Consider the following 72,089-nt stretch of genomic DNA (forward strand, 5'->3'; position numbering starts at 1 on the left):
ATGCTTAAGTCAGTTCAAAGTCCGATCTATTTTCCTTCTATGAATCTTATATTTATAAGACAAAATATGCAAAGCAGTTAGTTGGTTCAAGCGAATCCTGGAATGGGGGGAAAGAAATAACTGAATTTCCCTCCAAAAATACCGACTTTGAATGTCTCGCTCAGGGGTCAGAGGCGCGGATCGCCTCTGACCCACAGCTTATGCCTTCGGAACTTCTCTTTGCCAAAACGTTCCGTTTTGAATATTTGATAAATCAGGAAAGAGTTTTTGGGCCGAACATTTTGGGCCTAACACAAATAACACACCCCAAAGTTAACTCCATTTATCTTTGTCGAAATCTTTGAAAATATAACTTGTAAAAATCATGTTCTGGTTGACTAATCTTTGTAAATATATATCTTAAAGGTCCCTTATTTTATTTACTATATAAGACTTACTAGCTCGTACATAGGATCTACTTGAAATTTAATATTATGATCAATCATTTTTAGATATTATACAACCATAACTAAAATATATAGTAGAACATATATATATATATATAAACTAGATTCACTAACCAAAATCTTAATTAAGTTGTATCTAAAACGTAAAATTACAATCTGATACCTCAATACAAGAATTATTTAATAAATAATGGCTACAAATTACATGTATTGATATACTTTTAGAAATTAAGAGTCAAGATTTTTTAGCCTTAAAATTTCCACCAGAAATAAAGCCTTAAAATTAAGAGGCATTGTTGACCAAGACCAAGACTGACCCAAGTCTTCTGGTCAAGCAGAATAGGACCATCATAAGCAATATAAGAATTTCCTTCTAAAAATTTATTTAAACATTAATCGTTGACACTTTTTTTTAATAAATAATGGCCCCTTAAAATTTCCACAAGAAATAAAGCCTTAAAAGAAGGCACTGTTGACCAAGACCAATACCAAGACTGACCCAAGTCTTCTGGTCAAGCACTTTATGTGTTTTGATTTTCTAGTGTTAAAAAAATAAAAAAGGGCATATATATATAATATAAATATATTTTGAAACCACTTTATATAAACCACATGATTGTTTATTTTTTTAAAAAAAATTTGTGATTAAATGAATATATGTGTTTGATTCATTGTGAATTTAAGTTGCCCAAAAAAAATGTATATATTTGATTCCAATAAACAAAACAATTTATAAAACAAAACAAAATTTATACATGAAAGTTTAGCATTGAATACATATAAAAAAGGTTATAAATTCTTAAAATAAATAAACAAAGCATATTAGTAATATAAATATATAGGTAAAGGAAAACGTTTATAATAAGAAATAAAAAGACATAAAAGTCTAGCATTGAGAAATAAAATATTATGTTGATTATATATAAAAAAAAAGAATAAAGTATATTATGTTTAGGAATATTTGTGGCAAAAATATCTAATGTTTTAAACTTGTTATAGTTAAATGTCTATTTTTTTTATGGTAAAAATAAAAGATGTTTAATATATATTAAAGATAAATACATAATTTTTTTTTATTTGCAGCAATAATACCTAAAGTTATTAAAACATTACGTTTGTCAGTACGTCCTGTGTTGAAACGGTTAAGCATGTTAACTAAGCAGACATTTGTCACTTTGTAATCGGTTCATTTCATATTTGTGTTTTTTTTAGTGTTTTAAATTAGAAAAATGAATTAGAAAGACATTTTAAATTAATAAAAATACATATTTTGAGAACAAAAATACATAAATTACAGAGTGATACATATCTGGTGAGAAAACACTTAACAACTCCAACAGAGCAGGTATTGAAAATAAATAATATTTTAACAACTTTATGTATTTTTAGTACAAAGAAAACATATTACGTATTTATCTTTAACACATATTAAACATCGAATATTTTTCCTGTAAAAATAAAAATTAGGTATTTAATTGTAACAAATGTAAAACATTAAGAATTTATGCTGCAAATATCTTTTATGTTTATTATATACAATAAAAAATTAAATTAAAAAAAAACAGTTGTGTTGACCTTCGAATTGGCTAACGACACGGAGTCGAATAAAATGATAAAAAAATGAGATGAAAATCAAGACAAAAAGATAAACGACGCAAATAATTTATAGTTGTTCGGCCCTAATCAAATGGTAATGACCTACGTCCACTTAATGTTCTTATTGATGTCGAATTCTAAGAACTGTGATCAATGTACTAGGGTTCACGAGTTTCACATGCTCTCAGATGAATACAATTGTGGTGGATAACAACACTATTTTTCTCTCTTAGAATTCCGAAGCTCAAAAGTTCAAAAAGCAAAAAGTCTCCTCTCGTGAGCCCTTTCATTCGTATTTATAGGCTTAAGGAGTTTTACATGGGCCAATGGGCCTTAATTATATTTAATATGGGCGTATCTAAATAATAATAGAAATTACATTTAATACGTAATTACAAGATTGTATATATGAAGGAAATAAATGAATATATGCGACCAAGCTGGTCCCCGATAATTATGATGCCTGATAAGCCAATGATCTTTTGGTCGAGGGTCGAGTAGATTATACTCACTTAAAATTGCCATGTGCATCCCACGTGTAGACCAATCCTGCCACGTCATCAGGTAGTCCGTTTTTTGGTAAACATTTGCCCCCCCCCCCCCCCCAAGTTTATTTTACTGCAATCAGCATAAAGTAAACTTAACCGACTGACCCTTTGTGTGACCTGTCAGCTTTGTCAGTGCCTTTTCGAAAAAGGTAACCAATCATGTCGTTGCAGTTTCCCAAAAAGCATTTTGACGGCTAACCATCATTACCTTTTTATCCGTGCCTCGATCAATATAAATAATCCATCTTTTTCACTTTTTACTTTTTCCTCTTCTTCTTTTCCTCAAGAACACTAAAGAACAAAGCACGAAGAACCCAGAAAAGACTTGGCAATCCGAGGTGCATCCGTCCAGCCCACACATCAACGCCTGTGATTTTGTTTTTATCTTCTATCCAAGTAAGTTTCCTGAGCTTCTTTGTCTTTGATATGCCATGCAATAATTATCTCTTGAGTTTTCTGGTATTTCGGTATCTGAGTTTCCGAATGTTCTTGAGAAAAATTGATTTGTGGTAATCGGGCTCGTAGGTATAAGCATGATAAGATAGGGAAAACACACTAAATGAGGCTTAGGAATTGACTTAGGAGGTAGGATTGCTGATTTAGGGCGCAAAATCGAAGTAAAAATTCGATTTTTAAGCATTCAGAAAAATCTGGGTTTTTCCCGCCCTTTCTCAGAGTCGAAAAGTTTTCATTGAAAAAACTTTTTGTTAGAGAATATATATTATTGCTCAATGGAATTATGGAAAAAATCAAATACAACTTTATGAAAAAATACAATGGACAAGATAATATTGATTAAATAAGTATTACAACTCAATTGCTCAAAATACAAGTAAATAAAAAAATGTAGAAGAAGAAGATTACAAACTCAATGCTATAACAATACAAGTAAATAAGAAGAACAAAAAAATGAAAACACAAACAAACTCTCACACAACCAAAGTGTAGAGTAGTGGGGATCACTAACTTGAACAAGGTTCAAGACCTTTGTCCAAAAGCTTATTTCCCCTATTCTCTAAGCACTAAGGGATCTCTCTAGGAAATAACTCTCTGGAATTATGAAGCCTTTTGGTGTATTTTTCAGCCAAGTGCTTTGTGGATGAAAAATGGTGTGTCATACAAGTGAGCATTAGGCTCCTATTTATAGAGTTTGAGACACCCTTTGGATTTCGAATTCCACCAACCCCCATGGCTGTTACCAATGTTTAATTGGATTAATATGGAATTAAAATTGAGATTTGTGAGTTATTTGAGATTTTAGAACTGTTCAACACATTTGGAACAACTGAAAATTTGGCCTGAAATGCACCTGTGGCCGCGGCCAGGGACATCAGTGGCCGCGGCCACTACTCTCTGTCCCCCAGGCCGCGGCCACCATCATTCAGTGGCCGCGGCCACAACCCATTTTCAGCACTTGAAAATGTGCTGTTTTTCCAAACGGTTCCAAACCTTCCCAAATGATTTTGTAACTCCCAAAACACAATATTGGGGTTAAAATCATATCTCCAACATCCATATTTCATAATGTCTTTATGAAATCCAATATCAAATGTGTAACATATAATATACACATTATTGGGTAATATTTGGGAGTTACAAATTTGTAACTGATTTTGTAACTCCAAAATATGTCACATTTGGGCACACACATGTGTCCAATTTTGTGACTCTCAATAATATGTTACAAGGTGTGACAAATCACATTTGTGTGACAAATCACATTTTGTCACATTATTTAATCTAATATTATATTAAATGAAATAATATAGCATTCCCCCACTAGATTAAATAATCACTTTTTGTAACACTTATTTAATCAATCAAACATTATATTAAAATATAATACTTTTCACTTCTGTTTTTTAATCCGTTTTTCCAAACTGTTCGCATGCTTTTTAGTGTTTACGTTAGAATACTGCTAGTCGTATAAAAGCTTAACTTTTATACACGAGCAACGTTATCCCAACGTTTCCACTTCTTCTGTCTGTTGGCCGTAGGTTCTCATCTCCCCCTTTTATGTTCGCAGATCGCAGATTTTTATGCACGACCCATGGGGCGGTGAGAGGCTGATTGACGACGATTTGCTCGCTTTACTGTTCGAAGATTAAGAACAGCTGTCATTGTCATTTTCAGAAGTTCCTTTTTCCCAACACAACTCAACAAACAGACCTCCAACCAGACCAACAAATATGGGACTAAGGCTCAAAGGAAGAAGAAAACAGCCAACCCTTCTGCTAATTAGCATGCCCCTCGCACTAAGGCTCCTTCTACCAACCCTCAACCTGTAAACACTTCACCACCAAAATTTCAACATAAAGCCCGACCTCGCGATGTCCTTAGGCCAGAGGTCGAATGGTATGTTGCGTCTCCTAGCATCATTTCAGCTAGGATGGTAAACAATTATCTCAAGAAGTATGGCCTTCTTGGGATAACCCTCTTCAAGCCTTCACTTGACCAATGGGAAAACTTGCCTGGGGGCGCCTTCAGCGCCTGGTCGAGGTATCATATCGAGGCAGGGGCAACCTTGCCTCTACATCCATTCCTCCAAGGGGTGGCCAATTATTTTGAGTTCGCTCCTTTTCAAATCACCCCCAACGGATATAGAGTACTTTCTGTACTCTATATCCTTTATAACCACAAGAAGTGGCCTGTACCAACGCCACATGAGATCAATTACTTGTTTGATCTCAAGTCTAACCCCAACCACAACAACACAGGGTTCTTCCACTTCTACCACCAGGAGTCCGCTCGGACCTTCTTGAGTGACACCACCCACGAGTCCAATGTAGGGAAGTACTTCCAAGAGTACTTTCTTACAACAAACCTGGTCGCTGATAACCTGGCCTTCACTTAAGGAGGTAAATCTTTTACTCTCTGGTCGTTTGATTTTTTTCAGCTTCTCTATACATTCTTTAGAACTTCGGTGTTGTTCAGGTCCATGGTATCGGCCAGACCCTACTCCAGAATTGGAGATAAGGGCAGCAACTCTGGCCAGCATGACAAACATTGAGAAGAGTGTCAAAGAGCTGGTCACGGAGAGCAACCTAAGGCTGGTCGGCCTTCTTGCACTTCACCAGGATGTGAGGGAGTCAACAGCTGGGAGTGCTACTAGAGGAGATATCCCAAAGCAGTAGGGGTGTGTACACGGTTTGGTTTGGTACGGTTTAGAAGAATTTTGAAACCAAACCGCTAATGCGGTTTTTTCAAAATGAAAAACCAAACCAAACCATTAAAATTAAAAAACCAAACCATAAATAAACGGTTTGATGCGGTTTGGTTTGGTTTTAACCATATAACCAAATTATTAAAATTTTAAACTTTTTTATTATAAAATAATTAACTAAGTAATTGTATTTAAATAATAATAATAATAATTTTAGCTTTACTTTTAAGACCATAAAAGTCTACAAGAAGCTTATTGTTTTTGTTTTTGTAAGTGTAAGTATTTTGAATCATTTTATAGAAGTGAGAAAAAGAAATGTTTACTTTCTAAACAATGTGGGACTTTACATTTCTCTATTTTTAGTTTTGGAAACTTGTGCATGTATTAAATACTACTATAAACATATCCTAAATAATTAAATTGTTTGGCTTGGATGGTTTGGTAGATTTTATATTAACTTAAGTGTAGGGGTTCAAACCTTTGAACCATCATTTCTAAAAAACTATTTTTTTAGAAAAAATCACGGTTCGGTCCAGTTTAATTGATTTTAAAAAATTAGAAATCGTGAGCAAACTATTTAAGCTGAGCGGTTCGCTTAAATCGAACCATCGAAAACGGTTTCACCGGTTACGGTTTTTGGCGGTTTGGTGCGATGCGGTTTGGTTCCAAACCGCGGTTTGCGGTTTATATGAACACCCCTACCGAGCAGCACCAAGATGTGTCACAGCCCCCGAGGAGGCGGGCTACAAGAGTGACCATAAGGGAACCTTCCAGCACTCCGCGAGCAGCTACTATCCCTGCTCAACCTGGGAAGGGCAAGCAGAAACTTCCTGAACACCCCGAGCCCATACTTGAGTCCTCGGATGAGAACGATAATGACTTCTCACTTTTAGACAGTTTACCCATTCGCTATCATTTATTCGACGGGGACGGCAACTTTAAATACGCGACTAGTTTAAATTCAGACTTCTTCAAGGTAGAGAGTGAGTGTAGCAGTAGTACAATAGATAATGTATTGATTAGTAATAATGGCTCGAGTATATTGCTTGGAATTTTCCTTACCCTTATTTCCTTGCTTTAGTAAGTACCTCAATTTATATTGCCTGATTGTTTGTTTCTATCTTGCAGTCATGTCTTCCGAAAACCCATTTAAACTGTACAGGCTACCCAAAACCACTGCTCTTGCGAGCAAGAAGAAGAAGAGCAGATAGCATCCTGGGGAAAGCAGCAGCAATCCCTCAAGGAAAAAGCCTCAAGCCGAGGATCCTCCTATACTTGTTCCTTCCAAGGAAACGACACCTCCTCCAACTCTCGTCGACCAGACTTCTCCACCAGCACCTGTCGACCAGACTCCTCCCCCAGCTCTCGCCGACCAGAAATTTCCACAAGAAATAAAGCCTTTAATTAAGCCTTAAAAGAAGGCACTGTTGGCCAAGACCAAGACTGACCCAAGTCTTCTGGTCAAGCACTTTATGTGTTTTGATTTTCTTGTGTTAAAAAACAAGAAAGGGCATATATATATATATATATAATCTAAATATATTTGAAACCACCTTATATAAACCACATGATTGTTTTTTTTTTTTTTTGTGATTAAATGAATATATGTGTTTGATTCATTGTGAATTTAAGTTGCCCAAAAAAAAATGTCTATATTTGATTCCAATAAACAAAACATTTTATAAAACAAAAATATATACGTGAAAGTTTAGCATTGAATATGTATAAAAAAAAGGTTATAAATTCTTAAAATAAATAATCAAAGCACTATTAGTAATATAAATATATAGATAAAGGAAAACGTTTATAATAAGAAATAAAAAGACATAAAAGTCTAGCATTGAGCAATAAAATATTATGTTGATTATATCAAAAAAAGAAAAAAAAAAGAATAAAGTATATTATGTTTAGAGATATTTGTGGCAAAAATATCTAATGTTTTAAATTTGTTATAGTTAAATACTTTTTTTTTTTTTACGGTAAAAATAAAAGATGTTTAATATATATTAAAGATAAATACTTATTTTTTTTATTTGCGACAGTAATACCTAAAGTTGCTAAAACATTACTTTTGTCATCAACCTATGTTGGAATTGTTAAGCATGTTAACTAAGCAGACATTTGTCACTTTGTAATCGGTCTATTTCATATTTGTATTTTTTTTTAATATATTAAATAAAAAAAATGAATTAAAAAGACATTTTAAATTAATAAAAATATATTTTTTTAGAACAAAAATGTATAAATTTCAGAATGATACATATCTGATGAGAAAATACTTAACAACTCTAACAGAGCAGAGCAGGTATTGAAAAAAAAAATTTAGCAACTTTATGTATTTTTGCTACAAAGAAAATATATTAAGTATTTATCTTTAATATATATTAAATATTGAATATTTTTACCGTAAAAATAAAAATTAGGTATTTAACTGTAACAAATGTAAAACATTAAGCATTTATACTATAAATATCCTTTATGTTTATTATATACAAAAAAAAATTAAATTAAAAAAAAAACAGTTGTATAAAAATAAAAGAAGAATACATTTTTTGGTTGATTATCCTTGCCAAAAAAATAAATTTTGATCTTCTCAACCAACGACATAAAGTATTATGTTAATACTAAAATTTTATTTAATGCTATTTTTTTATTGGCTAATGTTTGAAAACAAATAACACAAAGAACTCTCTCTTTCCAACTAGCTAATGCTTAACAAAGTAAATCCGCTTGAGTCATGATAATTATTTAAAATATAGTTTTTTTTATTATTCTTTAAGTTTTATATCAAATTTTAATTCAATAATATTTTATTTGGTATGATTTAATTCAATTCATTAAATAAAAAATATTGGCTATTTTGGTCGTATTAATAAATTGTTGGATTAAAATTGGGCTCATAATTTTATTTCGATTTATTTTGCAAAACACTGGTCCAGGTCCAGTGTATAGATTTAATGTTTTTATTTTGTGGTTTCTACTTTTTTTTTCTTCTCTTTTATATAACTTCCTTTTGTACATTTATCTTCTCATTGTTTTCTCCATTCATATTTACTTTGCATTATTTTTAACTAGGTAATATAATTGCACCTCGCGGATCTCTATCACAATTGAAATTCTGTAACATCTATTAATCTAGAACCTTTACATTGGATGTTTAAAATGGTGCTTAACTCGTTAAGGAAGTCATTTAGACTCAAGTGTAATTGTTATACCCATTTTTTGGGCATTTATGACATTTTAAAAAATAACAATTATGAAGGGAGTATGAACGGAACATTATGCCTTCCTGTTCTCACGCAGTGCAAAATGGTTCCTATTCTCACAGAGGACAAAGCAGACTACCAAGCACAAATAGAAGGGATTTGGTCACGTAGTTGCATTCCTCAATCTCTGCTCGCACAAGACAAGTTATTCCACCTCTGTTCGCACAAGGCAAGTGATCTTGTTCGTTCAACACGCTAACAGGAGGATCCTATTCGTTCAACACACTAACAGGAAGATCCTGTTCGTTCAACACACAACATCCATGATAACAGAGTTAGTAAATGAGTACTAAGTTGTCATTTATCAAATTATAACTGTATTTATGTTGTAATGTATTATTTGCGGGCCAAGCCCAATAACTTAGGTCCATGATCTAATTGTAACCTAATCTCCTCACTATAAATAAGAGGAGGTGTGATAGAAATAGGGGAGGCAATTGATAATGCCGAATGATCATTCTTGTAAACACAGTCCTTATGTAATGTAAAACTAATGAGGACTATAGAACAACCGGCGACGCAAGTTCGCCGGAAACTATGGTTCTTCAAGCTTAAATATTAATAAAAGTGACTAAGTGGACGCAAATCATCTTTTTGGAGTCGAACCACTATAAAATATGGTATTATTTATTTGATTATATCTCTATTCTTGAATCCATACTCTTATGTTCTCAAGTTGACGAAAACCGACGTCAACAGTAATTAAAAATAAAATATGAGTTTAAGTACTAAATTTTTTTGCCAAAAAAGTTTAAACTTTTCATTAAGGTTATAAAAATGTTTACATGAGATCCCAAAACATTTAACAAAATACATTATCACAACTAGAGTTTACAAAATTGTCACCCTATACCGGGCGGGTGTGTACAACAATCCCATAATAGCCTTGCCATCACGACCTACATTATGCATGTTTATCATCAAATACAACCCATGCCGATCAATCACAGATAATTATAATGCAATCAGATGCAACAAGTACAAATATAAAACGAGTTACAAAACCCTAACTTAAACATTCAAGTATAATGTCATAACCGTTCGCATATCAATATTGGGGCCAATGTCATGCTCTATGTGCATATACTAGTTTTCTTACCTCAAGTCACATGCACATGTTATTGTTATGAGAAACTAGAATCAACATAATACCATTGACAATATGCAGTAAAAGTCTACTCACAAAATAACAAATTAAGATCTCATGCTCTATGTGAATTGCTAATTTTTGTTTAAAAGAAGACACTTCTATTAGTTGAAAATGAAATAGATGGATTGCCAATGTTTGTTAGAATGAATTGTAATTAACATCTCCTATTGGGGGAGAAGAAATTGTATAGATTTGTGATATGACATCTTCATGAATTAGATTAAGCTTTTTCAATTTGGGTTTGACCTCTTCAAAATGTCTAACTTTCCTCATTTTCTAACACTTTTATCTCATTTTCTTTTTTGCTTTATTTTATTCAACAAAAAATGAATCATTTTCCTACAAAATAAAATAAAATAAAATCAAATCAAAATGAAATATTTTTAATTATAAATATATCACATTAATTCCATGAAAATATTAATTAAAACTTAATTTATTTTAACAATTAAACCCAAAAAATATGCACTTTTGACAACTAATCAATAATCAAAGTACTTAATCATATAGGAGTTTCGGGAAGCTACAAATTATATTTTTTAAATTATTTTTTATGTTTATTTTATAATTTTTTTAGAGTGGAGAATTTATATCTTAAGTAGTTATTAAGATTTTCACTGAATGATGAATGATGATATAATATAAATCATCACATTTTGCGCTCGGAGAATAATCTTTTAATGAATAAATTATTTTCATGTGATTGGAATTTGGATCTACACAGTAATCATGCTAACTAAAAGACAAGGGACAATCTTGGTACTAACAAAAACTACACACATCGAATTGACAGTGTCATTGTCATTAATTATGATAAACCAAACTTTAAGTTAGCTAAAAAACAAGGGACATTATTGATACCATCGAAATGGTTGACTAATTGAAGAGTTTATAACTCAACAATGGAATGCACAGAACCTGTGCTTCTTAATCACCACAGTAAGTAAACTTATCTGAGAGAGAGAAGAGAAGCATGTGTGAGGTGGGAGTAGAGGACTTGGTCAAGGCTGGGCTAAGCACTGAGGAGGCCAAGTATTTCCAAAGGGTCCTTGAAGATATAGTGAATGGAGCCAAAGGGTTGGAGCCAAGTGAGGTCTGGAGAGAGGTGGTGGCTCGGAGACTGCTCAAACCATCACACCCACATGAGCTCCACCAACTGCTTTACCACTCTGTCTATGCCAACTGGGATGTCTCAACCAGAGGCCCCCCTCTCTACTGGTTTCCTTCTCTGTAATCTCACAACTTAACACTTCACTTTGACTCTCTTACTATGTTTAATCAAGTGCTAATGTATTCAAAATTTAGGAATTTGTTGGATAGAAATGTTTAAGAAACTCAGCCTCTTATGTTTGATGATTGCAATAGTCTAAATTTGCTGCTCTTAGCTTAACAGACACAAATTAATGGGTTGAGCTAAACTTAATCTATGCTAACTTTTATGTTTTCTATTTCTAAGACATCAGTCGAAAAAAACGAACTTGGGACGTCTCATGGAGAAGTATGGTTCAGAAGTTTTAGGGCCTTTGTATAAGGATCCCATAACAAGTTTTAGCCTCTTCCGAAAGTTCTCTGTTCAGCAACCTGAGGTACAATGCATATTATTTACTTTAAGATAATGCTTACTCAGTGTTAATCTTTTTGACATGGTGCTTATCAGGCATACTGGTCAATTGTTCTGAAAGAGCTTTCAGTTTCATTCCAAGAAGCTCCAAAATGTATTCTAGACAGTGCAGACAAGTCAAAGCGCAGCGGATCATGGCTGCCAGGTTCGGTTTTGAACATTGCTGAATGTTGCTTGTTGCCCACTTCATATCCAATGAAAAGGGATGATAGTCCTGCAATTGTATGGAGAGATGAAGGTTATGATGATTCTGAAGTAAATGTTTTAACACTGAAGGAACTCAGAGAGAAAGTAATGTATGTATGCTCTTAAATCAGATTCATTCAAGTTCTTATGTAAACTACTCTTGATGTTTTCATGGTCATGTTTCTATGAAATGATTCTCAGGTTGGTGGCGAATGCACTTGATGCAATGTTTTCAAAAGGCGATGCAATTGCAATCGACATGCCAATGACAGTCAATGCTGTTGTTATATCTTTGGCAATTATACTATCTGGTTTTGTAGTAGTATCCATAGCTGATAGCTTCGCTGCAAAGGAGATTGCTACTCGCTTGCGCGTGTCAAATGCCAAGGCTATCTTTACTCAGGTTATTTTTTATATTTGTAGAGATAGTTTGTATGTTTAGAAAAATGTATGAACTGTTTTGTTTCTTCATTAATTGATACACTGTATATGAAGAAAAGCACATTGAGAGCAACCTGCTAATATGTTCAAACATACATATACATTATTAGAAATTTATACTAAGCATTTACTTGTCTCACAGTAATCTTTTCAAATTTGTGTTTAGGATTTCATACTGAGAGGAGGCCGCAAATTTTCACTATACAGGTATAATACTATACCAAAGACTACACTTTATTGAGAAATCTATTATAATAGACAATTCAAAACAAGTGAAATGACCAACTGAAAATGAACATTCTAAATTAAAAATTAACATAATAGGTGTGACTGGAGCCCTTGCACCTATTCCAATATGTGAGTGATTTGAACTAAAGAAACTTTATGCTATAAGTTGGGAACATGTCACTATATAAAAGACTGGTTTGAGGCAAGTAGAAGATTTTTTATGTAATGTTTATTACAATGCAAAGTCTAGAATTTGTGTGAGCTTCTCTATAAGCCTTTGAGTTCAAGTTTTTTATTTGCCGTTTTCATGCTCACAAGATGAATAGCATGCCTCACCTGTTATTCCTACGTGCAGTCGAGTTGTCGATGCTGCACCGCATAAAGCTATTGTCCTCCCTGTGAATGGCAGTAATTTAGGACTTCAATTAAGAGAACAAGATATATCATGGGAAAAATTTCTTTCCAATGTTAGTAACCAAGCAAGGTAATGCATAACAAGACTATATTACTTGACATATTTAGGACAGCCTTTTGAACTTTTCCAGACTAATCTCTTCTTTTGTGGCAGATCAAACCATTACACTCCATTTTATCAGCCTGCAGACTCTCTGATAAATATACTATTCTCTTCTGGAACCACAGGTAAAACATTTGTTGATACTAATAGTTAGATTTTAGTATGTTTGAGCCTCTTTAACCTCGGTTTCTTTATCTTCCCATATTCCTTAGGAGAACCGAAAGCCATACCATGGACACAACTTTCTCCGCTTCGTTGCGCAGCTGATACATGGGCTCATATTGATGCTCAAGTTGGAGATGTTTACTGCTGGCCTACCAATTTGGGATGGGTGATGGGTCCAGCTTTACTATTCTCTTCATTTCTAACTGGTGCAACTCTTGCTCTTTACCATGGTTCTCCTCTAGGCCATGGTTTTGGAAAATTTGTTCAGGTAACAACTGCTGCAATAGTTTCCATCAGTGACTTGGTTTATTCTTACTTAAACACTTTCACTAGAACTTCTACTTGATGCATGTCCAGGATTCAGGTGTGACTATTTTAGGCACAGTTCCAAGCCTTGTTAAAGTTTGGAAAAGCACACAGTGTATGAAAGACCTGGATTGGACAAAGATAAAGTAAAAAAAATCTTACAATTCAAACTTGTTTTTGGTAACTTTGCTTGCTTGACATGGAAGTATGAACCGATGTATAATATGTACAGGGTGTTTGCTTCCACCGGGGAAGCTTCTAATGTTGATGATGACCTTTGGCTCGCTTCACAAGCTTATTACCAACCCATCATGGAATGCTGTGGAGGGACAGAACTTGCATCATCTTACATACAAGGAAGTCTAGTGCAACCACAAGCTTTCGGAGCGTTTAGCACAGCAGCAATGACAGTTGGTCTTGTTATTCTTGATGAAAATGGAATTCCTTATGTAAGCTGGTGTTGATTAGTTTCCAAGTTGAAGTTCCTGTCACTAGACCATATCACAATTCAATTTTGTTATGCTAATACTAAAATAAAAAAAAAAAGCATTTTGATCAACTTGGCAGCCAGATAAGCAAGAATGTACAGGTGAAGTTGGCTTATTCCCTCTGTACTTGGGAGCAACTGATAGACTACTCAATGCAGATAATGAAAAAGTCTACTTTAAGGGAATGCCTTTATATAATGGAATGGTAAGAGCTTAAAATTACCCTTTTCACTTTTCTTTGTAGAGAGACCAAGCTCTTTCTGTGTTCTTATAATCTAAACTACAGTAACCTGTGGTTTTCTGAAGAATCATATTCTAAAAGCTGACACATGTATTACCAGAGTCTTAGGAGACATGGAGACATCCTCAAGAGAACTGCTGGAGGCTTTTTCATAGTACACGGCAGGGCTGATGACACCATGAACCTTGGTGGCATTAAGGTGTAACATGGTGTAGTTTGAATGAGCTTAAAAACTTGTGATCATTCCTCTCTTCAATTTGAATCAATCCTTTAACTTACTACATTGATATTCTTGATTTGTAGACAAGTTCTATCGAAATTGAACGAGTATGCAACCGAGCTGATGAGAGTGTCATGGAGACAGCAGCAGTTAGTGTAGCTCCAGTCAATGGAGGTCCAGAACAGCTGGTTATGTTTGTAGTTTTAAAAAGTGGACATAACAACGAAGCAGAAAAGCTTAAGAAGAAGTTCTCAAAAGCCATTCAGAGCAATCTTAATCCGTTGTTTAAGGTTTGACTCTCATTTTCCAAGTTATTATATATATATATATATATATTTATTTGTTTATTGCCTAGTTTTAATTGCTTCTTCAGTTGTGTGATTTTCCAACACTTGGATTATAACAGGTGAGCTTTGTGAAGATTGTTCAAGAGTTTCCTCGAACAGCATCTAACAAGTTACTAAGGAGAGTTCTGAGGGACCAAATGAAGCATGAACTGCTGGTTCGAAGTAAAATTTAGTGTAAACATTGTTGACTCTGCTGATTACATATATTAACCAATAACCAATGTGTAATGTGATCAAATGCTTGGAATTTAAATATTCATATGATAATAAATTATAAAATTTTCATATTATAAATATTTAAACAGAAACTGAGAAAGTAGACATTATCTAAAACAAAAATTATAATTTTGTATAATGTGTGAATAATTTATATGCTATTAATGTTAATATCTGATATTTAATTATAGTATTTATAATAGTGAATGATGATATATGGACAAATTCTTTTTATGGCACATTCTTAAAAGTGAAGACAACAATGATTAAATGAAGTTTACCAGAAAAAGGAGATGAATATGCTGCAATCAAAGGGCCTTTAGTTTACCCTGTTTTTAGAAGTGTAGTTGGAGTTTAAGGAAAAAGGAGAGCAACTGCAACACTACATTATAAGGTTAAAAACATGGAATAAATAAACCAAAAAAAAAAGTGTTAAGAACAAGGACCAGTTACCCCAAGGAGAGAGCTTCATCCTTGATTATTATTATACAAAGAAATAATTCTCAAACTTGTCCAGTTACTCTCGCACCCTTTCCCTTTTCGTCTCCCCAAGGCGATAGAGAAGAGCGCGAGTTGCTATACTTTCTTCTTAATGTTCTCTATCAACGAGTTCGCTGTTGCAACAACATTTTCAGATGAACCTCGATATTTAACTAATTCTCTTGGATTCTTGCAAGTTTTCAATATAGCCGACATTGCTTCAGCTTTTCGAAGAATAGAGGATCTTCGCGCACGAGATGCGTCTCCATCTCTTTTATAAGTATCTGGCAACTTCGTTGAGTGGGGAACAGAAGACATCAGGCCACACACTTTTCGTGCCATCTCAGTCATTCCTTGTTTCTTTAATTCATCATTTAGTCTCTGGAAAGTAAGATACTGAGGAACTATGCCCCTTCTGATCATATTTCCAAATTCCAAACTCGCCTCTTCGAATTTTCGCAAATCACAAAACATATGGATTAACATTGTGCTTGTAGCTAAGTCCATATCACATCCCCTGGATCTCATTTCTTCAATAACTTGAACTGCCAACTCAAGTTTCCTATCCTCACACAACATCTTTAACAACAAATGGTATGTGAGTCGATCAGGAGAATATCCAGATTCAATCATCTTAGTATACAAGTTCATTGCTTCCTCAATTTTTCCCAACTTTGAAAAGTACTTAAAGAAATAGTTATAAGTTGTTGGTGTTGGGACGAATCCCCGACCTATCATCATCTTGAGAATCTTACTTGCCCCAACAAGATTTCCTGCCTTGCAAAAACCCTTCACCAGAGAATTGTATGTTGAGATAGTGGGTCCTGATTCCAGAACCAAAAAGCGCTCCATCATGCCCAATGCCTCCTTGAACATTCCGGCTTCCCCCAGCGCGTCAATTATTGGGTTATATACAATAGCATTCGGCTTAATTCCTTCTGTTTTCATCTCACTAACTAGTTCAATTGCCCTTTCAGACCGACGCATCCGACAGTAACCTTCCACAAGAGTACCATATGTCACAACAGTAGGCTTCACATTCTCCTTTTTCATCTCCATCCAGAGTCGCTCTGCGTGTTTGAGCTTCCTCATTCGAAACCAACCATTCAACAGAATGTTGTAAACTCGAATCGATGGAATCCAAATTGAGTCTGACTTCTTTTTCCTATCAAAATAAGCTGAAGCATCCCTAACATGCCCTTCCTTGCAAAGAGAATCCAACAAAATCTCAAACAAACTCATTTCTGAACCCAAACTAACAACTATAGTCAAAGTACTCGCAAATTCAAAAGTTCGAACTGCAGATTCAGGCATACCTGCACGACCATATCGTCTGATCATGATCACAAACGTATCCACAGAAACCAAAGCGGGTTCATCCTCTTTGTCAATTTGATCCTGAATCAAAGACCACGCTGAGTCAAACTCCCTAGATTTCGCAAGTACATTGACCATGGAGTTAAAGAGCGCAGCAGATGATTGAAATGTGGTTTGCTTCTCTGCCCAAAGAAAGAGCGAGTACAATAACTTGGGGGAAGAATCAAAGTGGTCGACCACAGTTTGTAACAAACTTGAATCGAGCTTGATTCCTGTCCTGTCCAAGGCATCATGGAGGGAAGGACCAGAGGAAATGTCAGGGTTGGTAAGGAGCTCAGAAACCGTGCGGAACTCATTCTGAGAAACTTTAGTGCCTAAGTCAGGAACCGGGGCTAGTTGTGTGGCTGGCGGAGTGAGGATGTCGTGAGGCCACTTGATCAGGGGCTTGCCAGGTATGGACAGCCATGACTGATCGGAGGAGAAGAACTGCAAGTAGTGAAAATGAAAAGGTTTGGAATTAGGATTTGGTCCAAAGAGAAGAGGGATTAGTGGGATAGAGCGGCAACGTTTGAGAACCATGAACATGAATTACACCTGCAGAATATAAACAGTGCAAATCACATAAATCACTTTGAAAAGAGCAAAGTGTATATTTGTTATAAATAAATTGAAAAAATACAGCACAGAAAAAGAGCAAGAACCATCCACATACATCTAGCCACATTTGTTCATTTGAAGGAAAATGCCTCCTAAAAAAAGGAGAATACCAGAACATGCCATTAAAAGCCACAAAGGCAGCAAACATACAAGCAAAGCAACAGAGAAGAAGCCAAAGTCTAGAACTAGATTCAATCCAAGAAAGAGATAAAAAAAAAACTACACCATATAACTACAACACACCACTACAAAATTCACATGGGATGACAGTTTTAACATAATCATTGAGCATAAAATAAATGTTAACTTGTTCTTTTAATTTAAATTTGATACCATAATCTCAGTCATTTCTTCAATTAATATGTCTGTGTCAAAACAACGCAAAGCTTGCAAAATGAATTTAGCCACTTTTGTCTTTTCCATTTTAGCCTTGAAACACTCATAACCTAACCAAAAATAAAAATAAAATAAAGGTCAAACAAAAACTAGTTGGTACAATGGCTCAAAACAAGAATCTAACAAAGAAAACTGTACCATTACAATACCTGTCAGCAAGAGGTAATAACGCTAATAAATAGAGGAAAACCAAGAGTAATTCATAACATGAGTCAAAGTCACTAAAGATCAATATTGGTGGTGATATTCTGTAAACATCTTACAGCTAAAGCATCCATTGCGATCCCTGACTCTCTCCGCTACGAAACAATTCCTTAATAGAGATGACATAGTGGAATATTGTGGGCACAAAAGAATGGAAAACACACAACCAAGATCATGACATATATATAATATATTCTCTGAGATATTCTTAATATTCAAACAAACAATCAGTTCAAATATGCTTAAAATTCTCTGAGACATTTTGTCAAACACCTTGTGTGCTTTTGAAATGAAAAGCTGAGCAACATAGAAGAGGTGAAATCAAATGTGCAAATGAATCTTTTCAGCAGAAACATATAAACCCATTTCAATGGAAACAAGAAATTAAGCAACATATAATTATAGACCACAAAATATATTCACATCAATTATTCACAAGCTATAAACCCTACTTATCACCATTAACAATATTATCATCTAAAACTCACTACTCAAAGAAGAAGACCAGAAGAATTCTCTGGCTCTGCTGCTACCCTGGTGCCTGTGCAGCCTCTGCCGTGGGAAGACCGCTACCGAGAGAGAAGAGGGAGTGAGTTGAGAAGAGGTCGGCGATGGATGGAGAGAGTTTCTTTCTTTGTCGGTTTTTTTTTTTTTTTTTAAATTATGTAAATTATTTTTTGTTTTAAAAAAATAAAAACACATATTCTTATTTATAAAAATTATAATATTTTTTATTTGAGTTAACTTTTGTTGATCTTAATATGTATTATTAATATAATATACTTAATTAATATTAAATTACAATATTATAAAAAATTTAACAACTAATTAATATTATTTTTTTAATTATTTAAATAAATAATTTTCAACTAACATCTATGTTTATTGTTACAAATTATTAATTAATGTTTTTTATACAAATATATTTTTATTAAATGAGTAAATTAGGACTAAAATACTATATGTTTTTAAAATAATATACTCAAACTTTTTTTTTAGTAAATATACTTAATGTTTTTAAAATATTACACTTTTATATCTAAAAATTTTTTACAGTAAATATATTAAATATTTTCAAAATATTGCACTTATATACTTTTTTTTTTTTTTATTTTGAAAAATAATAGAAAAGTAAAAGAAAAATATAAGAGGGTGATTGACTGTTTAACTAAAATACTGTTTTTTATTTTTAAAACTTAAAAACTCTTTCCAGAAAACATGTATTCTAGAGATTTTGATAGTGGGACTTGATTCCCCTGCAAGTCTTTCATCACACATTATTTGGAAAGGGGTAGAATATGAAGATGAAAGTATTCTTGGTTTGTTAAGACTTATTGATCTATCGAGTAATAAATTGACTGGAGAGATTCCAGCTGAACTGACGCGTCTTGTGGAGTTGGCTCAGTTAAATCTATCACGGAATGAGTTGAGTAGAGACATTCCTGAAAAGATTGGGAACTAGGGAAAGTTAGAATCTTTGGACTTGTCTCATAACAAGCTTTCTGGTAAAATTCCCAAAGGCTTGGCGGAATTATATCTTCTGGATCATTTGGATTTGTCAAACAACCAATTGTCAAGAAAAATCCCTACAAGCACTCAACTGCAAAGTTTCAATGCTTCTACATAGACCATGAACCATGGACTCTATGGGCCTCCTCTAACCGATTGGCATGAAAGTGGAACTTTGCCAGATGGTTTTTTGGCTTCAACTCATGATCAAGAAGATGAAACATGGTTTAACTTGTCGTGGTTTTATAAAGGGATTGGAGTTGGATTCACTATTGGATTTTGTGTAGTTTGTATCAATTTTGTGATAATAAACTATTATTGGAGAAATTCTTACTTTATGTTCATGCATAGCGTAAGAAATATTCTATCAAAGGGATTATTGAGGGGAAAGCTAGATTGGATTGACAGGTTAGTAGTACGTATAATATTAATGGTATTTATCATCTCTAATTATATTATATTTTTTTTTCAGAACTTCAGTCTAATTAAATTATAACTTTGTTTATATTTATATATATATATATATATTTATGGAATGCATGTGCCAAAATGCAGTAGCCACTAAGGGTAGACATTGCATTTTCCTCTAAAATACTAGATTATGAGATAAAATATTCTTAAACTTTCATTACTTTCCAACTTAATTCTATTTTTTTTACAGCACCAATAGATTTATTTGTACGAGATATCTTTAATTTTTTTTTCAATTCAGACCTCTACGAAGGGCTGAAGGGGATCAAGCCCTCCCAATTTTTCCTTCTAATATTTTATTTCAATATATTTATTTATTTTAAATATATATATATGTAAAAACTTATACATTTATATACACATGTATATTGTATGAATTTTAGTCTAATCTTATTAAAAAAAACAAACAAAATTGGCCTTCTTAAAACTAAACAAGATTCTGTTTTCTCTCATAAATGGTTCTTTCATGTTTACTTTTCTCATTAGATCCCTCAGTTGATGAAGATCAGACTTAGTAGCTGCAAGGATTCTTAAGAGTTCAAAGTTAGAAAGCCAAAGAACCGGTCAAGCATGGAGCATTTGATGAATAATCTGTATTATGAAGAGCCATACTTTTTCAATCCTTGATTTTAGTAGCTGATGTTTTTGACTATATATGTATTGTGAAATAAGTTTGTAAACTGTTTTCATTGTCATGTTTTAAGAAAATAGAACTAATTAAATCAATATATCTAGCTTTTTCCGATGATATGATGATGTACTTTCTTATCAGTAAATTGAAACAAAAAAATGTACAAGAGGAAAGTCAAAACATCACTTACCAAAGATCAATTTTCTCTTAATAGGAGCTAGTAGTTTTTATGAGAACAAGAGATTGAAACACTTGATGTTCAACCGAGTCCTCAATTTATAATAAATAATACATATATGAAAGATTAAAGAGAAGCGAATTTAACTCATTACAACTCATAATGTTATGAAGACCTTCACAAATATTGTTCACAAATACTTGGCCAGTTGAAATACACTTGGTGCCATTCCTTCTTGCTTTGTAAATTTCACATCAATGGTCCAGAACACTGGCCATACAAGTCCCAACATTTTGATAACATATGGACCTGACTACATGGGAGAGTATCAAAGTCTTGCATCACGGGTTATTTGGAAAGGAATAGAGTATGAATATAAGAGTATTCTTGGTTTGCTAAGACTGATTGATCTATCGAGTAATAAATTGGGTGGAGAGATACCTATTGACATGACTCGTCTTTTGGAATTGACTCAGTTAAACCTATCACAAAACGAGTTGAGTGGAAACATTCCTAAAGAGATTGGTTTTAGCATTGTTTTCAAAAAATAATTTTTGAAAACAAAGTTACAAAAAACAAAAAAATTTGAGAACAACAAAAAGTTGTTTTTAGATATTCTTAAACTTTTTTTGTCAATTTTTTTCTCACATAACATTTTTAATTATTATTATCGCACGTCACTTTCCCTCTCATTTTTTTTCATATCACTCTCTCTGGTAATTTTTAATTTCCTTGTTTTTTTATCTCATCACTTATTTTCTCATTATTTTTTGTCTCATCACTTCCTATATCTCATCACTAAGTGATGCAATTGCTTGTGTTGACCGCGTTTTTGGCCAACGACGTGAGAACGTCAAAAACGATAAAGTCTTCAAGAGAAAATAAACGACACAGACGATTTTGAAAAGAAAGTAAATAACACACGCAATTTTTATAGTGGTTCAGCCCCAATATGTTGGTAATAGCCTAATCCACTTAGAGTTGTGATTATAGATCTGCACTCAAGATCAGATGAAGCTGAGTCAACTGAGTTTCTTCAGTGCAGATTACAAAAATACAAGAATTCTCTCAAATGCAAATACTTTCTCTCTCTAGAAAACTCAGATCAAAAGTTCAAAAAAGAAGAGCCAAAAAAAAGTCTCATTTATGATGCCATAAGCCTTGTATTTATAGGCTTAGGATCATACAGATGATATCCCCATAATCGGGATATTTTATTATTCTCATTATATTTAAATTACATTAATATTCAAAATGTAACAGAACACCAAATTTGTGGGAAGAATGAGAGATTACCGCGTAAGCTAAGACCGATTCTTGTTGAAGCTGTTTCTGGGAATCTTGACGTAGTCATGCTCTATCTAGTTGATCCATATCACCTTCAATCTGGTCGAACACACCTTCACTGGGCAGATTTCCTGTGTTGAAGTGCACGCCAGTATACCTTATGTGCACGCCAGTATACTCTATGACTGGGCAGTCATGCACTTAGCTGGTAGGATATGCACTTGGATGGTCGGTCATGACACATCTCTGGTCTAGCATGACACATCTCTGGTCTAACATGTCACATCTATGGTCTATCATGACACTTCTCAAGCCAGTCAAAATTCTTCAATGGCCTACTCGGCTACTCCTAAGCCAGATCACTTTATCACAACTCTGAGGAGCCAATATATTTATTGACTTATTAATGTGTCTTTTACGGACCATGTACTACCACTTGTCACCTCTATTGCCACGTCATCGATCTCCAATTTTTTGGGATAACAACTTGCTTAATTTGACATGAATTACTGCAGCTCGAAGATGTAAAGCTTCCAAGTTAACTAAGCATTGGAATGTTAATGAAGACGAGCTTGATTCTGGAGTAGGTGAAGGTGAGATTTTGGGATGATGCGGTGAGTTGATATTGTGGTTCACAATTTGAGCAAAAATACTAAACTTAAGACACTATTTTCAGTCTTTTTCTTTTCTTTGTTCATTTTGGTTAATATCAGTATACTTTATTCCACAGAGATTGCTATCCTAAGGAATGGCAATTAAGATTATTTGCAACTCTTTTCCCATTTGTGTCCCCTGAATTCTTTACTTAAGATGTTCTTGTTCTCTATCAATCTACTGTTGGTTTTTTGTATATGCTTGGCAAGATATGCATACTTGATTACAATCTTTTGGAGAGCATTTGCAGCAAAACTGTGTGGACAATTCTGACTAATGATAGATTATTAGCATTAATGACCACAACCCCTATAAATAGGAATGGGGTATCTCTTTGTAAAAGCTTCCGTTTTTTAGATAGAGATAAACAAACTTTATAACTCAGTGCAATATACACGTTGTCTAAGAATTACCATTAAAGCTTATTGTTGACGCGGTTATTCGCCAACAGGTAATTAAGAAAATAAGAGGAAGAGATTAGTGCTTAATAATGAACTGAAATAGATAAATGATCTTTTAGTGGACTAATGACACAACTACGTTTTTAGGTGGTTCAAATGTTAAAATCCTTCTACTCCACCAGCCAATATTATTGCTATATTTATGATATTCTTTACAGGATATTTCGTTACATAATCCAATCCAACCCTTTGCAACTCCTAGGGTCTCCATATTTATAGGAGAGGGCACCTGGGAGTTGGTAAGGGGGGTCATCCCGTGACCTCCTTACCTGTTATGTCACTTCTGTGACATTCATGATTAATTCCTAAAACCTGACAAATGAAGTGTGGTCTAATCAATAGGTAAGGGGGATAATGGGCCGCGCGGCCCAACCCAGTCGTGGGTGCCTGAATACGCACGTTCATGCTGCGTGTCCGAGAATTCAGGGATATATCAGACACGTGATGTTTGATATATGCACGTTTACATTGCGTGGTTGACTTTATAAAAGGTCATAGCTTCCACATCTAGCTCGTATCCCAAGCTGGATGCCTTCTCGATCTGCGTCCTTCATAGTCCTGACTCGGCCCCTGAGTAATCTTGGCAAACCCTTGGCTACCTTGAGCTAAAGAGGTAGGACCTGACGACGGCAGCTCCGGTCATGGGGTATCCACGTGGCTAGTATAATTAGGCCATATCTAAGCTCGCTAATAGCGCGTTGGAAAATCAGGGCGTACATTTGCCCCCCAAGCCCTTGCTCGTGGTGCACGACGTTGTGTAGGGCCACAGTAGGGGCTTTTAGGCTTCTCCATGGACTCTCCATATTCCACCTTTTACGCAGGCGCCGAATACGTGGAACATCGTGGTTGGTGATGGTACGTCTTCCGAGAACCGCATTAAATGGCCTAGCCTATACCTAGCCGTCGTTTCGCCTTTCGAGTGGAGAGCCTCGGATCCCACATCAGGGCAATCCTCACGTGGCCTTTCACGTATATAAAAGGGGTGGCCACCTTACATATGGGCCACCCGTTCATTTGAAAATTTTCTGAATTTCCCTTCTTCTTCTCTCTTCTCACCCTCAAGAAACCCTATTTTTCTTCTAGTTACCATTCCCAGTGTTCCAGAAGTTCAGGTGCAAGGGCTCCCTTGAGGCTTTGGAATCAGCTACTCGGACGAGGCCCCAACCCAGACGACCCCTTCGTCCCCTTCTCAACCAGAATACTCCGTAAGTCTCCTGACTGTGCATGTTTTGAATTTCTTTTTCACTGTAGCCTAGGTAAATAATTCATGTAGCTGCATGCAAGGTTTTGTTGGTTTTTGTGGGTATGAAGGGAGAAATATTTTAGGTTAGGGTATCGCTCGTAGAAGAAAACCATTTAGGAGCATGGTTTATAGGGTGCATTTTCTGGGGAAATCTTCTGGGTAGGATTTTTGGTAAATATCCAGTACTTTGGGTGCAAAACCAGGTAGCTTAGGAGACACGCTTCACATGCGGTTTTGCACCTCTTGCCTACTATAACTTTCCTTCCAAGGAAAATTTTTATTCTGACCTTCCTGACACACGAATTTCGAGTAATCGGGGATCTGTTGGGAGCACGGGCGCGTGTTCATAGAATCGTGTGGTCTCACTCTCCACGGGCTGAGATTACCTCAGCCCGTGCAAAGGAAACACCTATTTTGATTCTCCCTTGTGCTTAGGTCGCCTTTTCTGAAATTTATTCTTTTGTTCGCTAGGCGACCAGATGGGACCCAAGAAGAACGCTCCCAAGAAGACCGCAGGCAGCTCGTCCTCCCAACAGTCCAAAGGAAATGAGGTGATGACAAACTCCCCAATCCCCGCCTTCGGGCCGGCTGTGGAGCGGGAGCTCGAGGTGGCGCCCGATGCTTTCTTCGAGGCCGAGAGGATCGTCTCGAAGATCACTGACTAGGGGAAAGTGAATAGAATATTCCTTTCCCATAACATCGAGCTGGGGAGGGGCGCCCTGATCGCCCGACCTCCCGCGGAAGGTGAGCGGAGCTGTGTGCCGCTCGACAAGGAGTTCGCGGCCTGGAGTGACGAGCACTTCAAGGCTGGGGCCTTCCTCCCGCTGGACCAATACTTCGTCGACTTCCTAAACTATGTGAGGTTGGCTCCTTTCTAGCTCCCCCCCAACTCCTGCCGTTTGTTGGCGGGGTTGAGATATCTGTTCTTGAAATAGGAGTAGGAGGTCCCCACTCCGGCAGATATCCTATATTTTTTCTGCCTCAAGGCCAGCCCGGAGCAGCGGGGGCGAGGTGACGGGTTCTATTACTTGACCCGATTTCCAAATACGGTTGCGGTCATCGAGCTGCCCAGCCACCCCAACGACTTCAAAGACTAGTTCTTTATGTCCAAGGGGTTTCGCAACTGCGAACTGCACTACTTCAACCGTCCTCGTAAGTACCTTTTTCTCTTAGCTCGTAAATTAAGTATCGCTTAGCTCCCCCCTTTACCCATTTCTGACTTAGAATAATTCTGCAGCCATTTTCGCGAGGACAGATAAGTCTGTGATCCTCGGGAGTCAGTACGAGACACTGGCGGGTTTGCCCCCCAGTGAAAAGGACTATCGCCAACTCGTGACAGACGAGACGATGTTTGTAATGCCCTGGCTACCCCAGAACAGTTACGGTGAACGGTGGACCGGAAATTTGACTCATTACCTGAGCCCTTTGGTCAAAAACGTGCTCTAAGTGTAACTAACAGGTTAAGGTATAAAACAAATAAAAAGGAAATTGAGATTTTATTACAAACTGCTCCGCAGAGCTAAACAAAACGTTTACAAGTTGTTCTCAGTACAAAATGGTCATTACTGTTGTAAAGTTACAATCCCGCCGACCTAAGCGGCAAAAATAGGGTAAACCCCCTAGTTCCTCTGAGAACACCTTGACCGTGGTGGTCAAGTGGCTGCATATGTACACACCACCACATCAACTCTCCACTCAAGGCTAGGTGAGCTTCTCTTTCCCTTTACCTGCACCACATAGCACCCATGAGCCAAGGCCCAGCAAGAAAACATAACACTTTATATAAACATTATCAAGTGATTATCATTATATTCACACTGAGCTTAAAGCTTTCAAACAAATGAGTAAACACCACATGAGGTCCTGATAAACCACACTGAGTGACCGACAAGCAAGTCACTAATTCAGATGGAAGAGTGGCTGATAGGTAAGCCACTAGCCTTCAACAGGTTCTGGTAACCGTACTGAGTGACTGCCATGCATGTCACTAATTCAGGTGGGAGAGTGGCTGCTAAGTAAGCCACCAGCCTCCAAGCGCTTAATTCATTCATCGACCCTCGGGGTCGGTCTGGCATTAATGCTCTCTGAGCCATTCAATGTTGATAATTGATTTGATCAAATCTTGTTGGCTTGCGTGACACACGCTAAGGCCGTCCTGACTAATAAGTCAGCTCCACATGATCAGTGCCCAGTACCACCGCCGAACTTGACTAATAAGTCACAGCTTCACAGTTGATACTAGCACCCTTGCCAAACCTGACTAATAGGTCAGTACCATGCACAAATGAGCAATGTATGCTAAGCATTCTATATTCAGTCCATATCCATATTCTCACAATCAAAATGCTTCATGAATGTCCATGCATGTCATATCTGGGGTGCAGTTTTCTTACCTTTGGTTCGAGCAAGAACGAATTAAAGAACGACCCTGAGAACGATCAACCTTTAAACTCCTTAGCGGTTACCTAATCATAGCCAATTAGAAACCATTAATAAAACAAATCAATGAATGGTTTACAAACTAGACCACACTCCCGGGACCAATCCCCCACTCTCGGGACTCTCAAACTACTCAAAAGGAGCAAAGGAACCAACCCCCGAGCCTTAAAAACCATCCCGAACCCTAAAATCAACACTTCCTGAAACTGGCCTAGCGCCTAGGCGCCACCCACCAGCGCTGGGGCGCTGTCCCAGAAACAGAGAGGGCTGCTCTCTGCCCTGAGTAGCGCTGGGGCGCTAGGGCTGGCGCTGGGGCGCCAGCTTCAGACCAGCAGCTGCACTGAAACTCCACTCCTGCGATTCCTCTTGAAACCAACCTTCCAAACACATCCCAAACCTCACCAAAACATCTAATTCAATCCCTAAACCTCACCTACATCACCTCCTCACCAAAACCCAATCACACACACACCAAAAACTCCCCTTGATTCTAACTTTCCACATCAAATTCTAGAGCTGAAAACAAAAAGGAAAAACAGAGTACACCTGAAATTCATGGACAATTCCTTACCTCCAACTGGTTTTGAACCCTCTTAAGATGATGAACTAAGTCCACAACCTCCAAGCTTTGATTCCTAGCTTGCTACCTCAACTTGGGACCAAAAACCTCAAAGAAAGATAAAGAGGAAATGGATGTACGGGAAGGTGAAGAAGCTGCTCTGTTTTTGTTCTACAACTTTCTACAGCCTCTTGAAACATATATAACCTAAGCAAAAAGACCTTAATACCTCTAGGTCATCAAAAGCTTCTAATGTCTCCCCAAGGGTAAAATCGTCATCTTTCACCTATTTCGTTAATCATAATTAACGCTCCCCAATTCCCGCTATTCTCAAAATTCCCAAACACCAATAATTCATATCCCGTTACCCTTTTTACTCCTGGCAACGTTCTAATCATTAAAACATCCCGAGACTCACCCTGAGCCTCGATCTTAATCCCGTTATGACTAAACCGCTACTTTAATACTTAAAGATCGTCTCATGCCGAATAGCTCGAACAAACCCACATCATAATGTGGTCTCAAATTATATCACCAACATGCGAACAAATAATCAATTTACCCTCAACGGGCCAAATTACCATCACACCCCTGTAATTAAAAACATGGACTCACATGCATGCATTTCACATCATATCATAATATAATCAACATATACATGCATTTTATCAATTAATAACATAATTAAGCAAGTACGGCCCTCCCGGCCTACTGTTCATGTCGTTAAATACATCAGAGAATTTGGGGCATTACAATGTTGGTGTGCAAGCTGATCTCACCAGGCCAGACTTTGGCCCTGAGGGGACCTCGGGGGCTTCCCCCAGCTCGCGAGATGAGGCCCATCCCTGAGGAGGAGGCCGCGGGGGATGAGGACGAGGAGGATGAGGTGCCCCTCCTAAGGACGAGGAGGAAGCGGGCGCTGGAGGTCGCCCAAAGAACGGACGAGGAGAGGATCCAGTCTGGAGCAGCTGCAGGTCCCTCTGGGCAAGGTAATCCTTACATGTTCAGGGGCTTAGATAGGGCCACCGCCGATCCTCGGTTAGCTAGGTTTAATCCCAATCAGCCCGTCCAACGCCATCGAAATAACCCTGACCTCGACGTAACCCTACTCCAATGTGTCGACCGGCTCGTGCTGGATTACGAGAGTAGCCGTCCTAGGGGTACTGTAGTCGTAGACAACACTTTAGCCTTTAGGTCGGCCTTATTTGAGGAGTATGGGACCAATCTTCGGTCGTGGCCCTCGCTTCGGGAGGGTATCGTAGCTCCGGGTCTTAGGCAGTACGTAGAAGAGTCTAGTCCCGAGCCAGTTTCGGACCCAAAACCCGTACCAGCCCACGAAGTAATTGTCTTAGATTCCCCCGCAGAAGCTCCAGGGCCGATGGTCGTGACCATAGATTCCTCTTCTAGCTCGGAGGGTAGGATTCCTTTCAATATATATACTTGAGTTTCGCTTTTTCCCCTTTATTTTTGTTCTTGCATAAATGCTTACTCGTATATTAATGTTGTCTTTGTTTTGCCAGAGGAAATGTCTCAGCCCGGGAGCAGAGACCTGCGAGCTATGTTCGCCGGAGGGAACTCCACTGCTGGGGCCTCTGGGCCCAAAATGAAGAAGCTCCGGGTGGTGAAGAAAGCCGCTGGGACCCCGACCAAGTCCCCTGCAAAGGGGAAAGACCAGCCCCCAGCTGCCCAGGCCAAGGTACCTCCACCTCCTGCCGCAAGTGGAGAAGATGCCCCCGCCCCCTCCACGAGCTCCGGCCTTTGTTCGGGATACGGGGGCGAGCCCGAGATTTTGGCCACCACACCCCCTGAGGTGCACATTCCGGTGGATCCTCAGGCCCTGGAGAAAATTCCCGACGTCTTTCGGGGGACGATGTATGAGACAGCGACCTACACCGCCGACCACTACTAAGGCGCCACCGAAAGGGACCTGCGGGCGATCGAAACAAGGAGCCTGGAGAGCGTGATGAAGTCTTCACTGGGAATGGCTCTAACGGTAAGCTAGCTTTACATTTAGTACCCGTTTGGTTATCATGCATCACACGTTCTTTTCTTTTTTCTTTTCTAAGGAAGTTGCCTCTTTGCTTTGCAGGGTGCCTTGGCTCTTCACTGGAGCATATCCAGGTCCAAGGCTCGCCTCGAGGACATGAGGGGTGAGCATCAGGCGGTTCTGGCCGCCCAGTAGACTACTTTGGCCGCCCTGAAGACTGCCCAAAGGCAAGAACAGGAGGCCAAGGATGCCTTGGCGGCCGCGCGGGCCGAGCTGGATGCGTCCCGCCCCAAGCTAGAAGAGGTCGAGGCTAACAAGGCTGCCCTAGCCGCTGCGATGGCAGAACTCGAGGAGGCCAGGACTGCCTGGGCCGTGCTGGACTCTGCCAAAAACGAGGCCGAGGAGGCCAAGGCCACCCTTGAAAAAGAGAAGGTGGCCTCCAGCTCCGCCATGGAGGACATGTTATACCACTGCTGGGTCTTCAACCCTGATGGCGATTTTTCCTTTCTGGGAGCGGACATCTGGGAGCCCTTCCTGGAGGGGTTTAAAACTCATCTTCAGCAGGAGGCGCCCTCTGAGACTGCGGAGGCTTCCATAGTGGCCGAGCAGGAGGGCGAGACGACGACCTCAACGAAGCAGCCCGGTGGAGCCTAGGGCCTTTCTTTTTCGAACCCATATGTTATTATCATTTTTTTTGTAACTTTTGTATGAGGTTTTTCCACCTCGAGACAATTGGTTTTATCAATTTTTACTTTTAATTGGTTTATTTCCTTTTGCCTCTACGCATTTTGGTCATTGCTTTGAAATACTTAGTTCGTGTTAATTCTTAACTAATATTTGGTGCTTTTTAAGAAAAACACCGATTAATCAATTTGAATTAACTTCTAAGTTTTTAGGACCTGGTTATATCCAGGACGTTAATTTGAAAACTTAGTTCGTGTTAATTCTTGACTAATATCTTGTTGTTTTTAAGAAAAACACCGATCAATCAATTTGAATTAACTTCTAAGTTTTTAGGACCTGGTTATATCCAGGACGTTAATTTGAAAACTTAGTTCGTGTTAATTCTTGACTAATATCTTGTGCTTTTTAAGAAAAACACCGATCAATCAATTTGAATTAACTTCTAAGTTTTGAACCGACCTGGTTATATCCAGGGTGGAGCTTAGTTCGCGTTAATCCTTAATCAATATCTCGTGTTTTTTTTTAAGAAAAACAATGATCAATCGATTTGAATCAACTTCTAAGCCTTTAAGATGACCTGGTTATATCCAGGCACCATATGCCCCCAAGTAACTAGGAAATGGTCTTTCGTGGTTACTTGAGATTATACCCACAAATATACACAATAATAAACAAAGATTTAATTCTCATTGCTTAAAAAAAGAAAATGGCTTTTAAGCCTTACAAGGGTGCTACTGATAATATTTCTTCAAATGAACAGCGTTCTAGGTTCGTGGGACTGCTTCTCCATTGAGCCGAGCTAATTTGTAAGTTCCTTCCTTAATGACCTCGGTGGTTTGATATGGCCCTTCCCAGTTTGGTCCCAATACTCCATCTTTGGGATCCTTACCGGCCAAGAAGACCCTCCTGAGGACCAGGTCGCCAATGCTAAAGGCGCATTTTTTGACCTTTGAGTTGAAATAACGAGTGATTTTTTGCTGGTAATGCACGAGTTGAAGCTGCGAATCTTCTTGTCTTTCATCAATCAGGTCGAGGGAGGTGCCAAGTAGTTCGTGGTTGCGGTCTTGGTCATATGCCTGGACTCAATGTGAGGATACCTTAATCTTGACAGGGAGGACTGCCTCACTCCCAAAAGTCAGAGAGAAAGGAGTATGACCCGTAGGAGTCCGATGCGAGGTCCGGTATGCCCACAGAACCTGGGGGAGCTGTTCTGGCCAGACCCCCTTGGCTTCGTCTAGTATTTTCTTAAGGCTCGCCTTTAGCGTCTTATTGACAGCTTTGACCTGGCCGTTCGCCTGAGGATAGGCCACGGAGGAGAAACTTTTCACGATTCCGTAGCTTTCACAAAATTCGGTGAAGAGGTCGCTGTCGAACTGAGTCCCATTGTCGGATACGATTTTCTTCGGTAGCCCGAGCCGACAGATAATGCTCTTGACCACGAAGTCGAGGACTTTCTTGGAAGTTATTGTTGCTAAAGGTTCAGCCTCAGCCCACTTCGTGAAGTAGTCGATAGCCACCACGGCGTAGCGGACCCCGCCCTTCCCAGTAGGGAGGGCGCCAACCAAGTCGATTCCCCATACCGCAAATGGCCATGGGGACGAGACCATCCTCAGCTCGACTGGGGGAGAATGGGCAACTGTGGCGAATTGCTGACACTTGTCACATTTCTTGACGTATGAGATCGAGTCCTTCGACAGAGTGGGCCAGTAATACCCTTGTCTTAAGACTTTTAGGGCCAGGCTTTGCCCCCCAGTGTGATCCCCGCAAAAACCTTCGTGCACTTCCTGCAGGATGGCCTTTGCTTTGCCTGGCAGAACACATCGTAGGAGGGGTAGGGAATGCCCATGTCGGTACAGCACCCCATCTACCATCGTATACCTTGGAGCCTGGTACAGTAACCGCCGTGCGTCATTACGTCCTTCGGGTAACTTTCCTTTGGTGAGGTACTCGAGGATGGGAGTCATCCAGGTCGGTCTGGTGTCAATCTTCTTGACCTCTGCCCCGACCTATTCTATACTTGGTTTTTCCAGGAATTCCACCGGTACTAACCCCAGCGTCTCCGTCTCCCCGGAGGTAGCGAGCTTGGCGAGGGTGTCTGCGTTGGCGTTTTTCTCCTGAGGTATCTGCTCGATTGAGCCCCGCCCAAATGCGGACAGTTCGACTTTTACCTTAGCCAGGTAAGTAGCCATCTTGGCTCCTCGTGCTTGATATTCACCTAGCACCTGGTTTACCACGAGCTGTGAGTCGCTGAAGCACTAGACGGAGCTCGCCTTCAGCTCCTGGGCTACCCTCAGCCCGGCCAGCAAAGCTTCGTATTCGGCCTCGTTGTTGGAGGCCTTGAATCCGAATCTCAGCGCCGAGTGGAATCTATGTCCCTCTGGGGATACCAAAATGATCCCAGCCCCTGAGCCGTTCTCATTGGATGAGCCATCCATGAAGATCTTCCAAGACGTCTGGGCCGAGGTGACCTGGGGTGAGTCTTCCACAGGATCCTCCCTGAATCCTGTGCACTCTGCCACAAAATCGGCCAGGACCTGACTTTTTATAGCAGTTCGTGGGGTGTACAAAATCTCGAACTGACTGAGTTTGATAGCCCACTTTAACAGACGTCCCGATGCTTCAGGTTTTTGCAAAACCTTCCTTAAAGACTGATCGGTCATGACGTGTATTGAGTGGGATTGGAAATACGGCCTGAGCTTTCGGGAGGTCGTGATAAGACAGAACGCCAATTTCTCCATCAACGAATACTGGGATTCAGCCTCGAGAAGTCTCTTGCTGATGTAATAGACCGGTTTCTGAACCCGATCTTCTTCTTGGACCAATACAGCACTAGCTGCATCCTCTGTGACAGCTAGGTAGAGAAAAATGGGCTCTCCCGCCTTTTGTTTGGACAATACAGGCGGCTCGGCCAGATGTGCCTTCAGGTCGAGGAAAGCACCTTCGCACTCCTCTGTCCATTCGAATTTCTTATTTCCTCGGAGCAGGTTGTAGAATGGCAGGCACTTGTCGATGGATTTTGAAATAAACCGATTTAGGGCTGCCACCCTTCCTGTCAGGCCTTGGATGTCTTTACGCGACCTGGGTGAGGGAAGCTCGAGCAATGAGCTGATCTTATCAGGGTTCGCCTCGATTCCTCTAGTGTTGACAATGAAACCCAGGAATTTTCCAGACGCGACCCCAAAAGTGCACTTCTGAGGGTTAAGCCTCATGTCGTATTCTCTTAGTATCTTGAAGCATTCTTCCAGGTCGGAAACATGGTTACCAGCAGTATTTGACTTGACCAGCATGTCATCAACGTACACTTCCATGTTCTTCCCGATCTGGTTGGAGAACATTCTATTCACTAATCTCTGGTATGTAGTGCCGACATTCTTCAGCCCGAATGGCATGACCTTCTAAAAATAGATGTTAGTCGGGGTCATGAAGCTGGTGTGTTCCTGGTCCGCCGGATTCATGGCGATCTGATTATAGCCTGAGTACTCGTCCATAAAGGACATGAGCTCGTGCCCCGCCGTGGCATCCACCAACTGATCAATCCTTGGCAAGGGAAAACAATCTTTGGGGCAGGCTTTATTCAGGTCGGAGAAGTCGATGCAGGTCCACCATTTCCTGTTGGGCTTCGGGACCAGCACGGGGTTGGCGACCCAAACCAGAAACTTGGCTTCACGGATAAAGCTGCATTTCTTGAGCCGGGCTACTTCTTCTTCTAAGGCCTCAGCCCGAGTTGTTCCCAGGGGCCTCTGCTTCTGGGACTTTGCAGGAATGCTCTTATCCAAATGAAGGGTGTGAATGATGACATTTGGACTGATCCCCACCATGTCCTTGTGTGACCATGCAAACACATCCAGGTTATCCTGCAGAAACTTGATCAGCTCCGCTTTCCTCTTGCTACAGAGGTTTTTCCCGAGCTTGACCATCCGTGAAGGATTTTGTGGATCGATGTTTACTTCCTCAAGCTCTTCAATAGCTTGGAGCTCAGACTTGTCCTCGCCTATTCGGGGGTCGATATCCTCACTTAGGATGATACTTTCCCCCTCGGCGCTCTGAGGTTTTTCAATCTCAGGATTAGTTAAAGGTTTCTGAGATTCCTCTCCTCCACCTTGGATGGCCATCGTTAGCTGCCTAGGTTTCGATTTTCCATTCATGGAAATGCTGTAGCATTCCCTGGCAGCCAGCTGATCACCACGGATCGTGCATATCCCCGTGGAAGAAGGGAATTTTAGCGCGAGATGGTGAACGGAGGTGATGGCTTCAAAAGCTATAAGTGTGGGTCGGCCCAAAATAGCATTGTATGCAGCGGGGCAGTCGGTGACCACGAACTCGAGGAGTTTTGAGACTGTCTGAGGTCCCTCTCCTAAGGTGATCACCAGCTCGATCATCCCTATAGCCGCTAATCCTTCTCCCGAAAAACCATACAACATCATGGAGGTGTGCGCCTTGAGTTCGTTTACGTACCTCTTTTGGGCACCCTGCTAGTACCGGCCAAATGCGGACCTCCCGGGATTGTGGATATTTCTCCTTCTATCACTGGAGGAGGGACGTCTTGATCGACCCGAGACCCGGGCTGATTGACCGGGACTTCCGGAGTAGGCCGGCTTGTTGGGACCCTGTTCCGCGCGTACTGAGCCAAGGGGCCGGCTCTGATGAGAGTTTCGATCTCATCTTTCAAATGCCTACAATCATCAGTATTGTGGTCAACGTCGTTGTGGAAACAACAAAACTTGGAGGTGTCTCTCTTCCCTTTCTGGTGCTTTAACGGCTCCGGCTTCTTCCAGGGGAGGCGAGCAGAGTTCGCTAGGAAGATGTTCTCCCTAGAGTGGGTGAGCTCTGTATAAGTCGCATAGACTGGCTTAAATTTGTCTACAGACTTATTCTTCTTTGGACCGTGCTGGTTGCCCTCGCTGCTCCCCTTTCTTTTGCCTCCACCGAACTGGTTATTCTATGTAACGTTCTGGACCGCTATCACGACCTCCGTTCCCACTTTAGTGGGCTGATCAGGGACCTGGCTGGTTCCTGCAGCTGAGGCTTGTGCTTCCTCCAAGTTGATCCATCCTTGGGCCCTATTCAGGAATTCGTTTACTGAGCTGACTCCCTTCCTTTGTATTTCATTCCAGAGTCCCCCTCCGACGAGGATTCCAGTTCTCAGAGCCATGAGCTTGGTGCTGTCATCTGCGTCTCTGGCCCGAGCATCGACATTCGCGAACCTGCTCAGGTAAGCCTTCAAAGGCTCGTCGGGTTGTTGCCTCACGTTAGCCAGGGAGTCAGCCTTGACGCGGGCAGACTGGGAGGCTCGGAATGCCCTTTTGAAGTCAGTAGAGAAATTTTTCCAGGAGCTGATTGATTGTTTCTTGCTTTGTTTGAACCACTGTCTGGCTAGTCCAGTCAGTATGGAGGGGAATATCAGACACCTCAGCTCAGGGCCGATGTTGTGGGCCATCATCAGGGTATTGAACATCCCCAGATGATCCAACGGATCTCTGTCTCCGTTGAATTTGGACAGGTGCGGCATACGGAAACTGGGTGGGTATGCCGTTGCTGCTATGCTGGGGGCGAAGAGCTCAAGCTCGTCCCCCGAATCATATTTGTCTTTCTCTTTCTCCTACAGGAGCTTCCTCATTAGCTCCTCCATCTGAGTCAGGCGCTCAAGGGTTTTGTCCTGATTTCCTTGGTTACTCCAGGGCTGTTCAACAGCTCCGGATCCATTGTATACATTTGGTGGGTTATTGCCCCTCCTATCTTGAGATAGGTTATTTGGGGCATTCCCGCCGTTACGTACCTCAGACAGGTCTCCCCCTGAGCGAGCATGGCTGCCACCTCCTACCGGGTCCCCCCTATGAGAGTTAAGGCGATCTCGTAGGTCGCCCCTTGGGGTGGCTTGAGGACTTTGCCCCGAGCTTAAGCGTTGACGCAGGTCTCCGCCAGAAAGGTCACTCTGGCGATTGCCGGTCCAGTAGCTCCCGTTAGAGAAGCTTGGAGTTTGCCTCTGGGGGTGAGGATCCGGGCTCCCTCTGGGCGCCCTGCTACGACGGGAAGGTCCTGCGGATGGCGGGTTTCTCCTGCTGCTTCCATAAGCTGGAATATCTCGGATAGGCCAAGGAGGAGATGGATATCTTATTAGTGACGGAGGATGCCTGACCGGGGATGCAATCCTGGCTCCATCAGGGTGGATCAAGTTAGGTGAGGGCCTTTCAGCCCTGCCAACCTGCGGGCCCCGCACCTGGCGATCTGGACGAGGCGCAGGACGGCTGGCGGGGACGGGCTGGTGCTGTGAGCCTTCCCCGGACCTCCTTCTAGAATTCCCTTGAGCCCTCCTGGGCGCGCTCGAGGTTGGTAGTGAGCTGGGAATTGAAGTTCGGACCGAGCGGCTATACTGTTGTTCGGCTCTGGGTATTTCTTCGAAGTTTGCCTCTTGACGGTGCGATGAGGGAATAGAGTTGGACGTCGGAGGTCTGTTCGAGCGGCTAGGCCTGGACCGATTACCCCGGCGGGACTTACGAGTCTCGCCTTGCCTCTTTCCGACGTTATCGTCGGTTGTAAGAGGGGGTAACCAGGCCAACACCTCCTTAATCTGCTGACTAGCTTTCGCCAATTAGCTCATCAACTGAGCGTTCTCCATCTCTACCGCCGTGTAAAAATTCGGGTTCGGATTAGGTGGCCGGGGTGCCGAACTTCCAGTGTCATCCTGGCCTATCGGCTGCTTGCCCGGCCGCTGCTTGACTTCAGGATTTTGATCATCGGAGATGGCGGCATGATGAGCCTCCTGCCCATCATGTTGTTTCGCCTCGTTACCGTGTCTTGATCGAGTGGTCACCATAGTTGGATGTTTGCGATAGCACCAATCTAACTAACTCTCAATGAAAGCACCAAACTGTTGACGCAATTCTTCGCCAACAGGTAATTAAGAAAATAAGAGGAAGAGATTAGTGCTTAATAATGAACCGAAATAGATAAATGATCTTTTAGTGGACTGATGACACAACTACGTTTTTAGGTGGTTCAAAGGTTAAAATCCTTCTACTCCACCAGCCAATATTATTGCTATATTTATGATATTCTTTACAGGATATTCTTTACATAATCCAATCCAACCCTTTGCAACTCCCAGGGTCTCCATATTTATAGGAGAGGGCACCTGGGAGTTGGTAAGGGGGGTCATCCCGTGACCTCCTTACCTGTTATGTCACTTCTGTGACATTCATGATTAATTCCTAAAACCTGACAAATGAAGTGTGGTCTAATCAAATAGGTAAGGGGGATAACGGGCCGTGCTGCCCAACCTAGTCGTGGGTGCCTGAATACGCACGTTCATGCTGCGTGTCCGAGAATTCAGGGATATATCAGACACGTGATGTCTGATATATGCACGTTTACATTGCGTGGTTGACTTTATAAAATGTCATAGCTTCCACATCCAGCTCGTATCCCGAGCTGGATGCCTTCTCGATCTGCGGCCTTCATAGTCCTGATGTAACGCCCTGGCTACCCCAGAACAGTTATGGTGAACGGTGAACCGGAAATTCGACTCGTTACCCGAGTCCTTTGGTTAAAAACGTGATCTAAGTGTTATTACCAGGTTAAGGTAAAAAAAACCAATAAAAAGGAAAGGGTACATTTCATTAAGTAAATAAACTGCTCATGAGCCTTTTAAAATGTTTACAAGATATCTATAATACAAAAGAGTCGCTACAGTTTCTGATTTACAATCCCCGCCGGCCTAAGCGGCAAAAGTAGGGTAAACCCCTAGTTCCTCTGAGAACTCCTTGACCGTGGCAGTCAAGCGGCCTTGTATGTACATCACATCACCTAAGCTCTCCACTCAAGGCTGGCCAAGCTTTTCCTTTCCTTTACCTGCACCACATAGCACCCATGAGCCAAGGCCCAGCAAGAAAACACAATAAAGCATGATATAATATCAACAACGATGATAATAACCATTCAGGACTATCAGTCCAACAAATAGGTGACAATAGCCAAAAGTCACAATAATGAGCATCGCTCCTTCTAGCCATGTGACGATAGGGTCACCAGGGCTTAATCGATAAGTGTTTCATTCATAAGTTTGTTCAGGACAGATGCATGGTGATTGGTCACCAACATAACCTTCCTCACGACTCTAGAGTCGAAACTATGGACAACGTCCCTTAGCCACGTGACAAACGGTCACCGGGGTCATATACCTTGGCTATAGTCATCTGGTCGTAGACCAGGCAAGCGCTTATAAGTTCTTCGACCTTAGGGTCGGTCCCGCATTAATGCCATAGAGCCATTCAACGCGTGATCATCGACTTTAGAGTCGGTCCCTGACTAGTCAGTGTCTCAAGCAGGTAATTAGCATTCACTAGCATTTAACATGCAATCCATCTCCACATATACCAACCAACATGCCTCAAATATCCAACCATGCATGTCATATACCTGTACAGGGTGCAACTGTATTCATACACTGTTTTCTTACCTCAGATTCGAGCTAGAAAGATTAAAAGAACGGCCCGTGAGAGCGATCAGCTTTTAGTCCCTTAGCGGTCACCTAATTAAAACCAAACATGAGACATCATTAATAATAATGATCAACATAGATTCCCACACCAATATCTAGCCTCCGGAAGATCAATCCTAACTAATCCAAGAAGTAGGAACACTCCCGAGGCCATAACTAAGTTCCCGGGGTCAAAACGAGCAAACGGGGCGAAAACAGGGCAAGGGCTGCGGCCCTAGCACCTTGGGCCGCAGCCCCCAGGGTTCCCAGAGGCTAGGGCCGCGGCGCCCAGCAGGCACAAAGCCTCCACCTGCTTCTTCAAAGAAGGGCCGCGGCGCCTCAAGAACAGGGCCGCGGCGCTCCACCCTGGGCCATTCCCAACCGCGTTTCTAACACTTCAAAGCCTCCAAAATCATCCCTAAACATTCCCCAATCATCAAAGCAAAGTTCCCAAGCTTCCCCATACATCAAAACCCTCAAAACCCAAGGCTCGAACGAACCGAAAACTCAACAATTCACAAAATCAATTCAGAGCTTAGAAACTCGGAAAAACTCAAAACTTAAACTTCGATTACCTTCAATTGGGTTGTTTTCCGTCAAATCCTTCGGTTAAGAAGCTTCTAATCTTTCTTAGGATCGCTACGCCTCAATCCTTGCTTGATTCTGACTCCTAGAACTCGAGATATCTTCGAATATGCTCAAACGGTAAAACGGGCTATCAAAAGGAAGAACGAGAGGTTTTTCTTATCGTACGATCTATCTGACAGCTACTTCAAGCTTAAGTAACCTCAAATAAAACCTAGTGCTCGGGGTCCCAAAAACACCCCCGGGGACATTATAGTCAAAACCTCCGAAATTTCACCCTGATCTCAAATATTCCCAATTTATCATCAAATGAACATTTCTATTACCCCAAAATTGACCCTGTTATGACAAAACCGCTAATCCATTATATATGACCGTCTCATGCCGAATAGCTCGAATATATCTCCATAATAATGGGATCTCATTCACAAATCAAGTTATGCACCCAAACACACAAATTCACCCTCAATGGGCCAAATTATCAGAATAGCATAATAATTTAAATGTGGACCCACATGCACGCATATAACATCATATCATAATATAATTCACATATACATGCATAAACACATTTAATGGCATAATTAAACAATTATGGCCCTCCCGGCCTACTAATCCAGCCATTAACCATAACAGAGAATCCGGGGCATTACACCTGACTTGGTCCCTGAGTAATCTTGGCGAACCCCTGGCTACCTCGAGCTAAAGAGGTAGGACCTGACGACGGCAACTTCGGTCATGGGGTATCCACGTGGCTAGTATAATTAGGCCATATCTCAGCTCGCTAATAGCCCATTGGAAAATCAGGGCGTACACTTATCATAACAAGCTTCAAACTCCCTAAATAATAGAGATTCGTGGACTAGGACTCTTTTATAGCCTGAACCACGTAAAATCCTTGTGTTATTTCCTAATTTTTCCTTTAATCTTTCAAAATAAGTTGATAGCGAAAAAGGCAGTCAATAATGTTAATTTTTTTTATTTGATCTAACTTTTATATATATATACTAGGAAGAATTTATATATATATATTAACACAAATACTTTATTATTTAATAAAAATCTATCTCAAAGAGTAATTATGGAAATAAATTAAGGATATTATTGTTGTATTAAAATTAATTTCTACCAAAAAACTTTTGCAAGTATTTGATTAAAAAATAACAAATTTTTATATTATAATTATCTAAACATGAAAAATAAATGAAAATTTTTATTTATCTTTTATTTTTAGATATATAGGCAAAACTAGGATTTTTTCGAACTGGGCCTCAATAAAATGTTAAGAGCTCAGAACTACTCTTTCCGAACTGGGCCTCGATGTCGAAAGAGCATATTTTTATCCGAGAATTTGCATATTTTAAATAAAGCTTTTATGTATTCATCTTAAATGTTCAATTTTGAGTTTTAAAGTGTAAAATTATATATATATATATATTTTTCCCTAGAATACTTAAGTATTAACTAGTTTAGAAAATTGGGGTGTTATAGGATATTTTTAAAATTTTAGTCATTTGTATATATATATAAAAAAAAGATAGTATTTTTCTAAATTTAGGAGTCTCTTTAATTGAGGACTCTAGACACAAACTTATTATATTGAAGTTAACAATCTGAGTCATTGCTATTTCTAAGTTTGAATTTATTTCTAATTTTCCTTTTAATTGTAATGCTGAATTGAAGTAGAGGATTTACTCTCTTTCTTTTAAATAAAAGGAATTACAATCAAGTCTAGTGAATATCAGGAAAGTTTTAACTAACTATTAAGGAATGTATATTAGTCCCAATTTTAGTTCCATTCAGCCCAATAGTTTTCTGTTAAGTTTGTTACAGAGTTTGTTACATCTTTTAGTCGATTAGCAGTGGTTGGCTTTCTTGGCCATAGGACCATAGGATCTCTATATATAGTCCCCTGTTTCTCTCTGTATATTCTTTCAGTTTTTCAATCAATAAAGTTTTCTTCTCTCTCGTTTTCTTTTCATGTTTCTCAATATGGTATCATAGCAGGAGAGTTAAGCTTTCCTGTCCAATTCTGGTTTCCGACCAAGCTGCGTCTGTTCTCCGGCGAGTTGTACAACTCACGTCTTCCGCAACTTTTTTTTTTCTTCCTCTTGATCTTCTTCTTCTCGTGCTTTCATCTTCTTGGAGAAAGGTGCGATGTCTTCCGACGATCAAGAGCGTCCAACTACAGTTCCAACCACAGATCAATCGACAGCTCAGACTGCCATTGGAGGATCACCGCATTCCTCTACTCAGAATAATCAGCATCTGCCAGTTCTTGCATCAAGGAGTCCGATCGAAGATCCTGCAAACCCATATTATCTCCATCATGGAGACAATCCAGGGAATACTCTTGTGTCTCAACTCCTCACTGGACAGGACAACTATGTATCATGGAGCAGGGCGATGCAGCTTGCAATTTCAGTCAAAAACAAGCTCGGCTTCCTAGACGGTTCAATCCCTAAACCCTTATCTTCTGATCCAATTCTTTATAATGCCTGGATAAGAAATAACAACATTGTCATATCTTGGATATTGAATTCGATTTCGAAAGAAATATCATCTAGCCTTCTTTATGATGAATCTGCTTCGGCTATATGGAATGATCTTAAAACTCGTTTTCATCAAAGAAATGGTCCTCATATTTTCAATCTTAGAAAGGATTTAATGAACCTAAAACAAGAAAATCAAACCATAAGTTTGTATTTCACTAAACTCAAAACAATTTGGGAAGAATTAAACAATTACAGGCCCTTGTGTACCTGCAATGGTTGCACGTGTGGAGGAGTCAAGAGGCTCCAAGATCATTACCATATGGAATATAACATGTCATTTCTTATGGGACTTTCTGAGTCTTATTCCCAAGTTCGTGGGAGCATTCTGCTTATGGATCCATTACCTGAAGTAAATTGGGTGTTTCATCTGGTTACACAAGAAGAAAATCAAAGAAGATCTACATCCCTCAGTAGTGATCCCAATCCTGCTATGGCTTTTGCCTTCCAAGGTGATAAGAACACCAACCAGAAGAGTGACAATCAACCTCAAAAGAACTACCCCCAAGAAGAAATAGGCCTTTTTGCACTCACTGTAATGTTCTAGGACATACAATCGAAACGTGTTACAAGATCCATGGATACCCTCCTGGCTTTAACAAGAACAACAAACCTAAGGATGCTAGTGCAAACCAGATTCAGACAAGTGAAGAAAACAACTGCAACCCTGGCGAAAGCCATGCTCTGCTTCCTCAGTTGACAACAATGCAGTACCAACAATTGCTCAACCTACTTGCATCTCAACAATCTGGTATGAACCTTTCAGAACCTAGCACATCGACAGGTAATACAGGTATTGTTATGTCACATATTTCCAAGCTTCCTTTAAATGATTCTTGGATCATTGACTCTGGAGCTACTCAACACATCTGTTCTAACATCAAATTATTTCAAGTTATATGTAAGATACCTCCCACTAAACTCATCTTACCTAATAATGAACACATTTTTGTGCATCAAAGTGGAACTGTTGTTATTAATGAAGGCATCATCTTAACTGAAGTTCTTTATGCACCAAACTTTAAATATAATATCATCTCAGTAAGCCATTTAACTGAGAATGCTTCTGTTTCTATACTCTTTACCTCAAATATGTTCACTATGCAGGACAAGGCCAGCAAGAGGATGATTGGAAGAGGTAGGATTGTCAATGATCTCTACATTCTTGACCCTACACCAGAATCTCCTCATGTTTGCAATGTCACTGCTGAAACATGGCACTCACGGCTTTGACATTTATCTCATAAACGTTTAGCTTTGCTCAAAGACATTTTACATTGTAACACTTCCACTTTACACAAGACTAATCCTTGTTATGTGTGTCCTTTGGCTAAACAAAGGAAACTTCCCTTTCCAAATAATAATACTTTTGCTGCACAAAACTTTGATCTTATACATTGTGACATTTGGGGTCCATATCATGTTCCTTCACACACCAATCACAAGTATTTTCTAACTCTCGTTGATGATCATTCCAAATTTACATGGATTTATTTACTTCAATAAAAATCTGATGCTCTTGTTATACTTCCTCAATTTCTTGTTTATGTTCAAACTCAGTTTGGGTGTATTTTCAAAACCTTTAGGTCTGATAACGCTCCTGAGTTAGTGTTTAAAGAACTGTTCTCTAAATATGGCATTATGCATGATTTTTCTTGTGTTGAAACTCCAGAACAAAATGCTATAGCTGAGAGAAAACATCAGCATCTGTTAAATGTGGCTCGGGCACTTTTTTTTCAAGACAAAATGCCAATTAAATTTTGGACTGAATGTGTTCTTACTGCCACATACTTGATTAACAGGATTCCTACACCCCTTTTGCATAACAAAACCCCTTATGAATTACTTTTTCATGAAGCACCACAGTATGATCACCTAAGATCATTTGGCTGCCTTGTTTTTGCTTCTACTTTGTCTGCTCACAGGAACAAATTTTCCCCTCGTGCATGAACCTGTGTACTCATGGGGTTTCCCAAAGGAGTCAAGGGTTACAGGCTTTATGACATCAACAACCATCAATTTTTCATTTCGAGAAATGTGGCATTCCATGAAAACATATTTCCTTTTCATACCTTAAACACAGATGGTTGCACTACTGACCCTTTTTCTCACATAGTCATTCCTAATCATAATGTCTCTAACACCCCTGTTACTGATTATCCATTAGACAATGCAGATACATCTACCACTAACTCACAGGTACAAGAGTTGACTCGTGAAGTCAACACTGAACACGAACCAGATGAATCTGCATCCATCTCAGATTACTCCAACCTGCAACAGAATGATCCACCTCCAATTGTTCCACGGAGATCCACCAGAATTTCACATCCTCACAGTCACCTGCGTGATTTCGAGTGTTATTCTACAATACAGGACACATCTTCTACCCCACACTTCATTGACAAATTTATCTCTTATTCTAGTCTTTCAGACACTCACAAAGCCTTTATTTTTGCAGTTTCTTCTCACAAAGAACCTCAGACATATCAGCAGGCAATTCAAGTCATACACTGGCTCAATGCCATGCAATTCGAACTTAAAGCTCTTATCGACAACAAGAGATGGACTATTGTTCCTCTACCACCCAACAAAAGAGCTATTGGATGTCGTTGGGTATACAAAATAAAGTATAATAGCGACGGGTCCATCGAACAGTACAAGGCCCGTCTTGTTGCTCAAGGATACACGCAACAAGAAGGACTTGATTTCTTTGACACTTTTTCTCCCGTTGCCAAAATGGTTACCTTGAAATTGCTATTGGCTATATCTTCTATTAAAAACTGGCATACCCTACAGATAGATATAAATAACGCCTTCTTAAATGGAGACCTCAATGAGGAGGTCTACATGACTCTACCAAAAGGCCTAATCCTTCCTTCTTCTCTTTCTGTAGAAACTAGCCTTGTCTGCAAATTACACAAGTCAATCTATGGTTTAAAGCAGTCTTCAAAGCAATGGTACAAAAAGCTATCGGATGCTCTCCTACATGAAGGATTCCAACAGTCACAAGCTGACTACACTCTCTTTACAAGAGGAGCCAACGACACCTTTATTGCCTTACTCGTTTATGTCGATGACATAATCATAACAGGCCCCAACATCTCCATTCTACACGACTTACAAACCTCCTTGCACCAGCAGTTCAAACTCAAGGCCCTTGGGACTCTCAAATACTTCCTAGGATTCGAGATTGCACGAGCCAAAGACGGACTTTTCCTCTCTCAACGCAAATACACTCTTCAACTCTTAGAGGACACTGGTTACCTCGGCAGTAAACCCAGCAAAACTCCTATGGATCCTAAAACCAAATTAGACAATGAGACAGGAGAACCACTTGACAACCCCTCTGCTTATCGCCAGTTAGTTGGTCGACTGCTCTATTTGACACACTCTAGGCCTGATATCACTTACGCTGTCAACTGGTTGAGTCAATTCATGGCTTCACCTCGAACCTCACACTTACAAGCCGTCCATCATCTCATGCGATATCTCAAGGGTAGTCCTGGTCAAGGATTGCTATACTCATCACATTCTTCCTTACACTTGAGGGGCTTCTCGGACTCAGATTGGGCCTCTTGCCCAATCGCTCGCCGTTCAACCACAGGGTTTTGCATTTTTATTGGCGATTCCCTCATATCCTAGCGCACCAAAAAGCAACCCACCATATCTAAAAGTTCAGCTGAAGCTGAATACAAACCATTGGCAGCCACAACAAGCGAACTCACTTGGATTAAATACCTTCTTACTGATCTTCATATTCCACAAACTACACCAGCATTCATATATTGTGACAACCAGTCTGCTATCCACATTGCCAATAATCCCACTTTCCACGAACGCACCAAACATATATAGAGCTTGACTGTCATTTTTTCCGAGACAAAATCAACAATTCCACCATCAGACTTGCTCACGTCTCCAGTACACTCCAATTGGCTGATGCATTCACAAAGCCATTGTCTTCTCCAGCTCTTCAATCTCACATTGGCAAGATGTCCGTATATGATATATACGCTCCACCTTGAGGAGGGGGTATTAAGGAATGTATATTAGTCCCAATTTTAGTTCCATTCAGCCCAATAGTTTTATGTTAAGTTTTTTACAGAGTTTGTTACATCTTTTAGTTGGTTAGCAATGGTTGGCTTTCTTGGCCATAGGACCATAGGATCTCTATATATAGTCCCCTGTTTCTTTCTGTATATTCTTTCAGTTTTTCAATCAATAAATTTTTTCTTCTCTCTTGTTTTCTTTTCATGTTGCTCAATACTAACTCACTACCACACAAATCATATATTAACTTATATAAAACAATAAATATTTGCATAAAATTTAATACAATAGAAACACCTCATATTATTACTTAAAATAATAGATTTTTCTTAGAACAACATGTGCTTTACTCCATTCCATTTTGTATCTTAAGTAAAGGCTTATTGGAAATAGTAAAATACACCAACATAAATAACATCAACATATTCTTAATACTAATGATGGTACCCCATGACAGTAGCTTTTTGATAAACTATATTTTGGCATGCCCTAAATTATTACCAAAAGACTATATTGATTTTGAATCATCACCATTTTTTTTCCCATAATAGTTGTAGAACACCATATTTTCATTCGGCTCAGAACTTTCTTGTGTTTGTTGTCTAGGACGAACATCATCACCTCGGTAGACTGTAGCTAGACCTAAATTCTTAGGTGTGACTTTTGTCAATTTTGAATCACTATTTTCTTTCCCATGATAGTTATAAATTAACATCATGTTTTCACTTGGTTCGAAACTTTCTTGTGTCTGTTGCTTATTAGGACGAACATCGTTATCTTGGTAGACTGTAGTTGGACCTAAATTCTTAGGTGTGACTTTTGTTGATTTGGAATCACTATTTTCTTTCCCATAATAGCTATAGAAGACCATATTTTTATCTGGTTCAGAACTTTCTTGTGTCTGTTGTTCATGATGAACATCACCAATATCTAATTTCTTGACAAAGGAATTTCCCATTGGATTTTTTCTTGCTTCAGTAGTAATACTCACAAAGTACTGCATCAAAAGAAAAAAAAATATCAAAAGTGAAAAGAGTTATAATGAAGTAATTATATAAATTGACTCTATAAAAATTTTAGTTTGAAGATAATGTTGTATTGTGTACTTGTTTCACTGTAAAATCACATCACAATTGTCAAACCAAACCATTATTTATGATGAAAAATTTAGGAAAAATTCTTAGTTATTTTATTTACTCATTTATTTATCTTATTATGTTAATTAATGCTTAATACACTCTAGAAAAAATATGTATAGATGTTTAGTTTGCACTATTTGTTTTTATATAAGAATAATATTTTGTCTACACTATTTGGGAACATCATTTTATTTATTTATATATTTTGAATATGTCTAATTTTATAAGATATGTACGATATAAATTCAATGATCAAGATTAAAAAAAAAATACTAACTTAATATTGTTTTTAAATAAGAATAATAAATTCTTCAATTTCTTAAGAGGCACGAACAAATATGTAAACTAATAAATATTGATTAAATAAATCAAAATGAATAACACATAAAAAATACATTTTTTTTAAAGAAAAAAACCATATTAGATGTAAATTTCTCTGAAATTAATTATAGAAAAAATAATCAGAGAAAGATAACACACACTAAGAAAATGAAAATATATATATACTGACCAGAAGGAGTATAGTAGCAGCGTGAGATTTCATAATTTGTTTTGTGTACCCAAAATCTTATATGTTTTGTTGTTTTTTGTGGAGAGATATATGAAACATGTCAACCTATTTATAAGAAAACAAAAGCAGATTTTTATTTAATTTTTTTTTATACAATTTCAACATTATTAGTTGTATCCCATTATTGTAATTTAGCTTAGAAAAAAAGTATAAGAAACATGTTGATATTGTACAAGAACCCCATTTTGAAGTGTTCTAACCTCAACAATCTCAATTACAGCTTACAACCACAACAAAATGATGACAATGTTATTGGACAGTGTGATCATTTAATGAGTTTTTAGCTATCTGTCATATTAATTTATAATATAATGAACCTTAAGAAAGCCCCATCGAACCACCATCGATCTTTTCATGAAAATCTTGATTTTGAAGGCCTCATCGAGTTGGCATTGAGCACCATCGAACCATGTTGATTTTCTGTAGATTTCAAAGTTTCAAATCTGAAAAAAATCGCAAAATAAACTCAAAACCATGCCAGATCTGTTTGAAATATAGTATTTTAGTGTCTAAGTGAGGAGTACTTGCCGCCGTTACATTGAGTTATTATCTTATATTTTACCTTACCCATAATTTTTTTTTTCTAGAGAGAGAGTTGAGAGGAATGGGTTGAGGGAGAGAGAGAGGGAAGAGAGAAGAAAGTAGATGAGAAAAATTATGAGAGGGGTATTTTGAGTATTGTAAAAAAGAATTGACATTTTTTCGAAATGATTTAAATGCCTAGCATTTTTTTTTACATAGAACCCCTCATTAAGCATAAAAACTCAAATTTCTCTAATTAAATTTGTTTTTAGTCATAATAAATTTATTACTATATATAATAATATGTTGACTTAAGATTTTATCAACAAAGAATAAGATAACATTTGAACAGATTTTGATGATAATAATACTAAATCGTGCTAATAGTTGCATTTAAGTACCACTTCAATTTATTTACCGATAATAATACTAAATTTTTGTTAATAGTAGCACAAAATATTATGTGACATGTGACCTTCTAGTCGGTATATACTTATCAAAATTGAAATGATACGTAAGTAGATCTATTAGCAAAGATTTATGTGTTTTTAAATTATTTAAGGAATGTTTCCATTTTTTTTTTGTTGCCAATGGACTTATTTCTTTTATTTTTCTTGAAAATGGTCACGCATGATAGTTATTGGTATTAACTGCCTTCTCCAATTTAAATATTAAATATAAGACATTTCAACAACAAAGGCAAAGCAAGCCAAGCCAGTATATATAGTTGGCCCTTTGCCAAATTTGCCTAAATAATGCTCAGAGCTTATTGAAAATAATATCATACAATTATATATTTTTCTCTCTAACATTGTCCATTACGTACTCTGCCAAAATATTACATGATAATAGTAATAAATTAAAAAATAATAATAATTACAAACATATTCCTATTTATTGATAATTTTAATAAGTCATAAAACTCAAATTTTCTATGACTTTACATATGTCATTTTTAGTCACATTTAAAGACTAAAAATTTATTGATCATACCAAATAATTATTCTTGTCACAAATTGTTGTTTTGATGATAGTCTTAGTCACAAGCTATTGCTAAAATAATTTTAATCAATCAAATATGTTATGGATAAAATAACATTTAAGTGATGATATCTTTTTTCTTGGATAGTTTCCAATTTTAGAATTGGCCAAAAACTAAAACTTTTAATTCATCATAATAGAAAAGCAGCTATTATTGTAACTTTTATTGAACCATATGATAACTGCCGAATGTCCCCTTAAAAAGACATAATGGTAGGTTCGATCTTAATTTGTTTTTGGAATATAGATGAGTTTTGACTCCAATTTTTTTTTTATAAGATAAGAAATTAAATGTTCCCTCTCGTGGAAGGAAATGTGGGTTAGATGTAGACACATGTTCAATATATCATATAGTTAGTACTAACTTTCTATCAGAAAATTGCTTGATTTTTCGTATAGAAAAGAATAAAAACAAGATTATAAGAGTCACCATATGTTTACTATGTTTAGCTTTAATGTCTTGATGAAGGTCATGGGTCAGCCAACATTTATTTCAACATTTGAGTCAGCATCGATCTGTACTATGGAGTCATTTGATCATTATTGGAGTAATTAGTTTTCAATAAGACACACAACAAAATAATATGATTTAAAAATGATAATGCAAAATTTATATTTGACAATTTTAGATTTGACAAATATTTTTGATTTATTGTGTTTATTTTTCGGTTTTATAAAGAAAATTATCATTGATTTTATTGCTTTTAATTTATGATATTTCTTCTTTATTAGCTTTGTATTTTTGGTAAGAATAAAGTTTATTTATTCTCAATATCTTTTTAGACTTTATTTTTTTTTTCAAATTTAACTAATTGATCATCTGTTTTACAGTTAAAGGAATATCTAGACAATTCTCAATCAACCAAGAATGGTAACTATACTCAAGTTAGTCAAATGATGAACTTGACCATGAACAAGTCCAGATTCGTACACTTTTGCAACTACAAAATCTATGTCTGTTCCTCCGATTTCGACTGCATATATATTGATTGTGATTGAAAGTTTATTTTGGAAACTTTCTTTGTGTGTGCTGTGCATCTACAATTGTGTAAAGTTGACTTTGGGTGAGTATTTTGTGTGTATAAATACAAACCAAAACAACAACCCTCCACTCCTTAATTTCTTATACTTTTGGAAGAGTGTGTTTCTTTTGTAAATGATAGTTGTTATGCTATTCCTTGGTTATTATGTGTCTTTGTAATTGCATACGTGTTAAGCAAAATCTCAAAGAGAAGAACGTGAAGAACAACTTTTGGGAGAAGGTTCATCAAGTCTTGCATCGAGAGGAAGCAAAACATTCATCAAGTAATTTGAGAGGAGTTCAAACCTTGGTGTCTTAATGAGATTCATTCAGCAAAGAGAGAGTACATGTTAAGTCATTAGAGGGAGTCTATGTTTTGTTAAGTCAATTACTTTGTACTTGTGAAATTTGACTAATGAATTTTATCTTTAGACATGGCCCCGTGGACTAGTAATATCTGAAAGGATATTGACACCACGTAAAAACTCTCTGTGTCATTTCATTATTCAGTAATTTCAATTTTATCATACTGGTTTGATATTCTGTAGTGACAGAAACTTGATTTGTAGCTACAGAATACTAATTTGCTGTACTAACTTGTTTGTTCCGCATTTAATTAATTTGGCTAATTAAATAAAAAGTTGGTAATCCTAAATTACGGAATTGTTGTTTATAATCTTAAAAAAGAAAAAAGAAAAATAGAAATAAGTCATTCGAGGGCAATGCAATCCTTAGTTGAGTACGTAGTAGGAGAGGTATTCTCCTTCTTTTCTTTCTTATCTTCCATGATTGAGCAAATATGTGAATTAGAATTATTACTACACATAAATGATTTCCATTCAATTTTGAGTGTTGCTATTTGGCACGTTAAGTTGTCTAACATCACATGAGGTGTCATCATTAGTTAGCAATACCTAATAATACTTATTAAATTCAAATGTGTGAGACTCGATATTAGATTACACCAATAACAATATGTCACATTCTTGTAATATTTGGCACCAGTAATATTAGCATTTCTCTTCAATTTTCGATATCCAAAATCACTTAATATATAAGTAAAACATGCATCAATATTGTCCCTCTTCGTCTTAATTACTTCATCGAAATTAAGAGGGATGAACAACACTTAATAACAATACCACAAGAAAGAAACCACAAATAGAAAGGGCCATATATATATATAAACCCTAAGATTTATTGGTGCCTGCTATTTTTATATATATATATATAGCTAGACTAGAGGAATAGAGGAAGGAAGCCATACGAAATTAGTGTGGTCACCAAAGAAATGACAGACAGGTCCCATCCCTGGCCCAAACCCTAGGGCCTTGAAGGAAGGATGATCTGAATCCCACTCGGAGGTGTCCATGTGACAAACGACAATGGTTTCAACTCTATCTCCCATTTGGCCACTCAACGACACCTTGAAGAGCTTCCTGTATTCCATGGCCATGCTGTGGCAGACATACACAGCGTAAGGGAATTCCATAAGATGGCATGCCACCATCTTGGGGGTTACTATCTCTCTCAGATCATCCAAAACGGTGTAGTTTTGGTACATGGTGTTGGAATCATTGTAAATAGTTGTCGTGAGAAATTTGAAGCCGTGGCCCAAGCCGTCCAATCCGAACATGCCACGTACGAACTCAAGCATGGAGTCAAAAGAAGTGGCACACATCCTTGTCTCTCCTTCTATGGGATTAGACTCACAAAATTTGAGGGTGAACTCCATGGCTTTGGCTTGTGGTGAGCCTTGAGGGACTGAGAATAGGCTAAGAAAGTTGGGAAGTTGTTCTGAGGAGAATGGAATCGAGTTAGGATCTCCTGATACTTGTCTTCCCAGAAATGGAGGAGAAGGTTTCCTATTCTTTGGAAAATAGATGGCCTTTGTTAAACCCACTTTTAGGTCATTCAAGCTGAGAAAAACCGATTGTTGCATTATTGAACGGTCAAGATGAGTGTGTGATGACGATGATGGACCATGATCATCAACATCATGAACATTATGCATATGCATATGGCCATGATGATGATGATGATGATTTTGTTTGCTAGCACTTGGAATAAGTCTTATTATATTATTTGAGCTGTATTGATCTCCATTCGTCTCTTGATCACATTCACTACTCCAAGAAAATAAGTACTGCAAAATCCATATATATACACATACTGTTATAAACTGATATCAATATCGATCTTCAGGAGCAGCTAAACACAATTACGTAATCTATCCAAGAAGTTAGTAGAAAAGATTATAATTAAGAAACCTCTATAATTAGATTTCATGTAGTACACAAATAGTGATCATATTTCATGAGCTAATAATGTTAGAGAAAAGAATAATAATAATTACCAGGAAGACAAGAAACAACAGACACCAAGAAGCCAATCCCATATCCTTTAAGAATATATCAGATTTTCCACAACAGAATAATTATAAATGGTGAGAAGAAAGATAATAAATTGACCTAATAAATATTATTATACATAGAGTTTATTTTATTTTAATTTATACTTACTATATATAGAGATATATAGTTGGTAAGCTGTCATATTCGGCCTCATTTAACTTTTATTAGAACAAACTTTATCTACATGTACTTCACATGAAAATAGTACGTACAGTGTATAAAACATAATAAGGAAGAGCACTAAATTTTTCTAAAATCTTAGTTTTCAATAAATTAAATAAGTTTGAATCGATTTTTTAAATTTCATTTAATATTGGTAATCAAATACAATATTATATCGATGAGTACTCCAATCGAACCCATAAAGAGCAGAAACGTGAGATTCTTCTGTTTATAGCATCAGATTTAACATTTCTTATTTTATTTAATTTATATATGTTTGTAGGACCTAGTTGATTGGTTCAACCTCCAATCACATGTTTACCACCTAACATTTCTAAATGAACATAACAACAACTTCTTCTTTAACATAATGAACTAGGCTTCTTCAATCCCAATTCCATTTCATCTTAGAAAAAGCCTCAAACATTTATTACGGCCTCATGTATTTTTCGTTTAGAATCTTTCTAGAGTGGTAGTGTAATCCCATTCTCTCCAATTCACTACAAGAAAAAATGTTATTGATAATTATGAAAAAGTGTTATAAAAAACAGTTTATAACACTTTATCCAATGCTAACATAACTCATGTTATTAAAAGTCTGTACATTTTTATAACAATTTTCAAGTGTTATCAATAGTATTATAATTGACTATTCAGTTTTTCTTTGTTACAAAATGATGAGGACACCAAGACCCAAGTCCCAAGTCAAGTTCTAGTTGGTCTAGTGACGAGGGCACGAGCCAAGGAATTCAAGGAAGAACTTAACAGCCTAGGCCACAGAGTCCTAAAACAAGAGGAGACCGTGGTCAACACTGAAGGAGAACAAAGACTTGTCCTACTCATCAAAGTTGACTAAGTTTAGGAGCTTCATGAGTCTTATTGTATTTGTCATCTTTTATTTTTTTAATTTATTCACGTTTTTTTTGTTATTTGGTCTTTGTTTATTCTTGTACAAGTCAAACACTTGACTTGTGTGAGCCCAAGAGTCTTTCTTTGTTGTGCTTGTTAGGGTTTTCATTAGGAAGACAAAAGGTTGTCTTTAATTTTCAGTTTTCATTAGGAAGAACAAGGGGTTTGTGTGTGTGGAATTTTCGTCCTTATTAGGACTGCCAAAACAATTGGAAAATCAGATTATGTGGAATGAAAATTGTGAGTGTTTTTCTTCTTGAGTTCTTGAAGAAACTTTTGAACTTATCAAGGGGTTCCTTGTGGCGTTCAACCTGACTTATCAAACGGATTCCCATCCCCGTTTGTGGCGTCTTCCTCATACCAAGGTTCGTGCTTGGTTAAGCATTGGGTCGCGGTTCTTCATCCCCAATTTCGTGTGTTCTTGGTGGCTGTGCCATATTTGGTGTCGGGTTTCATCACAGTGTTGGTGTGGTTTGTATCACAAAATACATATAATATCTATTTATCAAGCTTATAAATATTTTGTCAAGAGTCAAACATTTTTCAATTATAAAATGTTACATCATGTCACAACCCGAGCCCTAGGATATTACAGATTAGTAATATCCATAACTTGGGTGGTCAAAGGTCAAACTTTGACCCTTGTTGGCAAATAGTCTTTATAAATGACCCTTTATTTTATATTAGATAGTACTATAATTATAAATCAAAACAATGGAATAACTCCTATAATTATATATAAAAAATATTAGTGATAAAAGCAGGATCTTTTATCATTATACATAGTACAATAATATCTCCACAATTATGTAGGCACTAAATAGTTAAATTTAATAAGTCATAAACCGCCCAAAATAATGCTTAGCATCCACCATTTCGCATTCCTAACTATTACATTATGTTCCAAATTAAATACATATATAATGCTCAAAAGATAGGACTATGACACCAAACACATTGGCTGTATCAATATTTCACCTAATCCACAATCGCGTCACTAGGTTCTTGGAATGGGAGAGATATAAGGGGTGAGATTATAAAGCCCTGTAGGAAAGCAACTAATATCATAGGACCCAAAAAGTTAAATAAAACCCCTGCATGGTTAGCTTTGAAAACAAAACATATATCATCATGTATAAACCAAATAGAGATAAACCACAAATAATCATAATAGCATAGCTACAAGTGCACATTACATCGTCCACTAGATCCCTAGTTCCTGTTACCCACCATAGAAAAACCGACATCCTAAACCGGGTAGCCGGACCTGATAACCACCACAAGGGGGAGGCTCAGAACACTTCTTGTATACAGATGCTAGGTCTTTTCACCTACAGGTGAGTGGACACCTGATCTACCTATGATGATACAGAGACTAGGTCGTGAAACAACAACATGCACAAATCATGATCACTATGGCTCTCATCGGTATAACCAAATGCAGGTTAACATGAAAAGAAAGAAACATATTCCCTTTATATTTTAGAAAATTGGGTAGGATAGCAGCTGCATTTGAATAAAACCCAAAAATCATAACCTGCATAAATAATTGAACAAAAATATATTTGGCACTCAGTGCCCTTAGAAGAGAACAGAAAACATGTAGATTAAGTTTTTAATTTTTCAAACATTTTATAAATATCGAAATTGGAATATATTTAATGTAATTCAATATGAGTAAAATAAGTCCAATAGTCAAGTTGAGTCCCTACCTCCTTAGAAATTTCAATCCAAGCCCAAAGAGACACTCATAAGCTTAATGATGATCCTATAGTGATTTAGTTCGATTTTAATATAATGTTTTTCCTACGTTTACCAAATGAACAAACGATTATCATCATTGCATTCCTTATTCAAAATCGTGTCCAATGACATATAATATGACCATATTTAAAATTTCAAGTTCCAGAACCTCACCCAAGCTGTGCACAGTAGCGGTTGGTGGCGGCAGTGAGTGGTGTACCAGAAACGTCGATGAATATATGCATGAATTATATCAAAACGATCCTCTCGATAAGTACATCATGAAAGTACAGCTCCTTCGCCCAAATGACCTCCAGTGTCGCTGGAAAATGCTTCCAAATGGGCGAAGATACCCAAAATCTCGTTGGAGAAGAACATTGAGTTTTCTGAAATGGTTTAGTGGGTTTTGTTCCTCTCTCCACGCTGGTTCCAATGGTACCAACCACTCGTCGAGAGGTGGTCGGAGTTCACCGGAAAGCCACCTCAAAGTTTCGACGGCGAAACTTCGGAGTGATCGTACGGGCGTATCCTCGCTCCAATTGCCACCGAACTTCATGAGTGAGGTCATCGCCGGCCACTAGTGGCATAGCTCTGGCGCGTGGCGGCAATGGGGTCGAGCGGTGGTTGGGTCTAGAGCTCACCGTGAGCTTGTCGAGAGAGAAAGAAAAAGAAATAAAGAAAAGAAAAAAAGAATTAGAGGGTGGAGTCGGGAGAGAGAAATGGAAGAAAAAAGGAAAGTTGTTTTTTTTTTAAGAAAAATGAAGTGGGTCCCACCACTTTAAATAAAATAATATTTTATTTTTCTTTTGACTTTTCAACTATAAAAGTCTAAGGTCTTACACATCATCTCATCATCTCTGCGATTTTTTCGTGGACTTTTCTTTGGGTCTGATTACAATGTGGTAGCTATTGCTCTAAAACACCGCAGTATATTAAGAAAAAAAAATCACAATGAAAGCTTAATTTTGTAGTAGTGAATGTTGTAGTGATTACTTGTGTTCTCAACATTCAATTTCTTGACAAAGAACTCTCCCTCCAAATAGTTCCTTGATTCGGTATTCCTTACAAAGTATTGCACCCAAATCAAAGATTTTTTTTAATGGAAATTACTTTCATGAAAAGCCTAAAAGCCAATAAACTGGTTCAGTGTCAAAAACAACCACAAGGCTACTAAAGGCGTAACAATCAAAGTCATTGATCTGCTATTAGTTTCAACTTTGTTTCTAATTAAGAAAATGTTGTGGCCGCTTATAACATATAAGTTTGGATTTATTTCTAAGTTTATTTATTTAATGCTGAATTAAAGTAGAGGAATTGCGACCCTCTTTCATTTAAATACAAATATTATTTACAATCAAGTTTGGTGATTAGCAAGAAGATTATAACTAACTCATCACAACTGAATCACATACCAATAATGACAAACGCATTATATATTACATGAAAGGATAGTTTTCTCTTAATTAGAACAACATGTGGCCTTTGATAAATCCCTTTTGTAAAAAAGGCTTATTGGACAGTAAAATACACCAACACACAAATAACATTAAATCATTTTTTCTTTCTTCCATGATAACCAAAAGGCATTATCAATTGGCTCATCACCTAAGCTCTTAGGTGTGACTTTTATTAATTTTGATTCATCATCACCACTTTCTTTAGCATAATGACTATGATAACCGTATAGCAAAACATTCTCATCATCACTTATTGGCTCATCAGACTCTTCTGGTGTTTGTTGCTTAGGACGAACATGATCATCACCTAATAAGCTCTTAGGTGTGATTTTTGTTAATTTTGAATCCTCATTTTCCTTCGCATAATGACTATGATAACCGTACAACAAAACATTCTCATCATCACTTATTGGCTCATCAAAGGATTCTCCCATTACTGGATGTGTTCTTGCTGCAGTAGCAGTAGTACTCACAAAGTACTGTATCAAAACAAACACAAATGAATATAACACATAACATTAATAATCTTAATGAATCGAAAGCTATATTATTCATCACAATATGTACATGTATAAAAGAAAAAAACACAAAAATTAATTATTTATTTGTAAAGTTCAAAAAGTAGAATTATATTGGAGAAAAGATATGAATGTACTTACTAAAAGTACTCCAAGGAGAGGTAAGATAATAGCACCGCCAGATTTCATAATTAATGTTTGCTTTGTGTACCTAAAATCTTATTTGTTTGTTGTTTTTTAGAGATATATATGTATACACATATAGATATGCAATATTTCACAATATTTATAGGAGAACAAAATAGGAGTCTATAATGTAATACATTATGGATTATAATATATTTATTCACACTATTATTAATGGAGTATAATATTTAACAAGTTAAGATATGTTCTCCTTAAAAAAAAAAAAAAAAGATAAGATGTTCATGGGACCTATCCTTATATATTTATTATATTCTATACGTACGTACAACAACTTGTTATTATCATTGTTTAAAATTTTGTGCAAGTGTGTATATTTATATATATGGGTGGAACTATTCATGGCATCACTCTTTTCGCTCTAACGAATTGTTAAATAGCCCTCAACAAAAGAAAAAAAAATGTTAAAACATTTTTGATAAGTTTATTTTTCTCCATCGCCGCCGGCCCCTTGATCTTTCTTTTTAAGTTTATTTGCAGAAAAAATCTCAAATCTAACCTGTTTTTTACACCTAGATCACCAACCTTAAAATTTTTGACATTTAAATCCCTCTACTTACTAAACTTTGGCATCTGACTAATTTTGTATGACTTTCATCCTCTATTCTAGTTCAAGATATATATATATATATATATATATATATATATAGGGAGATTTTACGATAGGAATCTGAAAAGAGTTCCTACCGGTACAAATTATTTCTTTTTTTTTTTTTTGGGTACATTGATAAGTTGTAATCTCATTTATTTATATATATATATATATATAAGACCGCCCATAAATTTCTAGAAAATTCTGAATAATCTAGGGGGTGCAGAAATCAGAATTCAATCAACTTTTTTCACATGTGTACAATAAGGCTATTTGAGCCTTAATTTCGACATCCTAAATTATTTAGAATTTCTTAAAAAATTGTGAGAGGTTCCCTATATCTACAATATACACCACCACATAAAAAAATTGGAGCTACAACTTATCTATGTGCCGAAAACAAAAAAAAAGTTCCTACCAATAGTTACAAAATAAAATTCATACTGTAATAGCCCCCGTTGATAAGTTGTAACTCTATTTTATTTTCAGAAATTGGTGATACGCAGGAAGAGGTCTAGCAGATTCCATTATATTTTCTGTCTGTTCATGGGTTGTCTTCGGTGTGTCATCAAAACTGATCCACACGTCCAAATCTTTTGCCTGTAACTAATCTCCGATGAGTCTTTGAAGCTAGTCCGGGGGTTTGAATCTCTTTGGGTTGTGGGTTAGCATAGGCTAGTGCAGATTGGTGAGGCTAATGTCTTTCCTGGTGGTTGGATGAAAGTACCGATATTGACAGTAGATAAGAAAAGTAAACATATCGTTATTATCTTTTCTAGTCATATCATATAGTTGACCATAGGTCAATTCAATCTCAATTCTGAGTGGTTAATATTCTAACTGATTGTATTATTTGAGTTCTTTGACTTGTTCGTTACCAGCTTACCCAACGGACTAGCCCATTCTTACATCTTGGGAACTCGGTAGTATGATTGAGTGACAGTGTTAATCATAGATATGAACATCTATAGCTTTTGATGAAGAAGTGAAACGATGCAGTTTCCTTTTAGTTTGGTTCAAGGTGCAAAATGATAGAGATCTTATTTCAGTAATTAACATTAGTTTATTGAAATATCATTTACAAGGAACTAAGTGTTTTAAGGATAAAATACAATGAGGGGTAAAATAGTATTTTAGTCTCATCTGATTGTAGACCGTCTATAGATGATTGTGTGACAATTATGGTTGTAACAATGGATAATTAATAACGTATCTATATTGTTATAGATCATTCTATGAATTCAAGAGTGCGATTTTGAGTCCTTAGTGGAGTCACGAGGAATTAATAAGTTAGTAAATTTATTTGTTAAATTTATGATAACTTATTGGAGCTTGAATTCATAGGCCCATGGTTCCCATTGTACCTTGGATAAAATCATCTAGATAGTCTCAATTAATTGATTTAATTATCAAAGTTGACCAGGTCAATTTTGAATAGTTTCACAGAGTTATGTAATTTAGAGAAAAAAGAAAAATCATGACAGATTTATTAATTAAGATAAATTGGTATCTAAATTAATAAATAAGTTTAAATCAAGGTTCAAATTATAAATAATTAATTTGATAAATGATTTAAATAATTATTTAATTAATTAAATCAATAGAAAATAATATCGGTCTTGATTTTAAGTCCAACAGGCTTATAATTAAAAGAGAAAATTCATGAGCCTAAAGCCCATGATAATTTTGACCTAGGGCTGATTATTGACTATTGTTTTATTGATTTTTTAATTAAACAAGTGACCTAATTGAGTCTATAAAAGGAATGCTGAGTGAAAGTAGAAATTAGATTTTTGAATCACAAGTTTCTGAGAATACCAGAAGATCTAGTCTTGATGCTCTGGGATTTAGATTCTCTCTATAGCATAAGTCCTTTTTTAAGCCTCAATTTTCCTCTTCTATTATTCTTCTCTCTGTATCTATCTCATGTGTTGAGAATTGCCCACTCTAGTCTAGGTGATTCTAATGATATTTTGGAAAGCTGTGAAGACAATTAAAGATCAATTCAGTTTCTTGGTGATACCCTGCGACAGAAATGATACAAGGGTTAGAGAAACTGAAGGAAATACTCATTCATTATGCTGCATATTATGTAAGTGTTCTTATCATTATTTCTGATTGAATTCAATTTTAGAAACATTTTCTAGGTTTTCTTATATTTATTTGTTTAATATAAGATCTACTTAAAAATAAACAAGATCCTGTATAAGTTTTCCCAACAGATGAGGGTTATAATAGTTTTCACAATTGAAACATGTTGTTCGTTTAGTTTTCACAATAATTACATCTATCACAACCGTATTGGGGGTTAACAATTCTCATTACGGTATTTTGTCATCCTGATTCAGTAGAGTCAATTGGCATACTAGTTTGGATTGCATTAGGGTCGATCTCCTTAGATCTAGCGCAGGGCATTGTTTAGATGATTATTGATTCCTTATTATTCTATGATCTATCGATGTGATGCGTTGGTAATGATGATGAATTTGTTGATTGTTACTTTGTTTTTAATTAAACTTAAAATATGTAGAAGCTGATACTAAATTATACAAATAGTAATATACTACGAATAAGGTATTGGACACACTCAAATTATAGTAATGTGCTAAAAAAAGATAGAAAAAACAAAAGAAAGGAAGGTGGTGTGCTTGAAAAATATGGATTATTCGGATGTTTGATTAATAGGTTATATAATGTATAGTTGTAGATTATTTGTTGGTCTGGAAAATGGTGCAAAAGTTTTATTGAGTCATAAAATGTCAACTTTCCTCAACTCGCTCAGTAGGTAAGATATGGAGCTCAATGCCTAACAAAAACAAACGAATAAAAGGACAAAAAAAAAAGGGATAAAATATAGATTTGGTTCATGTGAATGCCAATCGGTTTAAAGCAAGTTGAGCAAGTGGACAATTTATAACTCAATACAACTTTAGCACCATTTTCCAAACCAACAAATATTCTACAAATATCAATTATATAACCTATTAATCAAACTTCCGAATAATGTTATATAAAACAAATGGCCATCATCTACTAGATATATATATATATATATAAATATATATGGGCCATGAACAATTTGTTTTTAATTATAACGCATTTTTACAAAATAAATATATATGTATAAATTTATATTCATCTCTTAAAATTAAAAAAATATTATGCAATTATATCGTGCTCGTATCAGTTTCGTGCCGTGTTAAAAAGTTCGGCCAGTATTTATAACTCTATACATTGTATGGATAATTTCTTGTCTTTATACTCTAGATAAGATTGTTATATGAGGTGTAGATAAAATTTTGAATTATTGTTCCCATAAAAAAAAATCAAATGAGGATCGTCACAGGCCCAACTCGATCTATATATATAAATAAATATCTCTAGGAAAAAAGAAAGAAAAAAATCTATATAAATATATTTATGTCAACTTGTTAGCTTTCTTCTCACTCTGGAAAATCAGAGAAGAGCATATATATATAGGAATTGATTTTCTGTGAAGAAACTTAATCAACGATGGGATTGGCTTCTTGGTGTCTGTTTTTTGTCCTCCTGGTAATTATTATTCTTGTCTTGATATATATATATATATATTTATAGAAGTTTCTTAATCAATTTTGTATTAATTTCTTTGATAATTAATTTTGCAGTACTTTTCTTGGAGTAGCGAATGTCAAGAGACGAATGGAGAACACTCGATTAATATGGAAAGCATAATAATAAATAACAACATAAAACTTCCTAATGGCAAAGCAGATCATCATCATGGCCGTCCATCGTCATCATCACACACTCATCTTGACCGTTCAATACTAAAACAATCGGTTTTTATTAACCTGAATGACATAAAAGTAGGGTTAACAAAGGCCATCTATTTTCCAAAGAATAGGAAACATTCTCCTCCATTTCTAGGAATAATAAGACAAATATTATTAGGTGATCCTAACTCGATTCCATTCTCCTCAGAACAACTTCCCAACTTTCTCAGCCTATTCTCAGTCCCTCAAGGCTCACCACAAGCCAAAGCACTGGAGTCAACTCTCCACATGTGTGAGTCTAACCCCATAAGAGGGGAGACAAAGATGTGTGCCACTTCTTTTGACTCCATGCTTGAGTTCGTACGTGGCGTCTTCGCATTGGACGGATTGGGCCACGGGTTCACACATCTCACAACAACCTTCTACAACGATTCCAATACTATGTACCAAAACTACACCGTTTTGGAGGACCTGAGAGAGATACCAACACCCAAGATGGTGGCGTGTCACCTTATGGAATTCCCTTACGCTGTGTATGGCTGCCATAGCATGGCCAAGGACAGGAAGCTCTTCAAGATGTCGTTGAGTGGCCAAATGGGAGACAGAGTTGAAACCATTGTCGTTTGTCACATGGACACCTCTGAGTGGGATTCAGATCATATTTCTTTCAAGGCCTTAGGGTTTGGGCCAGGGATGGGACCTGTCTGTCATTTCTTTCCTGATCACACTAATTTTGTATGGCTTCCTTCCTCAATTCCAATCTAAGAAAACAGACGAGGGAGACAAATTGAGTTGAAATCATTGTCGTTTCTTTCTTGTGGTATTGTTAAGTGTTGTGTTTACCCTTTTAGTTTCGGTGAAAATAAAACAAAACAGGGACATTGATGTATATTTTACTTGTATTACGTGAGACATTATTTTGGATATGAATTGAATATATATTTGGAAAGTGGTTACTACTCATAGTTAGCTACTAACAATACTAGTGGCAAATCACATACAAGGTATGTGCTGCCATTTTTTTTCATTTTTTAAAAATTAAAATAAATAACATAATTTAAAATAAATAAAATTGATTTATATATATATATATAATCCACTAATTTTGGGTACAAATATATTTTATTACGATAATATAGTTTCAATTTATTTAATGTGATTTGTATTATATATAAAATGGTTTATGTATTTTTAGACCATGTGTTTTGCTTCATTAACTGCTTGGATCCTGTGTTTTGACAAATTACTTTTAGACCTTGTGTTTTCTAAAATAGTCAAATATGCCCCTAAACCCGATTATGATCAAAGTTTTTTTTTAACTAAAATATATCATAAATAATTCATCAAGCTAACAACTCAAAACAAAATATACAGTCATTCTGCCTAATAACTGTGTTGTTATATTAAATTTCTTGTTCATCAAAATCAGATTTAAGAGCTTATTTGAACCATTTACAAAATACAGGGTCCAAAAAATAATTTATCAAAACACAAGGTCCAAAAGGTAATGAGGCAAAACACAGCGTCTAAAAAAGTATAAACTCTATATAAAATATATATTTTTTGAAAAAATTATTGAAAATATTAATTGTTAATTAACCTATATTTTTTCTTGATGATATGAACCTTTTAACACTTAGATTATATATAAATTTGAAGAATGTTAGTCTGATGTCATAAGGTAGTACTATGGATTTGGTTCTATAAGAATACCAAATTTTATTTATATAATAAAATTATTTTAAATTTTTTGTTGGAAAACTATATGATATTTGAACAAAAAAAAAATATACATGGAAAATTATTGGGTAGTAATTATTTTTTTTTATCACTACTCATAGGTATTTTTAGTACATGAATAAGTTGCAACTTTATTTTTTTTACATGATGTTGTATAATGTAGTTACAGGGGACTTCCCACAATTTTTTAAGAAATTCTAGATAATTTCGGATGCTGAAATCAAGATTCAAATAACTTATTGTACTCGTGTATAAATATCAAAACAAGCACGAGTGCTACAAGCTGTTTGGATACTGATTTCAGCCTCCTAAATTATTTAGAATTTTCTAAAAATTTGTGGGGAGTCCTTTATAACTACATTATACACCGTGATATAAAAAAATACAGTTGCATCTTATCCATATATCAAATATACTAAAAGGACCTATAGATATAGTGATTTAAAACACCCACTACTATAGTGGTACCTTATATATATATATATATATGAGAATATACTTATTTGATATGTATAGTTGGTACCTTATGTCATCAATAATGATCATCGCTTATAATGTAATTTTAAAAAATTGATAAAATGTACCCTAAATTCAAATTTGGTCAACAAATTTTATTAATAGGGTAAATTCTCATTTGGTACCATGTGTTTATCGAAATATAAACTTGGTATCCTATGTTTTCAATAATGCTCATCTGGTATCTTGTAATTTAAATTATACATACTTTGGTATCCTGGACTCAAATTTAATTAATAGGACCAAATTGCACTCAATTATATGGGTTTCAAATTCAAATTTAATTACTTAATTACATATAACTGAATGAAGTTTGGTCATATTGATTAAATTTGTTAGCCAAATTTGGGTACGGAATACCAAAATATGTATGATTTCAAATTATAGGGTACTAAATAAGAATTATTGAAAACATAAGGTACCAAGTTTGTAGATCAATCAAGCACAAGAGACCAAATCTGTATTTTGATAAAATATACATGGTACCATATGAGTTTTTACCCTTATTATTAGAGAAATTTACGGTAAACACCATTTTTTTCTCAAATTATATATTTTTTACTATAGGATGGAGATTTTTTCTTTTTCTTCCTTTAGTTTTTACATTTTTACGACTTAAGTTGATGTGTTCCGTCTATGTACTTTTTTGTAGTGTGTGTATTGGTTTTGTTCAATATCACTATGTTTAGAGGTTATTCTCTAACAAAAAAAAAAAAAATTATATATCTTTATATGTATAACGAAACATGAACTACATATTAGAGGGTTGGTGATGCTTCGAGTGGTTAGGACTGTAGACTAGGATGGCAACACAAAATTGTTCCTCAATTTGAACATGAAAAAAGAAATGTATATTTTCATATATTTATAAATATATATATAAATATATGGTGAAAAAAAGAGTGTGTTCTCTGTTTTAGTTTTAAAAAATGGAGCAATTCTACAGATGGAATGACAGAAAGTTGATCAGCATATTATGTCTAAATACATTTTGTATATATATATATATACATATATATATATAAGGTACTTACTGTAACATATATATTGTATGTAATATGAAGATATACAATTTTCCTCAACGTGAACACGTCGACAGAGAAAAGGGAGTGGCAGGTGTATTCATTCGACTTTGCAACAAATAAATAAATATTAAATAGTACATTTAAAATAGTAGTATACATGAGATTATAAAATATGAAGAAAAAAAAAGGAAATTATGAGAATGTGGGGAAGCTATGACCGAGAGCTAAACTCTTCTACGTGTTTGATCTATGTAATATTAGTAGATACTGGTCCACACAACACAAGAAAGCACACAAAGTGAACTCAAAATTGGAACAGTATATTGTTGCATGTCAAAATTTATAATCTAAACAATTGCTAGATAAGTAGTAGATTTATGCATAGTTATTTTCATGTTGTTTTTTAGTTGGTTAAGTTTATATATAGTTGTTTTGTTGTTGTGTTGATGTCTAATTATTGTTTAGTTGTTTTCAGATATATTTTGATTTTTTTTTAAGAAAACAAGTTAGTATGCAATGAGTTGACTTCTAGTTGTTGTCCAATTGTTGTTTTTTAATTGTTTTTAATGTGTTAGTATGCAGTGGGTTAATGTTTAGTTGTTTTCTAATTGTTGTTTTTTTTTTGTTTTTTAATTTATTTTGGATATACGTTTAGTTGTTTTGAGAAATATTTTCAGTTTATTTTTGACACATTTAAAAATGCAGGGAAAATTGTTTTGAGGTTGCTTTTTTGTTTTTTTTTTAGTTTATTTTGAGTTAATGCAATGAATTGATGTCTAATTGCTTTTTCAACACTGTGTTGTTGTAAGGTTATTGTCGTGTTGCATTTAAGTTGCTTTTTTGATATTGTATTGCAGTGTGTTGTTTTTTAAAATGTAAGAATGAGTTTTTTGATGATGTATTTTTTTTTTTTTTCGTAGCTGCAATGGGTTGCACTATGTTGTTGTGAGGTTGTTGTTGTGTTGCTTTCTTGTTGTTTTTTTAACGTTACGTTTTGTGGGTTGATGTTTAGTGTAAATCGTATTTTTGTAATTTTGAAACATTAAAATCATATAGTTGAATACTTGAGTTAGTAAAAATGTAAAAGAAAAAATAACATTTTGGTTACTTTCGATGCCAATAAGATACTGACTGGTTACTTTTTCATAAAAAGCTTTATTTTCAAGCCATATTATTTCATATGCATTTTGGTTACCTCCAAAACTTATTTATGGAAAATTTGTTATCTTAAGATATTGATTAGTCATTTTTAAGTTATATTATAGTGTTTTATTATTTGAGATACTTTTTGGTTACCTTCAAGCCAATTTTATAAACTAATGACTTGTCATATATTATAACAAATTACCATATAGTATACTAGCAAAATTTATTTTAGTATACTATATGTTGTCCGTATTTTTATCACCAAACACGTGTCAATTAGGAGTAATTAACGACAAGGAAAAACATGATGTCCTCGAGGTGTGGATGTCTCTAGGTGAGGCCACACCCCTGAGGTTTGTTGTAGCAACCCAAAAATGTTAATAGGGTTAGTGCCTTGATTAGCGTGCCAAGAGGACATAATTGGACTTATGAGTGTGTAATTGGTTGAATGCGTGACTATGTGGCAGGCATGATTAATATGATTATGTGAATATATAATATGCAAGTTTATGAGTATTAGATATGCATGTGGGCCCTTTACTGTTTATAAGGGCATATCTGTAATTTTGGCACGTTATGTCATAAATGTGATTATATATGATAAATGGTTGAGACCACATTATTATGTGGATATATATATATATTGCAGTACACGGCTCAAGACAATTCTTGTGAGCAGATTAGCGAAATAGTCACAATAAGGTTTAATACCTGGCTCGGAGTGAGCCTAGGGGTATTTTAGGAACTTATTAGAATATATTTTGAGGTTTATTGAGTAACAGATAAGTATTCGGTAATTAGTTGGGCATGACGGGATTAACTGGAAATTGGTAGGATGACTCGAGGATTAGTGGGAAACAAGGGCGGAATGACCATTTTACCCCTAAAGACAATTAGAGGGTTGGGGAATGCTTATGGGCAATTTGGTCTTTGTTTAAGCAAGGGATATACTCATAACTCTTAGGGAAATACTAGAATGCAGTGGAACACATTTGATATCTGTCACTCTCCCACATATACGTTTCTTTTCCTCTCTCTAGAACTAAGGGGAACCTCTGAATTTTGAAGGAGAAGCTAAGGGTACAAACTGGGAAATGGGCGGAGTTTGGACTGAGAAGAACCTAACACTACCACAAAAATGGGATTTCCTGACAGTTTTTAATTGTCGCTATTGAGCAACGACGACAGTCGACTAACTGTCGTATTTGCCTATGCCGGCATAGGGTAGCTACGTTGACAGTTATTAGGTGTCGCCGTTGCTGGCTACGCCGATAGTTATTAGATGTCGCTGTTGCTAGCAACGTCGGCAGTTATTAGGTGTCGCCGTTGCTGGCAACACCGATAGTTATTAGGTTTCGCCATTGTTGGCAGCGTCGACAGTTATTAGGTGTCGCCGTTGCTGGCTACGCCGACAGTTATTAGGCGTCGCCATTGTTGGCAACGCCGACAATTATTAAGAGTCGCCGTTGCTGGCAACACCGACAGTTAATAGGTGTTGCTGTTGCTGGCAACGCCGACAGTTATTATGTGTCGTGATTGACTGTCAATGGTGACAGTTTTTAACTGTCGCAAAGTTTCCACACCAAAGGACATTGAAAATATGTTGTCAATGCCCCCTGGTTTCAAAATCAACGCAGCAATTGCAGTAAAAGAATGCACGTCAAAAATTAAATTAACATTGGTAACATTAACTTTACATTTGATTAGTTCTAACACTTTCTAAATAAAAGAAATACATAGTTCCAAAAAAGTTTGTCATAAAATGAATATTTAGCACAATGTGCACCTCAAAAAGCTAAATTAACTACCTATAATTTGTTAGATTAATTATGTATTTGATTAGTTCTAACAATTTCTATTAAAAGAAATACAAAGTTCAAAAAATGACTAAATCCCCTCACATAGGTACTAAGCATGCATGCCATCATTTAACGAGTTGCGGTAGAATATATTTTGCCCACTCTTCTTGAACTTCATTAAGTTCATTGTCAGTATATGGTAAATCTGAATTGAATTGCAAATAATTTAAATTATAAGTGACATGTCAAATATATATGAAATTAAAATATAACTTTATTAAAGTAAAAAGAAAAGCACATTTAATTATTACATTATTCGATAGATATGCTCTGGTTCTTTGTTGTGAAATGAGATCCCTAGCATACTTCATGCAGTAGATACTGCACTCTGTGGTTTTTGGTTGTTGCCGGCACTGTTAACATAGACAAATGTAAAAGCATATTACATATACTTGTTAGTATACTTATAATTTAAATCTTATGTTTTATAAAGTTGAATGTTACTTACTTTTGGACTATAATACTTTAGACTTACAACTCTTTTTCGTTTTTCCATATCATATAGCGTGAAAGCACAATACATGATAAAAATATTTTAATTAGGAAACAAGTACTATTAAAAAGATAATATACTTTAAGGAATGAAACTTATATAAACTTACGGCCTAACTATATTTTTAATCTCAATGCGTAATTGAAGGTTAATGGGATCTAAGAACGCCACTGAATGTGAGTGAGGTTGAAATAACAATAACATCCAATGTTCACTAGAAAAAAACAATCAAATATTTAGAAGATGACTATATGAACTTAACATTTCAAAACTCAATATAAACTTGTTATTCCAGGGACAAATAAGGAACTGTTTCTCGCCCATTTGAATGAATCGATCTTTAAGTGCTTGGGCACGCTTATTCTCATGACCTACACTAACTTCACCTGGATGCTGAAATGCGTACCAATGATCCAACCCATTGGTATGTAGTATATCATCCAAAAACCTAGAAATTAATCATATTTAATTATAAAAGGCATGTATATAATTCAAACTTTAAATTATAAAAGACATGAATATATACCTCAAATACAATATCATTGGAGTTTGCCCAATCTTGTCCATGTTGCAAAATTGCATCACATCATCCTTGAAAAGCGTAGCAATCATGTTGTATCCAAAAACATGCGATGGGATATTAATCTTCTTGTGGTAGTCATTATCCCATGGTGATAAAAACTTCAATAAAGAGGTCAAATTGCTTGACATGGATGTCGAATCATTGTGAGAGATTGACACTACCTCCTGTGTCAATGGCTTTACACGCAGAAGCTTTGGGGGTTGTGGATGTTGAGTAGAAGGTATCATCGCCTCAATATCTTCTTGCTTTCTCTTCTGCTTGTGACCCAAGGAAAAGTTAAAATAAAATAAATTTCAAAATAAAATAAGTTAGGCGATAAAAACTTATAGACATTACTTGTCCCCGCTCACTTTCGTTGATAATAAGATGTTTATGCCATGCTACTGGTACCCCAACTGCTTGACCTACCGAAGTGATCCCTGCATTCAAATTAGGAAATTGTAGCCTAGCCATCTCATCGTGGGCTACCTCAACGACTACACGAGCAACTTCTTTAGGCATCTTTTTTCCATGGATATCTGTACTATCAGTCTTAAGGATGTATCCTGATGCAACTATGTTGTCTCTCGTTATTTTCTTCCAATTTTATTAGAGTTAATTATTAATAATAATTTTTAACAATTCAAAAACAACTTTTTTCTTTTGGATTGACTTAACAACCAGATCACCACTATGTCTCAATTCCATTTATTTTTCGGTGAAACATCATTATTCATAATTAAATGCTAATCTTGAAATGACTATCTCATTCCATCTTTACTCATATAATATATTCTTTCATATCATTTTCCAATACCATATGCTATGGTTTTAAGTTTAAACTTAGGTTGATTTAATTAGACTAAGGAGTTTGAATTAAAACAGTCTAATTATTTAATACTGTTTGCATACATGCACTAAGGATTTCATGATATTTAAAAATATATATTTATATATTATCCCCTATATAATTTTCTCTAAATCCCATGCTCATTTTATTGTCAAAAGCACTTAATATGTTAAAATGTGTATTGCAAATAAATTAACCAATAAAAAATTCTTAATGAATTGAAATTATGCTGTCAGTGTCCTTATATAAATGGGGGAAAATGCTCCTTTAGTTTTAGAACAATATATTTCTCAATCCACATATTGTGTGCTTTTCTTTTCTAAAAAAAAGTGTACAGAGAATCTGTAATAGATATAAATATTCAAGAGAAACAAAAGTTTAATTTTTTGTGTAAAAATTAAAAAAAAAGATAAATTTAAAGACTAAAGAATAAGTGGATCAGTTTGAAGATTCATTGCAGAGGTTTGAAAGCATGAAGTAGTCAAAATATATGACTACTTGAGCTTTGAATATAAATGAAATTGAAACGTTAATTTTTCATAATCTAAATCATTCATACTATTTTTTATGATTTAAAATAGACAACACTTCCCCTATATTTCTAACCTAACCCTCTGTCAATATCAATACAAATAATTCAATCAATTCAAACAACAAAAAATATTCCTTCCTTATATCTCCCACAGCACACAATTATATAGATATCACATAACCTACTTCATTAAGATATGCAAGTTCTCAACCTTCCGTTATCATCGCAACACACAATTATAATCCCAGAACCTACTTCACTATGGATGAATATTTAAGATATTCAAACTCCTCTAACATACACTTGTATAATTTTAAAAAGAATAAAAGAATATACCTCTGAATATGTTTAAACAATTAGAATCCAAATTAATAAGTTTTAACCATTAAAACATACCTGAGATGATCTATTTGAACTTTAGATTGCTTTCTGAAGCAAAAATCTGAGATCAAGATTTTTATCCCGAAGAGTCTTTCAAAAACATGAAATAAAATAAATAAAAGAGTAATAAGCTTATGCTTAAATCCCTGTCAACATTTACTTTCTAAAATAATAATACTAAGCTACCAAGCTAAGTGAGATGATATATTTATATAATAGCTACCAAGCTAAGTGAGATGATATATTTATATAATAGTTACAAAACAATAATAATGGTCATAATATACAAATACATATACCAAAGTAATGTTCCTAGTAATTGTTCTAAATAATGTGTTATATCCCCTAGATACTTACCTTCAACGGTTCTATATCAGCCTCGTTACACCAAGATTTTGAGTTGAGAAATTATGACTCCGAAAACTGGGCTCGTCAGGTGTGAGCTCGAAAATACATGCGGTTATCATATGGTCCAACCGTTAAACCTCTTTGAGGCAAACAACGATCTTGAGGATGTGTAGCCTCGAGTATTCTTTGAGCTCGTAGTGGCTTGACACTTGAGTATATTTTTCACCGATTGCCTTCAAGCAAGATAGCTCGAGCTCGGGAAGTGCAAGCTTGGATGTTCTAGCCTCATCAACATCTATTTGTCCTGAGCATAACACAGGTTAGGTGGCAAGCTCGAGGTTGACTCATGGTTACGTGTGAACATTTTGGTTGTTGTAAAATCCCAATATTTAAGGGATACCATTTAATCTGTTATTCATTCCCGATCTTCATGGGACGTTTTCATGTATATAGTGTTAGGAAAAATAATATTGCCTCAATGGAAATGGTAAGATAATATTACAACTCTAGACAATATATTACAAATAAATATTGATTGATTAAAAAGTGTTACAACTCTATGACAAAAGGTACATGTAAATATAAAGAAAGAGGTAGAAGATGATAGAAATAGAAAATACA

General features: G+C 36.5%; 4 protein-coding genes and 1 long non-coding RNA gene across 12 annotated transcripts; 3 read left to right on the forward strand and 2 right to left on the reverse strand.

The window, feature by feature from the left end:
* The first annotated feature begins 11,078 nt into the window (after window positions 1-11,078).
* LOC133781611 (probable CoA ligase CCL12) lies at window positions 11,079-15,223 on the forward strand. Of its 2 annotated transcripts, XM_062220652.1 has the most exons (14): window positions 11,088-11,399; window positions 11,626-11,755; window positions 11,827-12,086; window positions 12,178-12,379; window positions 12,584-12,624; window positions 13,001-13,129; window positions 13,214-13,287; window positions 13,375-13,595; window positions 13,685-13,779; window positions 13,866-14,082; window positions 14,201-14,326; window positions 14,463-14,561; window positions 14,666-14,872; window positions 14,989-15,223. In XM_062220652.1, exons 1-14 carry the CDS (start codon window positions 11,143-11,145, stop codon window positions 15,100-15,102), a joined length of 2,172 nt encoding a protein of 723 aa, XP_062076636.1. In that variant the 5' UTR covers window positions 11,088-11,142; the 3' UTR covers window positions 15,103-15,223. The 2 variants fall into 2 exon arrangements, 1 of the variants encoding a protein (XP_062076636.1); XR_009870168.1 differs by lacking the exon at window positions 14,989-15,223 and having other exon boundaries at window positions 11,079-11,399; window positions 14,181-14,326; window positions 14,666-14,792.
* LOC133781612 (pentatricopeptide repeat-containing protein At5g11310, mitochondrial-like) lies at window positions 13,993-18,855 on the reverse strand. Of its 7 annotated transcripts, none has more exons than XR_009870170.1 (3): window positions 18,688-18,854; window positions 15,599-17,536; window positions 13,993-14,118 (listed from the first exon to the last, which is right to left on the reverse strand). XR_009870170.1 is itself a non-coding variant. In XM_062220656.1 (3 exons), exon 3 carries the CDS (start codon window positions 17,525-17,527, stop codon window positions 15,722-15,724), a length of 1,806 nt encoding a protein of 601 aa, XP_062076640.1. In that variant the 5' UTR covers window positions 17,528-17,536; window positions 17,655-17,691; window positions 18,688-18,855; the 3' UTR covers window positions 15,446-15,721. The 7 variants fall into 7 exon arrangements, 5 of the variants coding, with proteins under 5 accessions (XP_062076640.1, XP_062076639.1, XP_062076638.1 ...); XR_009870169.1 differs by having other exon boundaries at window positions 14,043-14,124; XM_062220656.1 differs by lacking the exon at window positions 13,993-14,118 and adding an exon at window positions 17,655-17,691 and having other exon boundaries at window positions 15,446-17,536; window positions 18,688-18,855.
* A 577-nt stretch (window positions 18,856-19,432) lies between these two features.
* Window positions 19,433-21,077, forward strand: LOC133781613 (uncharacterized). Its single transcript, XR_009870171.1, has 2 exons — window positions 19,433-20,116; window positions 20,666-21,077. It is a non-coding gene; the product is annotated as an uncharacterized LOC133781613 (long non-coding RNA).
* Window positions 21,078-56,889: 35,812 nt separating this feature from the next.
* LOC133783760 (uncharacterized) lies at window positions 56,890-57,692 on the reverse strand. The gene is made up of 2 exons (XM_062223394.1): window positions 57,607-57,692; window positions 56,890-57,426 (listed from the first exon to the last, which is right to left on the reverse strand). The coding sequence occupies exons 1-2, from the start codon at window positions 57,652-57,654 to the stop codon at window positions 57,037-57,039; spliced, it is 438 nt and encodes a 145-aa protein (XP_062079378.1). The 5' UTR covers window positions 57,655-57,692; the 3' UTR covers window positions 56,890-57,036.
* Window positions 57,693-61,683: 3,991 nt separating this feature from the next.
* On the forward strand, window positions 61,684-62,929 carry LOC133783761 (BURP domain protein USPL1-like). Its single transcript, XM_062223395.1, has 2 exons — window positions 61,684-61,813; window positions 61,909-62,929. Exons 1-2 carry the CDS (start codon window positions 61,775-61,777, stop codon window positions 62,779-62,781), a joined length of 912 nt encoding a protein of 303 aa, XP_062079379.1. The 5' UTR covers window positions 61,684-61,774; the 3' UTR covers window positions 62,782-62,929.
* The last annotated feature ends 9,160 nt before the right edge of the window (window positions 62,930-72,089 follow it).

The sequence above is a fragment of the Humulus lupulus genome, chromosome 6, assembly GCF_963169125.1.
Source record: "Humulus lupulus chromosome 6, drHumLupu1.1, whole genome shotgun sequence".
Classification (NCBI taxonomy): Eukaryota; Viridiplantae; Streptophyta; class Magnoliopsida; order Rosales; family Cannabaceae; genus Humulus; species Humulus lupulus.

Excerpts from the sequence above, each read along its gene's own strand:
- LOC133781612 (XM_062220656.1), bottom strand. The coding sequence starts at position 17,527 with ATGTTCATGGTTCTCAAACGTTGCCGCTCTATCCCACTAATCCCTCTT.
- LOC133783761 (XM_062223395.1), top strand. The coding sequence starts at position 61,775 with ATGGGATTGGCTTCTTGGTGTCTGTTTTTTGTCCTCCTG. Across the intron at positions 61,814-61,908 it reads GTCTGTTTTTTGTCCTCCTG|TACTTTTCTTGGAGTAGCGA; the intron begins GTAATTATTATT and ends TTAATTTTGCAG.
- LOC133783760 (XM_062223394.1), bottom strand. The coding sequence starts at position 57,654 with ATGAAATCTGGCGGTGCTATTATCTTACCTCTCCTTGGAGTACTTTTA. Across the intron at positions 57,427-57,606 it reads CTCTCCTTGGAGTACTTTTA|TACTTTGTGAGTACTACTGC; the intron begins GTAAGTACATTC and ends GTTTTGATACAG.
- LOC133781611 (XM_062220652.1), top strand. The coding sequence starts at position 11,143 with ATGTGTGAGGTGGGAGTAGAGGACTTGGTCAAGGCTGGGCTAAGCACT. Across the intron at positions 13,596-13,684 it reads GTTTTGGAAAATTTGTTCAG|GATTCAGGTGTGACTATTTT; the intron begins GTAACAACTGCT and ends ATGCATGTCCAG. Across the intron at positions 14,873-14,988 it reads ATCTTAATCCGTTGTTTAAG|GTGAGCTTTGTGAAGATTGT; the intron begins GTTTGACTCTCA and ends GGATTATAACAG.